Source organism: Leuresthes tenuis, unplaced genomic scaffold, assembly GCF_036924035.1.
Source record: "Leuresthes tenuis unplaced genomic scaffold, fLeuTen1.0.hap1 SCAF_13, whole genome shotgun sequence".
In the NCBI taxonomy this organism is placed as follows: domain Eukaryota; kingdom Metazoa; phylum Chordata; class Actinopteri; order Atheriniformes; family Atherinopsidae; genus Leuresthes; species Leuresthes tenuis.
This window is the reverse complement of record NW_027325367.1, coordinates 13,013,899-13,085,647: the sequence shown is the minus strand read 5'-3', so window position 1 is coordinate 13,085,647 and position 71,749 is coordinate 13,013,899. Positions and strand designations below refer to the sequence as shown.

The window sequence follows — 71,749 nt, the reverse complement described above, 5'->3', positions numbered from 1 at the left end:
AAAGTTCATTCTATCTTTTTGCTTGAAAATTAAATTAAATTATTTGTTTGATATCATAATAGTTGCCTTTTACTTTCCTGTCAGCTCGTCCAGTGAAGAGATTCTTTAAATGAAAACTTTCTTTGAAGCTCAGTAGCTTTATAAATCTGCTCTTCTTTGTTTTCTAAAAATAAATCTTAATAAGATGCCACTAACACACCGTTAGAACTAGTTTTAGCATAGAACCGCATCATAAAGGTAGTCAGGCTTTTTATTGAAGAATCAGATTTTTTCTGAGCAGTTGTTTTGAACTGGGACACAACACTGTTGGATGTCTGAGGCCTGTTCTCTGGCTTCTCTGGCTTCCTCCCACAATCTAAAGGCAAGTTTCTCTTAATTGGTGATTTTGAAATTGAGCATGCATGCTTGTTTGTTTCTCTCTGCTAGTCCTGTGAAAGACCTGAAAAAGAAACATTTACACCAATATATATCAGTGTGACAACTGTTCAGAGTGCACCACGACGTTCAACCAATGTCAGCTGGAACAGACTCTTCTGCAACCCAGTAAAAGAAGGAATACTTAACGGATGGAGAGTTGATGCACATACAATTGGGACTTATTTCACATTGCCTATGGTAGGAAAAACTGTCTCCAATGTAAGACATTGCGATTTCTCAAACAAAACCCTTAAGAATGACATCTGCTCTGCTGGGGAAATAATCATATGAGTTGTATTTCCCTTGGAGGGGTGGCTCCTTATGCCATTATGAGCCTTATTCAAGACAATAAACAAACAACTTATATAAGCATTTCAGTTGAAGGATTTGTTGGCTGTGGATTGGAAAAAAATGAGCAGTGAGGTCCAGTGTTCTTTGGTCTGCTAATTATACACTAAAAAGCACACCCGAAACTCGTGGCTTATGAGGCTATAAACTACATCATTTTTTTTACTGTGATGTTTGGCCTCTGCTTTACAAACTTTTGTTCTTTTGAATGGTAGGCTGGGAAATTTCCTTGTTCATAATTCACATGCTGATGGCACCTTGGACACCAAAATCAGTGAGCGATATTGCCCTTTAATAAAGGCAATCACTTCCACATTATTACTTTATTAAAATAATGTGCTTTTAATTGTGTATCTATGTGCAGCGTATAGGTTTAACACTGGGATTACTTGGAATAAGATCATGAAGGAATTCCCATTTTGAAGTCCCTTAAACTCAATTAGACTGAAGAACTTGCAGGGACCGTCCCTCGGGGTATTTCTGTTAGAGCACAAGACTTGGAAAAAGTAATAAATACAACAGTAGGAGTGTCCTCTATGGTCCTATTTGTCAGCTCCAGCTGCAAAGAAAGTCTTTGGTAGACATTATCAAAAACGGGCCAGCAAAAGCTCAAAAACCACAAAGGTTAATGTTGTCAGTTTGAGGATGACTAGTGACTTGTTTTGAAAAAATGTCATCAAAACAGCATGGATACAGGGCAGAGAGTCTTTCTGTGATTAGAATGACAATAATATTGTATCATTTAGCTTCACAAAAAATCTGACTTTTCTGCAACAGAATGTGAAAATGTAATTATGTCATTGAATTATAATCAACTTTAGATTTTATTGAAAAAAATAAATGGATAAAATCAGCCAAACAGCAAGTCAAGTAAACTAGCCTTGCTTTTCTGTCTTCGGGTTCTGTTTTTCATTACTTAACACCCATGACCTCCCATAGCCTGTCAATCCAAGTGCAGTTCTTCAGTGTTAGTCTCTCCTCTCCTGTCCAGTAGTGTGTCTGACAGCTTTATTCATGCAGTAACACAAGCCGTGAAATTCACACAAAGGTAATTAAGCTGGAAACCTAAGGCCACTCCTCATTCACATCAGACTAGATACGTAATTATAGCTGCAGGCTTTTGAGGATACCAGGGCAATGAAAGTGCTGACAGACAGGCTTAAATGATAGACTGAAAACTTATATTTAATTTGCTCTTTCACCCTCCTGAGCTTTATTTTCGCCTTTAGCAGCCATCATTGCAGGAGTTTCTAATTACACTGTGGCAAGCCTTGCGTGTACCAAAAAAAATAAACTACCAAATGTTTCCATTTTCATTTATCTATTTATTTATCTGTTTATATCAACAACAAAAGTCAAGTTTCGACAAAAGTTTAAATCACATTTCAGGTTCCTGAAAACAGCGAGTTAAAACAATTCCTTCCCCCACATTTAGCAAAGAGTCAGGGCAGGAGGTCTGATGCAGTGCAGAAATGGAGCAGTGGTAATGAGGGTGCTGATAGATAAGTTGGGAGCACAAGGTCATAGTTCAGACCTAGAGGCCATGACCACAAAAACGACCATTTTAGCCCATATGTTGTTTGGACAGTCCTCGACATCTGCAGGATTCCAGATCAGCTCAAATCCATCTGCTGGGCATTTGCACAATGTAACGTCTAAATCTCTTCTAATTGCTGTTTGAATGAAGATAACTGACTGCTGAAATGGCAGTACATCAGCCTGTCACCAGAGCATATAGACTGTACACCCATTGGTCGGCAGGCAGACTGAGGAGAGAAAGCTTCTATTAAAACCGCTTTTGTCTGACTAACAGCTATGAATATCAAATGCATGTAGTTCATCCTATAGTCCACCCATTTCACAAGAAGGTAAGATTATAATGATGTCATGTTGATGTTGGAGACACCCTGACAAAAATTAGGCCTTTAAGGTTGCATTTAGTTAGTTTCAGGCATCAAAAATATTTGGTTAAATTAGAGCAATTTTCTTGGCACTAAAACTAAAACTATGGGTTAGAAAAATATCATGCTATAATTTTAGAATATCATTTCTCTATGAACACCTTTTGAAAGCTGATGCTGAAGGCTTCTCTCTGCACTGATCTGTTATGTTAATGCGTAATGACAAAAAGGCCGTATGTGACATCAGAGTAAGAACAAATTCAATAAGAAATAGCAGCAGACGAGGCTGAGGGCCATGACTGTAGAAGTGAAATCACAATGTCAGAGAAGATCTGATGACTCATCCTGACGCGTTAAGTTTCCTGCTTGCTTTCTCCATAGAATTAGCATTTTAGTACTTTCATGGTATTCAAATGGTTACTAGATTGAAACTGAATACTTATATTCTATAAACTGTAATATCTATGGGATGTGGTGCTCAACATGCAAAACGTGGTGTGGGTGGTTATTTACGTGCGTGTAGAGCTTTAACAGCTTTTCAAACAATAAAAGATATGAGCAGCGTTTCTTACAGCTAAGTATAGCAGCAGCACTCAGTCTCTGAGTACTTGCAGTGAGTCACTCAATGAGAAACTTTACACCCACAAACCGTCTAAATGAATATTTCCTGTTGCAGGAAAAGTCCTCTTAGAGTGTGATTCAGTGTTAGCTTATATATATTATTATTTTTAGAGAATGATAAACTATAGAATAGATAATCCATCATAACAGCCATGAATATTCTGCCAAAGTAGAAACAAGGGCGATACTGAACGATACTCAACTCACAGCCGGTTAAATTGAGAATTAGCAGACTACTTTCCATTATAATGATGCAATAAATGAAAACTAATTATCTGTCCTGAAGCTTAATAACATCTCCAAATTTAATGAAAAGAATAATGTTAATTATTGAAAGATTTTCAATGACTATCATTTCTGAACAGTTCTTCTTAACCACATGCGGTGTCTCATCATAAAATTTCAACCTTCTGTGGTCCACAGATGGAAAAACACAGCTCGGCTTCCTGCTAATTCTCTAATTAAAGCCAAACAGGCGCACAGCTGGCTCCACCACATAACCAGTGAGCCCCTCCACCAAACCTCACTTTATCAATAGCGTATGAACTTCCTAATTCTGCCTTTATGGGGACATTATTTGTTGAAATGGCCCGTACCTATTGTGCTTTTGATATAAGAGAGGTGCAAAAAAAAAACAAGTTTCAAGTTTTGTTTGCCACACTGTAGATGATAATGTTATTGGAATATATTTTCAAAGTGTTTTGTTTACCCCCAGATTCTTGTTTTCTGTCAGTCTGTAAAATGTTAGGAGTCTCTATTCCTAACGTGCATGATTCAGAGGAATCTTTGCCGTCCACATATGCTGTTCGTTCAAATGTACTTGTTGAAGCCAACCAGCTGTGAATGTAATTATCTGAGGTTGTTGCACATTTTAGCGAGGCATGCCAAGCTGTGAATATTTTTTTTTTCACAGACTTCAACTGCCCTTGAAGCTCCAAACAACACCTAGTACCACAGATTTAACAAATGATCCTATGATCAAGCTTGTGGCCTTGAAGAAGGGACCCGTGCATGTCTGAGAAAGAAGAGCTGACTCGCTTTTAATGTTCTAACGTATCAGAGGTGATTATCTGGTGTTCATCTAAGGCATGCTTTTTTTTTTTTTCAAATTTAAGCATCAGCTGAGAGAATCGAACTGGGATTCAAAAGCAGCAAAGCTTGAACTGTTTTTGTAGAAGTAGTAAATGAGAGAAACACAAGGGCAGCTTTAACCCGAAGGACTCCTTCCACAAATCAAGGTTAGAGAAGATTGTGCTGACTTTATTACCATCAGCCTAAATCTATACACTGATCATACTACTGTTTTAACTAGACTATGGTCTCAATGCAACCTCTTTAGTAGACAAAGGCACCCAGGAAATAGAAAAAAAGAAAAAAAAGAAAACCGATAACTGACATTGTAGAGTGGATGTGGATGTTATGCAAATTATATGCAGTTCTGTCAGAGTCTGGTTTCCTGTCAGGTCTCATTAACATGAGTACTCAAAATGACCAGAAATGCTGCATCCTGGTTTTTCACATTAACATGCCAGATGTACCTCATGTATTTCTTTATGAGCCTTGGCATTGGTTGTACCTGTTCCCACTTAGTACAGTATGAATTGGCAGCCACCCTGTGATGTTTGTTTTCTATTTTTTAAGACATTTTACTTTGATGTAAATTTGATGTCAAACACAGTAAACATTGTTCTTATGATTATGTCTGCATTCTTCACTTGCCATTCTTTGAAAATATATGCTTTAATCGTCTTTTTTATTCACAATCTCCCTCAAATCTTCAGTGAAACACATTTGAATTGTGCATATAGCATAAAGCAGTACATTGGGGTTTACAGTTTTGATCAGAATCATCGCCACTTCTAGATTTCCCATTACATGAATTGATCATATGTAATATTCCATATTAATGGAATCGGTATGACAGCCTGTTGCTGATACCCATCAAGGAGTGTTTGCACCTGACTGCTGGTAATATTTGTAACTTCCATTTCTGTGTATTTCATTGTATTTTATTGCATTATTTAGGCTTTAGGCTGCTAAAAGACCTCAGACCTTCTTTTCTGGCATCAACCTAAAATACAGCTCTGATATCATCATTCCTTTGAGACATTTAATGCCTCCAGCAGTAAAGCAGCGTGATAGAACCTCTACTATGTTTCACTGTAGGTAATGCCCTTTTTCTCATGGGTTTTCTATTCTCACATTTAAACAAACTGATGCTCTACTTATCCGAATAGCTGTTTTTTGGTTTCCGTGTTAAAACATTGTCCCAGATGTTACTTATTCATGAGTAATTTTGTCAACAGTTTCCTTGCAGGTTTTTGTTATCAATGCCTGACTCTACCGCCTAATCTCTGTTGGAGCTCTGCGCCGTCTACATCATGCCATCAACATGTGGCATGTAACTCTTAACATCTGCTGTCAGACACTGTCTCGTGCTGAACAAATGCAAAATGGTGCCTCCATTTCTTTAACTTGAAAAAGTATGATCCAGCAGCAGGTTCAGAGGTTTTAAGGCGGATTTTACACACATGGCAAAACTGTGGCAACATGATGAGTTAGAAAAGGTTGTTGGGGACACTGTGTTACCGTTGGGCTGAAAATTGTGTCCCTTTGTCCAAAATCACAACTGATAACAAATCAGTTGTGATTTTAGCAGTCTCAATACTATCTCTCTGACCACGGTGAAAGAAAAACAAGCGAGAATGAGCCCCCTTGCAACAAAAGCATCATTCATGGATTAATTAGAATTATGTGAACACTGAAGAGTGAGCAAAGATGAGTCGTATTTGTAATTTTTGGAATAAAAAAACAAAATCCACTGATTTAAAAGGAAGACAAAAACTTTGCCAAGTACACATATATTTCACTACATGGAACCTTCTGTTTTTTTTTTTTTTATCAAAATATCACGATACAAAACTTGTTTATTAGGGTTCAGAGTTGTCAACATTTTTGACAACTCAGCACAAAACAGTAGTTTGAAAAATCTAACCATCTAACTAAATGCAATTTTGACCTAAAATGCAATTGATCCCATTATCAATAATTCATTCTTAATGTATGTCATTTTATGTGTCTTGTTTCTGAATGGCTCAATAGAAATAATCAAATAACCTTGTTTGAACTGATAAAGGACAGGTTCAACATTTTAACAGAGAGGCTTAATTTATGATATGCCAAAAGTTACTCGCTGCAAATAAAGAAAGCCACAGAATCCCAAAGTAAGACCACAATGTGTCAATTTGAAACAAAGAAGAAGTAGTGTAGTAATTAGTGAGCTGTAGAGGTTTTGGTAGGCAGATCTGGTTACTTTCTGATGGGGCTGGGCTTGCTGTCTACTGTTGCCATTCCAAGCTGAGGGCTGCAGCTTTATATTAATCAAACAGGCATGAGAATGCTATCAATCTTCTCATTTAACTCTTTTGCTTAAAGGTGAATCCATATTTTTTAAAATAGAGAAAACTCCACCATAATCCATTATCTGAGGAGCTAATCAGACCGGTATATGGTTTGGCAAGTGAATGTTGTCCTCATTTAATCCAGAAAATCCATGTATGCTTTACATATTTTTGTATGGATGTCAATAGAAAGACTGTGGTTTTGCTTCATACAACCAGATCAAATCTCCTAAAGAACCTAACAAAACATTGCCAATCTGTGTGGGTGGCTGGTTTTGTGGGAGGAATAGAAAGGAAGCAAATAATGACAGAGAGAAAACATCTAGTCCTTAGAAATTATACTGCTCTCCTTAGGATCAATTAATATTGAAAATGGATGCATTCTCATGATACCAGAAGCCCAGGTAAGGCAGACTATAGAGGTCACAAAGTTCCTTGGATTCTAGCAGAGATGTGTCAACCACTTTTTTGTATTATTCTCCAAATATGTGGTTAAATGCCAAATCCATCCATGACCTGCACGCCTACACAACACAAAAGGGCATATTTGAACGTTTTTCCAGCTGTGAAAAACTGACTCGTCATATTGGAAAGCCTGACCCACAAAGTCACTAAACTGAACTTGCGGCAGGTTTGGCAGCAGTGCTTCGGCCAGCTGTAAATCCTTATAGGCTTTCACTTTCTGTCCAGACAAATGGCTAAAGACAGTTTTTGCCATTCAAAACTGGCTTAATTCCCAAACATCAGGATGTAGTCTTATGCTGTGCTGTCCTTTGAACGCATTAGTGCACACCAATTTAACCAATAATAATAATTATTATTTTCCAGCAAGTCAATAATCTCTCTTGACATCTCCTCTGCTTCACTGTGTTTGTGCACAAAAGTTGAGCAACGGTTCCACTGTGTGACGATAGGCAAGCAAGAGTGTGTGTGTTTGTGCACAGTATTAAAGTGTTTGCATGCTGGCACCCGGCTTTAGCGGCCTCATTCATGCATGTGTCATCTTGTTCAGGGAAACCAGTATAAGGTTTCTGGACATTGTCAGAGCAGGTGCAATGAATTATTCTCCCCAGTCATGTCTTTTCTAAAAGCCTTCCTCCATAACCTCCCACCCCTGGCTCCTTTTTTCGGCTCCTTTCCTGCCTCAAGGCAAGATCTTGACTTATCTTAACAGTAATGTGACACTGAAGAGCTTTACTCTGTCCGGGTTTTGGAGGATGAATGCTGCAGAGCCTCATTGTGTTTCTGGTCCAGGAAGAGGTTTTGGTGTCAGGACTATCGTCATCATTGCACATGTGGTTTAAGACTTTGCAGAAGTTATTCGGTTGATTCACAACTCAAGTCTTTTGGTTCATGACATTTCAAAGAAAAGGGAAGTACAGTTACCACAGTCCTCTGTAGGTGTGACAGGGAGACCGATGCCAGCCACAGAAATGCTCATTTGTGGTTATGTGCATACAGTGCAGATAGTGACTCGAAGCAGCTGCTGTTGGAATTAACATAGATTTTTCTCAGAAGTGTTTTTCACACAGCACTCTTATCTTCTGTTGTGCGAGTGGTCGGTTTGAAAATTTCCGTGCAAATTACATCCTGTGTCACCATGGAACATTGCATGCAGTAAAAAAAATGATTTTCGCGAATCATTGCTAAGAGTCACAAAGTAAACAAACTGAGGTATCCAGACTCACAAGGTCTGCCGCAGTTTGTGTCTCGCCATCATTCTACCTTTCTCCTGTTGTTTCAACAGATAATCATTCAGCTTTGGTGACAAATACAATGAAAGAAATACACTATTTCAAGCACACAGCACAGCAGAGGTATATACAGTATAGGGACCTGAACATTAAAACATTGGAGAGCACACAGCAGACAACCTGCGGAACACTGGCTGAGGGTGATCGTACAGTACAAGGGATGTTTGGCTCTGCTGATGGATGTTATTGCAAGACTATTGTTACATGGGTCACCACAGAGGTCCTGCCCCTCCCGTGATCCAGTTAAGTAGTGAAATGAACAACAATGAGCTTGATCACCTTTCTGCCCCCAGCTGAATTTGTTTCAGTCGCTTTCCAGTGTTTCAGCGGAGCCATTCAAGGCTTTCCTTCACTAAAAGCAGACAGCCCGGCTGTTCCCACTCACACTTCCAGTTTACCGTTGAAGATGAATGGAAATCACAGGAAACTGCGGTGTGCACAACTACTGAAGTGAATATTAGATTCATGTATTACCACACAAGTGCCTCTATACCTGCAAATTAGAAAAAAAAAAAGTATGTCACAGTAGTGATAATAATAAGTGGAATTGAAATCACTTCGTACAGATTGTTTTTAAAAATTCAGAGTTCGGTTTCATGTAATTGACACAATAAACAGTCAGTGTTCAACAATTTGTGCATCAGCTTTGATGAACACTGTAAACAAAGCAGACACAGATGAAGCAGACGGCTGCGACGAAGAACGTGTTAGACGTTTGTCTAGACTGCAGGCAAGATCCTTCCCGTCATTGTTGGTTGGCATTGAGGGGCTGCAAAACAGGAAATAATTGCTGAGGGAAAACATTCAGCTATGGACATTAGAAAGTTATAGACACATGCAGTAAAACTCGGCACTTGAGTGCCGACATTACATATGGTAAGTGTTTCAGCAAAACATTTTTCAAAGAGGTTTACTCACCTTTTGTTCTATTTTGTTTTTTTTTCGCCTAAATTTACAACACAAATTTACTAAATTAAATCCTTCTGAATTTAATGGTGCCCGAGCAGATCATCCAAATAAAGAAATACAAAGTAATTTATCGATTTTCAGCATAAAACTAACCAACTAAATCCTGATACACCCATAGCTGTGTGGATTCAGGGTTGCATACTGTTACATACCGTTGCATACTGAACAGTCTCTTGTGCCATCTTGTGGATTAAGCATTTAGTTTGAATCTTAATGTTTGCTTTTCTATCGAATCACAAACATCTTCTTGATAATCCACACTTAGTTTTCACCTGACTTTAGATAGACCAGACTATCTGTAGCTTTAATTCACTGACATTGCGCCTTACAACTTTTTTAACGAATGCCATATTTGTGGAGGGATGGGGGGGAGATTTGCAGATCAATGTAATTGAACTGCAGAGTTATAAATTAGTTGAATTATGAAAAGATTTTTATACCAATACAAAATATTTTCCTGAAGTAGTTTTCAGGTCAGCTGGCCTTTGAGGCATAGATACATGCTGAACAAAATTATTTCTGCCTACTCTGACAACTTAAATGAACTCTCTGATCAAAATATGAAACAAACATGTGTTTAGTTTACAATATTCACACAATTAATGAAGAAATAATGCACTCTTTCGCACAAAGGGGGATTGATTTGTCCTTGTTTTTTTTTGTTTTTTATCACAATGGTAAAGATGAGAACTGTCTAAGATCTAAAAAAAACATCCCACAGACTACAAATCACTTGCCAAAGACCTTCAGAGCCCCGATTCAACTGTTTGCAATGTTATCAGTGTTATCAATAAAGTAGCTGTGTATCTACATGTAAACCATGTGGAAGAAGTGTGTAAAAGTCTGTGTGGATTGTAGAGAAAATTCAAGAGTTCTGCAGTCAGCCTGTCAGGGTTATGAAATGGACTCAGAGACAGAAAGAAGTCAGGGGGATCTTGGTCCAGAAGGCTTTTGGAAGTGATGGTGACCATTTCATGCTCATAAATCAAAGCAACACAAGATATGTGATAAGAAAAGAAGACGTAAAATGCATCAAACCAACCAAAGATACTACAAACAGATAGAGAGATGGAATGTAAAAAAATGGCAAACAAACTTGAAACAGTTTCAGAGTGTAAAAACAAACTCATAATTATAGCCAAATTGTAGCCTCTTTGTGAAAAATGAGTAAATGTCCATTAAAAACAGCCTGCAATGATTTGCAAATCTCATAAACAGAACTTTTAAAAAAAAAACCATAAAATGTTGAAGGTAAGACATTTTACCGTTTCATGAAAAAAATTTGCTCATCTTCAGTATGAAGACAGCAACACATTTCAAAAAGTTGGGATAGGGCACTGTTACCACTGTGTGGCATCTCCTCTTCACAGTCTGTAAACATCTGGGAACTGAGGGGACCAGTTGCTGGACCTTTGGAAGAGGAATGTTGCTCTATTATTGATTTATATTGGATTATCTCTGCCTAACAATCCTGGGTTTACTTTGTCACATTTTGCCTTTAACTTGCATGCAGGTCGGTTAAACTTTTTTTCTTTCTTTTCTCTCTTTCTTTAAAGGTATTACGGTAAATGTATTTCGTATCTATTCGGATAACTTCGGCAGTCACGTGATCTACTTCATTATTTTTCCCTGGCTGGTTATTGGTGGTGTAGAAGCAGTTATTTCTTTGTTAAATTACTTGAATATTAAAATCAAACATGGAAATTGGGACTGAAATAAGCAAGAAAATTCGAGTGAGTAACAATACAGGTTAAGTTTGAAAAGCCTTCTTGGTTTACGTTAACGTAACTCAGACGTTGCTAGCTCATTAGCTTGCTAGCTTGACCGTTTCAGGCAAGCAGAATATCATTTGCTTTTATTTATAAGGCCGAGGGTTTGATTCTTGACTTGATAACGTCTTCAAACGGCTGACTTTTTATGTCCGGCAACTTCTTGGGTTGCTATGTTGTCGGCTCATACGTATTGCTTAGTTTTTTGGTAGTGAATGATAACAGCTAGCATGCTATTCATGCTTTGTACAGATGACTTTCTTTTACATGTGTCATTGATCTGTTTTAGGCTGCTATCAAAGGCAAACTCCAAGAGCTTGGTGCATACATTGGTAAGTGAATAAAACTCAACCAGTTCCTGTTGGGTAATAGATGTTGTGTAAAGCAATCCAACATTATGTGTTTTCACTTGCAGATGAGGAGCTCCCAGACTATATCATGGTAATGGTTGCAAACAAGAAAACCGCCCAACAGATGACTGACGATCTCTCACTTTTCCTTGGAAACAACACGGTTAAATTCACAGCATGGTACGATTAAAGCAAAGTTCTTAGTTTCTTGGTTGCAACAGGATAACGCCTACCTATTTATTCTAACCCTAATTTGTTGGCTTATTTCAGGCTACATGGTGTCTTAGAGAAATTAAGATCTGTTGCTGGAGGTAAGTCAGACTCCGATGAAGGTTCTCTGCCTTTTTTAAAAAAAAAAAATCATTTAGCAAATTTGTCTTTTACACTGATATGTTGTCCTGTAAATTATATATATTCCATGTTTTCTTCTCCTATTGATTGCATGTTTCTTTCAGAGCCTGCATCCCTTGGGCAGCTGGAGTCTGACACTGGAACTGTAGCTGAGATGTATCAATCATCTGTAGGTGAAAACGGACGAGCAGAAGAGTTGAAAGTGTTGACAGTGTCAAGCTCACGCTTTGATAGGACTGAAGCCCGCGTGTCCAGTTCTGCTCATGAAAGCAGGTTAATTAAATGTTTTTTTGTACTCGCACTCTGAATCACAGTGTTTACACGTGGATTATCTAAAAAATAAACATATACTTAATTTCGTTGTTAACAGGAAAGAAACTTTAGACAAGGGCTCCTCCAAACTTACCTCAACTATAAAGCCCCTCATGGAGCCCCTCCCCTCAGAGGCTGTTATTGACATCAAACCAGAGATGGATGATGATCTTATTGCTGAGGAACCTGTCGAAATTAGCAACAACCACGGTCGTGTACGCCGTGCAGCTAGTAGACCCACTGCTGAAATCTACAGACCCGGTCAGAGCAAGTTTACTTCGGTAAGCACTGTGGACATGTGTCGACCCACTGAAGGATCGTCTCATATGAGGCAGCAGGATGGCAGGAGCAGCAGAACCTCCAGAACTGGATCCAGCAAGGTGCCGGTACGGCGTCTTTTAATGCAAATAATTTCTGCATATTGTGCTCAGTTTTTGTTGGCAACATGGCAGAAAGGTGTGATGAGGGACCCATAATATTGTTGTTATACATGTGTTGCACAGCAAGAAGAGTTGTCACGGAAGCGAAAGGCACCGGTGGCAAGTTCTGTCGTACGTGTGAACCGAGCAGCAGACGAAGACAGCGATGATGCTGAAGAAGAGGAGACAAGTTACAGTGGCCGAGGCCTGTCCAGCAGAGTGTCCCTGCCGTCCAAACCAGAACGGAAGTCAGTTTTAACATCTCATTTAGGATTTTTGCCCATATATATATATTTCTATATTCTGTATTCCTTTGTCTTTTGGTTGTTTGTATGGCTATAACTTATCATTGATACGCTTTCCTTGATTTTAACAGTGTTGCGGTTTGTATCATTTCAGACCTACTCTCCCACCAGCCAAGCAAGCCAACAGAAATCTGATATTGAAGGCCATCTCTGAGGCACAGGACTCAATAACCAAAACTACAGCCTACCCAACGAGTACGTTTCCGGCTACTGTTCATTTAGCCTTGAACACGCTCTGGTTAACTTCAGGACATGAAGTTATCGCTTATCACTACCTCTGTCTGCCCTTCCCCTACAGTGCCACAGAGACAGACTGTTCCTGTGGCGCCTCGCACTCGCCTGGCAAGCAGCGAAGAGATGACTGCAGCCATCCAGCTTGTCCAGGAGCACCTTCACAGCTTGGCCCCCAGGGACCAGGCCTACGCCACGGCAGATCTTCCTCCCTCCAGAGCGACAGGTGTGCAGAAAGTTTAACTTGGCTTTAACATATCAAATATTATCTGGAATGCCAACTTCCCTGTTGAAGGTGACACATTTATATTGTGATTTCCTTCCAGCGCCAACCAGATCGTTAGCTTCACGCCTTCAGTTGGAGAACAGTGACAGAAGAGAGCAGAATGAATATAGTGAGTATTTTTGTTTCAGTCTGCCAGTTTTAGACACATTTTCTATCTACACCAGATGATGCAATAAAGGTTTTTATGAATGTTGATTATTCTGTCACTTTTATTGGGAGCTTCAGAGCTGAATAGGTCTAACATGTGTTAGATTTTCTCCCTAAAAGAAAGTTTAAACAACTTCTGTATCCTCAGATCTGCTTAAAACTTCCTGCTTTACATATTTGCATTAGTCATCCCTCCAGGTGGGGAAGTCACCGCCTGCTGTGAGCCAAAGACATTCGATACGCGCTCTTTCATAATGAGTCGACCAGTGCTGGAAGAATCTGCTCTTAGAATTCCAGTCCAGCCTGCTTTACCTCGCACTGTCCAGGCCAGGTACTCTTCCAGTATTGTACTTGAATATTATTCAACCTAGCCATTCATCAATAAGAATAGATGGGTTCCACTGTAGGATTGTCATTTTCTCCATTTAACCCTGCTTAATTTTTGTCTCACACTAGTAGAGAGGGGGGTGATTCTGCCAGTCCCAAGTTCATAGTGACATTAGATGGGGTACCAAGCCCGATGGGCAACCTTGGAGACGGAGATATGGAGCTGGATGATGTGAGACCGCCTACAAAGGATACCGAGGCATCTGGCCATGTCCATAGAGAGTCCAAACTCAGCATCTTTCATAGGCTTCAGGGAAGAGTCACCTCATCAGAAGGTGGGGTCTCAGCAGAGTTGTTCTTTACTGTACCCTGAGATAAAACTTGATTTATCAACCGTATTTCAAAATACGGTCAGTAAATTGGTGCGTTAGTCATTTTATTTGCCTTGACTTTGTGTCCTGTGTTGACAGATGACAGGATGGACATTGAGATGACTGAGGAGGACGCCATGCCTGGGAAGAAGCAGAAGGTCATGGAGCGCTGCAAGTTCTGGCCAGTGTGTAAAAGTGGAGATGAGTGTTTGTACCATCACCCGACAACTCAGTGCAAGTAAGGAGCGGTGGTAGAAATGGTACAAATGATGGGAGGTGTTTCAGTCCTTTTAGTCACGATTTATGATTCTTTTTTATGTGTTTTGCTTTTCCAAAGGACTTTTCCCAACTGCAAGTTTGGGGATAAATGCCTGTATGTGCATCCTAATTGTAAATACGATGCCCGTTGTACCAAGCCGGACTGTCCCTTCACCCACGTCAGCCGCAGGAGCACTGCTGCTCCTCCACCCAGACCAGGTGACCTCTCACTGCCTTTATCGTTCGTTGGGTAAACACGTACCGCCTGACCTGCTTTTCTGTTTATTCATACTGCACTGAGACATTTTCACCAATGATCAAAAAACACAGGTGGATTAATCTTGGACGATTTGACTCATTCACAGAACAATTCAGCAGCAAGTGATGTCAGAAGTCAACATCCGTTGGAGAGCGTTTTTTTTAACTTACTATCATATGACAGAGTTGCTGTTAGAAAGTAAAAATACAACAAATGACGTTCAGCTTCTTTACACAGGAAAAAGGTGGCATTAAAAAGATTTTTGGTGGTTATGTTGCAATTAGAATGCCAGCATAAAATGCTTTATATTGAGATAAATTAGGTGTTAGTCACCACCTTCCTCAGCCATTTTCACATCCGTTTAAGGTTAGCGCCAACAGTTGAATCCCGTTTTCGTAAAACGGAGATGATAAATCAGCAGAACACATAACTTCTGCTAGTGTGTATCTAACTCTTCTTTGTGTGTTCACAGCAGCACAACCAGTACAAACGACGACCGTGTGCCGATTTTTCCCAGAGTGCAAGAAAATGGACTGTTCGTTTTATCATCCAAAGGTAAACACACGTGTCATGTAGCACGGAAGCCATTTGTTACATGGGGGATTTGTTGCCGAACTGACTTTTTCTCCTCTTCTCTTCAGCTTTGTCGCTTTTCGACGCAGTGTAAACGAGCCGGATGTACCTTCTACCATCCAACCACAGCTGTGCCGCCGAGACACGCTCTTAAGTGGACTAAAGCTCAGAGCAGGTGAACAGATGGTCGTACATCAGATAATCCACAGTGTTTAGTTTCACAAAGACGGAATATTTCTCAAGCTGTGGATAAAGGAATCCTCTCCACCAAACCACAATGATTCAGCTCAACTTCTGCATAACAAGGCTTCACCCAGTTAAACGCTTTCATTCACGATCGAGAGAAAGCCATTAATTTTCGTTGTCTGCGTCTCCTAAATGTGGAATTATTTTAAGATGAGATCAAAGAAAAATTCACCAGGAAATAAGGCTGATGTTAAGAAATGTTGGAGATCCTTTTTTTTTTTCCATTTTTCATTTCAAGCACTAATTAACCTCTTTCTGTCTCACAGCTAAGTAAGTCCAGAGAGTCCAACAGAAGCTCGACAGTCAACGTGTGAAACTGTGGAGGATCTTTTTTTAACTGTTGATTTTTTTTTTTTTCTGTAGGTTCATCTTCTGTTTCGTTTCCTTTTCATGTGTTGTTTGGGAATTATTTTTCAGAAAAAGTATTTTGTAAGTGGAAAGCTGGAGTTTTTTGCTGATGTCTCCAAAATATTAAAAACTTCCATTTGATGTTTAAACCTATTTCATGTCATCATTTGCCTCTTTGAGATCTCGGTTTATTGGAACAGTCACCGCTGACAGACCATCTTCTGCTTTTCAGCATTTGGTTGTTTCATGAAATGCCACAACTTTGTCAATAAAAAAATATTGTATTGTATAGTCCATTTAGGCTTGGTTTTAGATGATAAGGAGCCGGTTATACAAGAGGTTAACCTGATTGATTGTCTAATTTTCAAAAAATATGAAAGTAAAGCTACTTTTGAGCAACTGTAAAGACAGAAAATGTCTCCAACTTATTTTCCCTCCCTTGGAGATCAAGTACTTAGCTTCACAAGCGGATCACATTAATTTACTCTTCATGATATGCAACTACAGACAAAGTGGGAAAGGTGTGACATAAGATGCCCCCCAGCAGTCTAGGCCTATAGCAGCTTAACTATGGGATGTTCCAGGGTCACCTGAACCATCCCTCACTATAAGGAAAGTTTTAAGCCTAATCTTAAGGGTAGAGAGGGTGTATGCTTCTCAGACATTTACTGGCAGCTGGTTCCACAGAGAGGGGCCTGATAACTGAAGGCTCTGCCTCCCATTTTACTTTTAGAAACTCTGGGAGTCACAAGTAAACCTGCAGTTTGGGAGCGAAGTGTTCTGTTGGGGAAATATCTAAGAATGAGATCTTTAAGATATGATGGAGCCCGGTCATTAAGAGCTTTATATGTGAGGAGAAGAATTTTAAATTCTATTCTGAATTTAACAGGAAGCCAATGAGGAGAAGCTAAAACTGGAGAAATATGATCTCTACTGTTAGTTCTCATCAGAACTCTGGCTTCAGAGTGTTTTACATTCAAAAACATTTTTAAAAAATGTAAAAAGTAAGCCATGAGTCCAGCAGTGGGCCAAATCAATCTTCATCAGCTGCAGTTTTAATATTCGCCACGAGATGCCGTTCATATCTCCTGGTGACGTCACGTTTATTGCACTTAAATTGTCTGTGTGCGACTTTCTTTTCTACGCCGGGCGCGGTGGCGCGCGCCTGTAATCCAAGTTACTGGGAGGCTGAGGCTGGCGGATCGTTTGAGCTCAGGAGTTCTGAGCTGTAGTGGACTATGCCGATCGGGTGTCCGCACTAAGTTCGGTATCGATATGGTGCTCCTGGGGGAGCCCGGGACCACCAGGTCGCCTAAGGAGGGGTGCACCGACACAGGTCGGAAACGGAGCAGGTCAAAGCCCCCGTGCCGCTCAGTAGTGGGATCGCGCCTGTGAATAGACGCTGCAGTGCAGCCTGAGCAATACAGCGGGACTCAGTCTCTTTTATACTCATCTTTAAACCACTGTCACGACACACACCGACTGTTATGTCTTTACACTACGCATCATCATGTTTGTCTTCTTATTTTCTTCACAGAGTAGCAGTACGGCTTGGCCTACAGCACCTCCTATTGGAGGACAGCTGACACTACACCAATCTTTCATTTTCTCCTGGTGCCCCAAGTGGCGACAAACTACAACTATACAGGTGATTGTGTTGACAGTTTAGTCTCATTCAGTTTTTATAAAGAGCTCTCAAAAGTCACAGGAGGCAACTTACATTTTCCAATAAACAGAAAAGGATTTGAGATGGCATATTTGAGTTTTCATGGTTATGGTTAATATTGGATTCTTTTTGCTACTAGAGGCTACAATCAAACCAGAATTTGGGGAAATGGAGAAACACTTCTAGCTATTTCAGTCTATTCTGTTATGAGATATATTTACCCGTAACAGGTTGTTCGTTGCTGAAAAGCTTCTCTTTTATTCGGCCAGTCTTTGTGGCCTGCCTCGGATACCGCAGTGATGAGAGGCAACATTGCTGTAAGAGACAAATGAAACTTCTGCCGTGGTGGACTCCGTTTGATATATTTCAGTGCACTCAACTTACAATTATATGAGAGATCATTTTGTGAACATCTCAAAGCTCTGAGTTATTGTTTCCACAGCTGATTTCACATCTGATACTCAAAATAACAAGAGGCACGTGCATCCGTGTAAAAGTGGGTTTTAGACAAAGAAAATTCAAACAAAACATTTCAAACATTTCAAGCAGGCATTGTTTTTATTCTGGCTGCTTTCTTTGTGATCTGCGATCAACGTAAAGCCCCCCACCCCCCAATACCACACACACGCACACACAAACACACGCACAAACACTCCCACAGGAAACTGATTTTACCGAGCTGATCAGACGTCAGACTGACATTTATCCCACTTTGCCTGGTTTCAGTCTGTTCTGTTTCAGGTATACTTTCAGAATGGTGACATATAACCCAGCAGAGGTTGTCAGTCAACAGGTGTGTGGGTGTGCAGGGCATCTAAGCAAAATTTTGATAGTTTCGTCTCCCTCTTTTTACATATTTCAGTGTGAACATGTACGATGATCGATACTGAAAAAAAAATATAGCATTGCTGCGCATTTAGAGTGAAACGAGTATTCTGAGGATTTATCTGTGAAAGCATTCAAACAAGTGTTATTTTCCACCGCTGACGTCACAGACTGTCAAACTCTCTGTATGAACTTCTATTTCTCGTCGGGCGCGGTGGCGCGCGCCTGTAATCCAAGCTACAGGGAGGCTGAGGCTGGTGGATCGTTTGAGCTCAGGAGCTCTGAGCTGCAGTGGACTATGCCGATCGGGCGTCCGCACTAAGTTCGGCATCGATATGGTGCTCCTGGGGGAGCCCGGGACCACCAGGTCGCCTAAGGAGGGGTGCACCGACACAGGTCGGAAACGGAGCAGGTCAAAGCCCTCGTACCGCTCAGTAGTGGGATCGCGCCTGTGAATAGACGCTGTAGTGCAGCCTGAGCAATACAGCGGGACCCAGTCTCTTTTACACTCATCTTTAAGCTACTGTCACGACACACACGCCGACTATGTATTTACAACACGCATCAGCTTCTTTATCTTCTTATTCCCACCAAAAACCTTCACAAAGTAGCTGCACTGCTTGTCTTACAGCACCTCCTATTGGAGGACAGCTGACACAATACTACTAAAAATAACATCTGTGTAGCACTTTTCTTGACAATCTTAAAAAGGGCTTTACAAGATATGATGGGTTCCAAATAGATGGATGACCATCCATGCATTTATTCTCTACTTGTTTTATCTAATTCACGGTTGCTTGGGGAGCTTGAGTCTATCCCAGCTGCTATCGGCTGAGAGACAGAGTACACCCTGGACAGGTCACAAGTGATGGCAGCTCCTCTTCACAAAAACACATTTGTGAAAGGCAACAATAAACAAAAGTATGCATAACTATTTGAATGTCCAAAAATAAAAATAAAAATAAAAAAGACCTGATTTCTGAGATTATTTTAAGTAGGAAAAAAAGCCAGGACTGAACAACATGTTTCATTGGGCTTTAAAACTAAGGTTAGAGTCTAATAGGGTGATGTTATTTGATAGGCTGCTGAGATTAGAACCAAGATGACAAAAAGAATTTGCAGGACCGTAGCAGAATGACCTCTGACACATCATCACTGAATTTTAGGACCTTTTTCAGCCATTTTGGATTTCATGTGGGTTTACTGGCATGGACGGCTCATCAGCATAAAAATGGTTATGGTCTTGAATAATCTGGCCACAAGTCACAAGTCAGCTGAGCTGTCAAGATTGAAAGTGATTGAAAAGGTTCTATTGGAGAGATACTGTATGGGGTAATAACGTAAGAGTTTAATTCCTTAATTAATGATGCAGGAGGTTGTGTTGAGATTGACAGCATCAAAGGCAGAACTTAAATCTAAAAGGACTCAAATCAAGCAGTCTCATCCATCTGTACTTCATCAACCTCACTCAACACTGCTGCCGAAGGTGCTGCTACTTTATTGCAACACATATTTGTGAGAAGTATTCAGCTGAGCAACTCTAAATAAATAGATTTAACCAAATAGCCTGTCTGACAGTGGATAAGTGATCCAAGTGTATTCATTCAATGTAACTTGTTCCCACTGAATATTTTTTCTTTACCTTCCTTGAAGCAGATGTGTAATAATTCAAATTCACACCTACCATTCAGAATGACGAAGTTGAACATTCGAGGATTGACGCCGGGGATGTTATTAGTTGCCTCATATCTGACGCAACACGCGAAAGTTTAAACATTTCAGAGGGTGTTCATTTTAAAACAATGAACAACCTTAACTGTACTTGTAAATGGAAGTAAATCTAAAGAGTCGTTTTTCTTTTACTAAGCTATTCTTTTAAAGAATAAGTTTAAGACATGAACAAACAATCTGGTTTATGTAACTTAATGTCAATAATATCCCTCACTATGGCATGCAATTTCACGTGATCAAGACTGGGCCAATCAAAGTGAAAAAAGAAGGGAGATTTTTACAGACTGGACTTTACACATTTGGCACAGTGACTCATACATGTTCTCTACTTTGACAAGAATATTCAGCATACAATATGTGCAGTTACGTTAATTTTTGCACTCAAAAGCATCTGAATGATTCTTATTAACTGCGCATTAAAACCCTCCCACAGTCATTTCCAGGGAAGAGAGACCACATATAAGGGTATCTCAAACGCTGCCTAAACAAGGGTTTTTCCAAGAAAGCGGGGCCTGATAAAGAAGCGTGAGCGCTGTTTACAGCTGTACTTAAAGTTTGTGAAAACCACCGTCACTTTTACGAAACACGACTCAGGATGGATGTTACACAGGCAGCTGTGTAAAGTTTAAACTTGGCTGCCGTCGATAAACCTCCATCCACCCTCACGCACTGAAATAAAAAGAGACTGGAGAAAAAGAAAAAAACGAAAAGGACAAGAACAAGAACAGTTACAAAGCAGATGCGCAGTTTGAAACTGTACACTCAACATTTTGTGCACAATCATTCAGTGGGTTCTCGAGCATCGTTAAGGCGTTTCAGGTTTCTCTGAATATGCGCATTTGTTTTCTCCCGGCTCAGTATTTACACTATACCGTGCTCTGTCCTGGTTACAGCATAACTGAACTAATCAGCTTTCCTCCTTTCTTTTCTTTTTTACAGTTTCAACTCTGTTGGACAGCGTTAAATGCCAAGTATTAGAAATGTCTGCCCTTGCCCAAGCTCTTCAAAATTCCTGTGATGGTGGAACATGTTTTTGTGTGGGAGGACTGTTCTGCCAAGCAAAGCTGTTTTAGTCCTGATTCTTTTTTTTTTTTTTTTCTTTTTTCTCACTAGAAAATCTTGTTCTTGCACCACCAAATGCTTTCTCGTGATGGGGGCAAACAAGAAAAGGACCCACAAATAAAGGGCACAGACAGCTTTACATTCGTCACACCCTCGCTGGACTTATGTGAAAAAGTTTCCTTTTTGGCGCTGAAGTCATAGTCCAAGAATAAAAACATTTTTTAGAGTTCCAGCATGTTCTTCCCCCTGGCACTGTGTACATTCAGTCAAATTGTACATTATCTTAAGGATTCCCCATCCTTCATCATCTTCACATACAGTAATTTATCGTGAAAGGCAACAAGGGGATTTGAGAGGGGTTTTGGGGAGCCCCTTGAGCATTTCTAAATGCAAAAACCCTTGACATTGCCTCACCTATCTGCAGCTGGTTTATCGCAAACAAGACAGTGTGGTGCAATTCTGGAAATTACCATGAAACGTGTAGATAATCAAAAACTAGTCATCCATATGGAGGTTTGGGATGTCTCTTGAGGATTAAGACGAAACATAGCATCTCATGTGGCTGCTAAAAAGAAAAAAGAAAAAAAGAGGAAGAGGTTATGTCTGTGATGCCTGTTTTACAAACATCTTTTCTGAGAAAGTGTTTTAAAAATAAATTGAATTTCATTCGAGCTACTTCTGAAGACAGCTACTTATTTTCAACTGTAAGAAAATGTAGCATTCAAAAGATTATGCGGGGTGTTAAATGTCCCGCTGTATATTATTAAGATGACTTTAAGATGACTTAAAATCTGACCGTGTTATTTTTCTGGAGTGTACACGATTACCTTATGTGCTTTAACTTTCCATCAGACATGTGACTTCCAGTCTAATGTAACTTACCCAGATTCTTACCAGAAGCCACATCAGATACAGCCTCTCAGGCAGACAGCTAGTCTCACAGTGTATGTGTGACTGTGTGTGCGTGTGTGTGTGTGTGTGTGAGGAAGAGAGAGAATGAGAGAGAGAGAGAGAGAGAGAAAGAGAGAGAGATAAAGGAAGAGAGCATGGGCGAGAGGGTGAAAGAGAAGGAGGAGTGTCAAAAAGGGAAAGAAAAAAGGGAAGAAAGAGACTCATTACTCATTAAGTGGCAAGCCAGGTTCTTCTCAGCGCACATTCTGTTACGAAGACTTTCTCTCTCACGCACACTTCAACACAGTGAAAAACACAAAGCAGAAGTGGACAAAGGCACGGGGTTTCAGTCGCTGTGGTTTGCTATGGCTCAGGGCTCTGACAGCAATGACACAAGCTACAAGTCTCCATCACCTGGAAGTAGGCAGGTAAGAGAGCATGTTCGTTTGTTTTCTCGAGAATGTAACCAGCTCGGCTGTTCTTTCTTGTCACTGAAGGAATGTTGAAGTAGTGAGTAGAAAAAAGCCCCACGGTAAATCTTTTACTGGAGGCTTAGTTTTATGCACACTTTGTGGGCAGCAGCGTAGCCCATCACCAGTTCTGCCTCTGTTCGCTCGTTTCACAGATTCTCAGTGTTTCACACGCACACATGGGCTGGAGGCATGACTTGCTTCAAGTGTAGGCTTCTGTGAACTGCTAAATGTATCACTTGCCAAAGTAATGGGAATCCTTTGTTTCTACAATTCCTCGCACTGTGAAGGATTTTAGAGCTGAGAGGAACAAACATCATGTGTTGTTGGTCATCCTCAGAGAAAACTGATTTCACGTGAGCAAGTCTCCGGTATCTTCTGGAAATAAAGCACTCAAGTGATATGTCCTATAAATAAGGTGCTAACAGTTACTTTAGTTAGGAGGATCTGGCGGTTGTAGGGGATTTCAACGATGCCTTGACAGACAATGCAGAATATGTCAGATAAATCTTTTTGATGTACAACTGACTCAGCATTTTGAATTAGATTAGTTATTATGATACCAAGAAGTTAAACATTCAGGACATGAAACAGGGTGTGCGTTACACCTAACGGATGACTCAGCCACTCCCTGCCCTTCCCATTAGATGCAAGGTAAAGCCTGTCTTTTGTCAAACTGCCATTAAGACAACACTTCCATTTTGATGTATAGAGCCACCAGCAATTGCCTGTAATTCCAAACACCCAGCTTCTTAGGAATTTGCCTTCTCTGCTACCAGAAAACTCCATGTGGCCTTTGACTTCACTTTATCAGCTTAACATAGTCGTCTTTTTGCTAGAGCTCCTCAGATGATGCGAAAAAGGTGATGCGGCGAGAGAAGAACCGAATTGCTGCACAGAAGAGCAGGATGAGACAGACCCAGAAAGCTGACAGCCTTCACTTGGTGAGGACACCTTTTGTTGCCACAAACATCACACTTAAAATGTCAAAAGTGCCACAGCTCTTACTCTTAAGACAACAGCCAAAGAGAAGTTGGTAAAAACTTATTTTGTTCTGAACACAAGCCCTCCAGATTTCATCTTGCATGCACACACTGTATCCTAGCACTCACTTAGAAGGATATGTAAGCATTGTCATCTCAGTAGATAGCTTTGAATAATGATGTAAGAGCACTAATGTGAAGTCGCTGCGAACTGATCAATTTCCATTCTAACTCTTTGACATATGGACATTTATTCCCTGCAATGCTGTCTAAGAGCTCTTGCATCACTTTAAGCCTCTGGGAATGGGTTTGTACTATATTTACAAAATGCTACCTGACCATGTGGCGATGTGTCATGGCTTCTGTTGGGCTGCACACTTGGACGCCGCTCTGTGTGTTTGCAGAAGATTAAGGAATAAATTAGCACGTGTGGGCATTCACTCCCTTTTTGCAGCAGAATCCAGCGCCAGAGATTGCAGTGCTGTTCGGTGTGATGACTAAAGTGTGTGTATGGCCTCCTCTATTTGTTCATCTTCTGCTTTATTTGATGTTGTGGCTCATTTCATGTGGCGGTTGGCATCTCTGTCGTTTCAGATGAATTAGTAGGTTTGGGTGTTTCTTACTCATCCTATGTCTAATTACCTGTTGAATTCATAGATCCATCTCATATTTGACTTCCTAGTTAGATAGAGAAGACTTATGCCACACCGTACTCTGTCACTACCTTGTTTCCAGAGCATCTGTTCCTGTGAACTTTATCAGATAGACGGAAGAGATTTTGACCTTCAGACAAGCCACATTGTAGGCTGTACTAGATCCTGAGTTACGGGTTTGAAAGCATGCGAATCGTTCCAGTGAAATATGGTATATTTTTCAACTCTTAAAACCCTGTCACCCTCACAAAGAACACCAGGGGACCACAGAGCATGCTTTTGTGGTTTTGCTTTTGTCGTCTCACTAGATAAACAGGAAGGTGAATTTTCCCTCGCTGTGACACCGTGGCTTATTTCCTGTTTCTTGAGTAGTATTTTCTTCTGTGTAAATGAGCTTGAATGTTGTACGTCGTGGGCAGGAGGGAAGAAAAAGTCAGTCACTTCTTGTAAAGAGCTGATAGCAGTGGGCTGTATTTGGCTAAGTGACGCATGCACAGGGGTTTGCCCAAAGGTTATGTGACAGTAAGGCCTCGCAGCTTTTGGTCATGGTATGATGACCTTTTTCAATAATCCAGTGGAAGATTTTAGCTCCACTTTTCCCACACAAAAAAACAAAAAGAGAAAAAAAGTATTAGGCACTGATATACGCTTTTCTGTGGTTATGATGTCTTGAATCTGATGAGTATTTAGAAAGACACCTTGACTATACTTGTTTTGGAAGATGTAGCACTAATATTGTTTGAATGGCAGCTTCTCACACTGTGCTGTTGTTGCAGGAAGCTGCAGGTGGGTTTTTTATTTTACACTTTTGGAACAAATCTTTATACTTTATCTTACAATATAGCAAAGCATGCTCTCAAGCAACCAAAATCTTCATTCAGAGTAGAAAGAGAGAGCAAGCCTTTTTAGTGACATTAGGGACCTCTGAAATAAATACAGTATACCACTTTTTTGTTGTTTTAACATATTTAACTACTTATGACTGAGACTCTTTACACTCTTTAATCTTATATATATATATTTTTTTTTTAACATTGCCAGCCTTATTCAAAATTGACCATTGCTGTGAGCACATGCATGCTTGGTTGTTTATCTCATCAGCCACTGTGTTGGTCCTGCAGTGGACTGGCATTTTGGACTTGGATTTTGGAAGGGTGGGCTTCAGCTTCAGACCTCCAATGCTCAGCAAGACAAATAGCTATTGCTACAGCATGTTGATACACACATGAAAGTGAACGGAAACTCGTGGCTGACATGAATTTACAAATAAAACAAAGCATTTAGAGCCTTATTAGCATCATGTGGCAGACAGAGTTTTACTTTGAGCTAAATGCTAAAAGAAAAATCTTTATGCTAACACTCGTTCATTTGCAAAGCAAACAAATTGATGTTTAAAAAGGTTTATGTTCACTGGACTCACAGCATCTAATAGCATAGCATGCTAACATTTGCTTACTGCCAGCAAGCAGAAATGTTCTTTCATAAGTGGACAAAAATTTGACCTGATGATGAAAACCAAAGATTTCACCATACAGTCTAGGAAACATAAATGCATGACCTAAAAAAAAAGGCAGTTTTTTTCAGTAGTTCAAAAAAAAAGTGGAACCACACATGTTAACCCTTAGAATAGGAGATCACCAAAGTCCAAAAAAAGTCACAACTGTTGACATTGTGCAATATTGAACAATTTTAGTTATTGTACTTTTTTTTACAGTACTTATCTTTTTAAGGTTCCTCTGCTTCCCTTTAGCCTTTTCTGTTCATTTCTCTCAGTGGTGCATGTTTCTCTTAGTACAGAAATGATTATTCAGTTAGTCAAGATAAAGACTGACTGGCAGTGTTTTTTGTGATCACTTACAGCACATGCGATGTCACTTCTCTTCGTTCTCTGAATAATTACAAGCCACGTGAAACACGTGATTATTGGAGAAACCGTTGGATGATTAATCCAGAGTTAAATTATAAAAAAAAATGTGCTCCACAGTAAAACACTGCTTTTACATTGACACCAGCCTTGAAGTACAGCACCTAGGACATTCTTTAAATTGCATTTATTCTTTTGCCTTAAATATCTTAAACACATTTTTTGTGAAAATGTCATTTTTACTTGAGTTTCAAAGATTCAAATTAGTTTGTATTGTGCTTTGAAAAATGATTCTTTGACCAAGAATATGTGTTAGCCTTGTAAGACCTTAAATATTTCTCAAACCTCTATCCTTATGAAAGAAAAAAAAACAGATTAGAATAAAAAAGTCAGACAAAAATAGAGATTTTTTTTCTTTTCTTCTACCTAATCAAAGCTGTGAATAAGCAAATAGAAATGAATACTGAGTCTGGTGTTATTGAACCTCAACTGCTGGTCTGCCAAATCTCTGTAATTGAAACAAATGACGACAAATTCTACATTCATTTTAGTCAAGGTTACATGCTCTGTAACTTTCACAGACATAAAATGTAACGCAATAGGTTTGACTTTTATGTGAACCTCCCCTGCTCGGACTAAAGCCAAGACAATAAAACCGCTTTTATTTTCCTAATCAATGGCCGCTCAGTTCTAACATCCCACCTCTGTGTCTTCGTTCGCAGGAGAGTGAGAACCTGGAGAAGGAGAACGCCGCCCTGAGGAAGGAGGTGAAGCAGCTGACAGAAGAGGCCAAATACCTGTCGTCTGTGCTGAGCAGCCACGAACCTCTGTGCACGGGCCTGGCTCCTCAAACCCCCGACCTCCTCTACCCTCCTCATCACAGCAGCTACCACCACCAGCACATCTCCGTACCACACTACCAGCACTGACCTGCCTGACTACTGAGGACATGCTGTGAAACAGATGACTGATCTCCCTGGAGAAAGGCTGTCCGCAGATGTATCTTTAATTGTTAAGACCCGATTAAGGCGTAACATGACAGGCCAACATGTCTGTCAAACAAAGAGAGTGTGGAATCAAAACTTTAACATGCAGTACTCAAAACTATTTATTTTGCTTCTGCTCATCTCTTTTTGCTATTCTGATTGTGAATCTTTCTGTGACCTTAAACGACTCGATGAGTAGAATTTTCATCCAGTCTATGTTTACATTGGGAGTAATAACCAACCGAGTGTATGTCTAGGTGACTCAGGCGATATTTTTGTAAATTGCTTATTCTTAGTGTCATAGAGAGAACCTTTGTCATCCTGTCATGTTTTGTATTCCTCGTGTTCTTCATGTGTTTTTAGTGTGCATCTGTTGATAGATAATAGATAATGCACAGGAGCTTTTGACAGATTTGATTGTGGACAAAGAGAATGTAAAGTCATGATCCTAAGAAGGTACCAAAAAGAAAAAGGAAAAAAAAAAAAGGACTGACAAGTGGGCATTCAACAGGTCTTGTCTGATGTATTTATTAAATGTGTTACCTTTTGGATAACCATCTGTGACCTCCAGGGCGTTTTTTCTTTCATTGTCAGGACAACAGGGTGTGTGAAGTCTGTACAGGTGCTGATAACAGCAACAATGTGACAGATGTTTTATTTCTCTGCTGAGGGATTCCCCATAGATGGCACTGTTCACCAGTATGAGAGATGAAGTTACAGTAGCTTATGTCTCAAAGCATATAAAGCATTTATAGGTTACTCTTTGTGGAAATTGAACTTCTATAAAGCTTGAACACAAACGAGGCTGTTATCTCACATCTTGCTTGTATTTCAGTTATGATTGTCGGAATAAACGACCTCTTATCTAAAGCAGGAAATACGTTTAATAAAGTGGCTATATTTGGTATATTTATTGCCATATCGCAAACAGCATGTCGAACTGGATATCTGTGAAAAAAACTATTTACGTTTCCGAGTGTATGTGTGTCATGTATCTCTTGGTACACTGTTCAAATACTACAATGGACTGTTGATGAAACTCCGCCCTTGTGGCCGAGTAAACCGACTTGTTTCAAGATCCCAAAGCGGCGGTTTAAGGTCCGGGTGGAGGGTCACAGCAGGCGCCCCAACACGTGTGATCACACGGAAAACTCGATCTTCAGTAGCTATATTTATTTATGGCATAATCCGATACTCTACATTTGTTAACTTACGCCTCAGGCGAAAGTTAGATTCCTCAAGTGACGTCAACCTGGGGAGGAAATGTGTTAATGGAGCCGAGAGATCTGCATAAACTGGAAGTTGTACATTTAACAAATCTTTCCTCAGTGCCCCAGATAGACAGTCGAGAGGTTTGAAAGAACGTTTGTGTTTACTTCCTTAATTTTTTTGCTGAGGGCTTAAAGCTGTAGATCTGTCTTACGAGACACTATTGGGGAGCGTTGAATGATCATCTATGAAAAAGTGCGAGTTACAGCCACTTTCAGTTTAGTTGACAGTGACGGAGTAGAAGAAAGTTGAGTTTGACCTCCTTGACTGGCTACATCGGGAAGATTTGATGAATATGACTGAGAAACAAGCACAAGAAGACACATATGAGGAGCAAAGTAAGGCGAACTTAGAGAACCATCTGAAAGTGGGCGCGGGTGACGCGGCTAAACTTACCGGCAACGAGACGCAAGAGGTCGGTCATGACTCCCTGCAACCCACCCGCCTGTACAAGCGGCGCTGGTTTATCGTTCTCCTGTTCAGCTCATATTCACTGTGCAACTCCTACCAATGGATTCAGTACGGAATAATCAGCAACATTTTCATGAAGTTCTACAACGTGGAAGCCTTCACCATAGACTGGATGTCTATGATTTACATGCTGACATACATTCCCTTCATCTTCCCGGTGACCTGGCTGTTGGAGAAGAAGGGGCTCCGGGTGATTGCGCTCGTGGCCACAGGGCTCAACTGCGCTGGAACGTGGATCAAAGTGGCCAGCGTGCGACCCGACCTCTTCCCAGTCACTCTCCTGGGACAGTTTTGCTGCTCGTGCGCACAGGTGTTTATCCTCGGGATGCCGTCAAAAATCGCCTCAGTGTGGTTTGGTTCGGAGGAAGTGTCCACCGCCTGCTCGATAGGAGTCTTCGGAAATCAGGTGATCAAGACACATTAGGTGATGCAAATGTGTGTTGTTAATAAGTTGGTCATATGAGCTCTTCACTTGGCTGGTTTCTGAAGTGGTCTGGAGCCGCACAGCTCAGTAATCACGTCCCCCGCTGTTTGGCACGTTTGCGTTATTACGCACGATTTCAGTAAATGTCCCCTGTGTCGAAGCATTGCATATAAGAGAACCAACAGCAGTAATACACAACAAACCAGCATGCAAGGGGAAACATATATTTATAATTGCAGGTTCTGGTCCTGGCTCAGGGAACACAAAGAAAAAGAATTTAGAGAACACATGAAATCCAAATGAGCCATGATTGTAGTATTTATCTTTTGTGTCCTTTTTTTGTCTTTTTTAAATACATATGTTTATATGTCATCAACATGGACTTCAGAATGAGATCAGCTGGCGTGGCATAACCCGGCACATTTGGATAATAAGAGGAGCAGTTCCTTCTTAAATAAGATAAGCACTATAGAACTCTCATCTCTGTGCACTGGGTGAGCTCACCATTGCATTCCTTAGCAGTACATACTCTTTTATACTATAAATAGCTATATGTACATTTTATTGCACTGCCCAATGCACAGCCATCTTTTCAAACTTCCTATTGTTCATTTTCTTTGTTACATATCATTGTGTATATATATATATATATATATATATATTTCATGCCCTGTACAATAGAAACTCTAGGGCATAATTACAAAGTCTGCTCATAAACATTTCTTGAGTTGACATTGTTTTGAATGTGACCAGCAGTTATTACACATTAGTTAAACTGTAATATGGGATATTACTTGGATGACCGCACATAGAAACCAGACAAAAGTTTTAACATCAAGATTCACATTTAATCTTTGTAGAAATCCACGCTCACATCGGGACATTTTGAAATTCACATGGACAAGCAGCTAAACATACAAAGATCAGCAGTGTCTTTGTTATAATAAGAACACAAGCTCCTTAATTAACGCTTGAAGTTTCTGAACGAACAACACCCGAGTCACTTCATATTGACTCAGCAGTAAATGTCACTGAAAACTCATCATGCTGTGCTGGAAATGTTATAACAAAGAGCAGGAGCTGGGTTTGTGGATCCATCTTTTTATAGATATGAACAAGCAGCTGTAGGCACATGCTTCCCTTTAAGAAGTACTTGAGAAAATCTCCTTCACACTGTTACAGCATACTCCTCTGCAGATCCAGTGCAGGGTACTCAGGAAAGAGTAACATCAGATTTTCCCTGTCAAGTTTGAGCCTTTGTGAGAAACACCTCAGTGACCTTGCACACGATCCTTCTCAGAACATGGTGAACAATAACAAAAACTTTGAAATATTTGCCTTTTTCAGCAGCTTTTTACATCGAAATAAGTTGGCTTACACAAGAGATGTAATTAAAGTTCAACATTTCTTTTTAGCTTTCTGCTTTAATGTTATTTGGACATTTAGCTGAAGTAGTTATGTTAATGGCAGTTGGTTGGAGTGATTTTTAACAGAATTGGAGGATTTCCTAAATCATTGTCACATGATAGGAATGAAGTTAATGGACATGAGGATATGCGCTGTTGAGGCTCAGTGGCTTCACATGCAGTGAGTTGAAATGGGACTGGTCACTCCAATAGAAACTCCAGCTGTACTCGCTCTCTTGCATCTTTCTAGCACCAAGCAATTTGCGGACGGGACAGCAAGCTGTTAGGACACAAGCTCTGGAATCTTAAAACCTCTCACCTCGCTCTTTCCAATCAGGGGCCTGCTTAAGGACAGTTGAAATGCCACAAAAGAATTCTTTGAAAGGAAACCATGCACATTCTGACCTCGGTGGTGAAGAATGGCCACGCTCCAAGGCTGCAAAGAATCTCGCTCCAGGCTTCACCTCGCTGCAGTGGAGTCCGGGACCTTTACGCAGAGACCTCTTCACTGGATCCCAAATAGACACTGAACCTTTAGGTGACCAGGCAGAGGTTGCATCAAGGGCTGAAACCAAGCTTTACCATCGTCGTTGGTTCATGCTGTTTCTTTTTAGTGCTGTCTCAGCTAGCAATGGCTTCATGTGGCTCGAGTACGGCATTATAAGTAATATATTTATGCGCTTCTACAACATTGACTCTCTGGCTATTGACTGGTTGTCCATGATTTACCTGCTCACATACATTCCACTTATTTTGCCCGTCCTCTGGCTCCTGGACAACAGGGGTATCCGAGATGTTGTCCTTGTTGGAGCAGCCTTTAATTGCATTGGTGCTTGGATTAAAATTGGTAGTGCCAGTCCTGATATGTTTCCACTGACCTTTTTTGGCCAGTTTGTGTGCTCAGTAGCCACAGTGTTTGTCCTTGGCATTCCATCTTATCTCGCATCAGTGTGGTTTGGAGAGGCAGAGGTTTCCACTGCTTGTGCCATAGGAGTTCTGGGAAACCAGGTTTGTCTTCCTTAACAAATCAAGAATTTAGAATTTGATATTTTTCTGCAGCAGGGTTTGCACAGTAGCCGTCTGTAGATCATGCAGAACTGGAGTGGATGCCAGAGTCAAATAGGACTTTTATCATCTTGGTGTCGGAGTCAATTATTTGTTTTAGTCCTTTTTCCCAGATCATGTTATGTTGATTCTATAACAATTGATTTCACTTGCAATTGAAGCAAAGCTTTAAAATTAAATACATATAATATGTCCACCAATACATGGTTAGATATTACATAAATCATTTATTGTATAATTGATATTTAACACCCAAGATGTGAGATCGATCTTGTCACCAGAACTGGATATCACTTTGTTTATTTTCACTTATAAAAGTCAACTGTGTCTTAAAATTGCAATTGAAGTTTGTATTTTAAAGCCATCCTGTTGATGGACAGTGAATGTTAGGCATTAAAACATACAAATGTAAACTTTTCACATAAATTAACATGTTATCGTGTCAATATATTTGGTGTAAAACAATTTAGTCAAAATCTACAAGACTAGAAAGAAGGGTGAAAAAAATGTGTCAAACAGCAACCGGTATCACATTTGATAGGATAATAATGTGGCATAATAATGTGGCATAGTGTTAGAAGCGCTTTGAGTGGTCAGTTAGACTAGAAAGGCGCTATACAAGTACAAGTCCATTTACCATTTACCATTTGTGCTCATTGTTTTGTTTTAACTGTGCATGATTTCATACAGCTCGGTATTGCCATCGGGTTCCTTTTGCCTCCTATTCTGGTGCCTAATGTAGACGACATGGATGAGCTGGCTCACCACATCAGAACTATGTTCTTTATAACAGCAGGAGTGGCGACGTTTCTCTTCATCCTCGTTGTGTTTGGTAAGATAAATGCACTACAAGTTAGTTTCAGTGAGTTCAAATCACACTTCTAAATATTTCTGACTTCTCATTCATTGTTTGTTGCCATGCAAATGATTTTGGTTGTGTGCTAGCTTTAAAGCATTTACTTTTCAAATTTTCCAGATTTCTATTTCTATTTTTGTCTTGTATGACACAATGGTTCTAAAGAAACAGGTAAAATAGTTGTTTTAGCAAAAGCTTGGGATCATTCCCAGTCTCTCCTCATCCCAAGGCACCAATCACAGTAATATTTTAACCAGCAATAAGATGATGGTGCTGCTGTGAAACACGCCAGGCAACGTTTATTTTTCCTATTTTGCCCTCCTTCACTCAATCACTGGTACAAAGCATGTCATACCCCGGTACGATAGGTGGCGTTGTACCCATTTCAACTATCACTAATAGAGCCACTTCTAGTTGACGTCTTCACCACCACCAACAACAACAACAACAAAACTCAGGCATTTGAGAAAGATGGCGAACGAAGAGCAAGATGAAGCTACATCCCTCTACATTTCGTTTGTGATGAGCATGATTACGGCACAAATGCGATGCACAACGGCGCATTCTCCATCGCTTGTTTATTTCTTTCCGATGGCGTTGACAATAACAGTAATATCGTCTCCTTCGACTTCTGGGTGACGATTACGGGAAAAAATCTCGAGCAAGCGCAGAACGCTTAATCCAATCCACTGCCGTCTACATGCACGTTCGGTGTACATTTGGATCGAGTTATCTCGGGGTCTTAATCCGATCGCGAGTAACCCGATCTGATCCGTTTTTTTGTCAGATTAAGGTGTCTACATGAACTGAATAACTCAGTTTTATCGTAGTTTAGCCATTAATCCGATGGCACTCATGTAACCGCACTGACTGTTGGTTCGATTTAGATCCAAAATAACCTTGTTAGAGGGTGGAAAGAGAAAACTGTTTGTTTGAAATACCAACAATAGTCATTTACAACCTGCAAGATGTGATAACCTCCAGACCACACCCTCACCTCAGACCATACCCACTGATTATATGGCATAGCAAATGAGTCTTATCAGATCATGATGCTCATTTCTCGTCACACCAACAAATTATATACAAAAATATGCCACAGTAAAGCATCGACCTTGGTATTTCCCAGATCCCAGCCAACAACCATAAGGCAACACTTGTTGTTAGACACTCCACAAAGCAAAAGGTGTGGTTTCCTGGTCCTTTTAAATACTTGTTCATGAGCAATTCAGTTGTAAAAATATCAAATAAACACACTTTAGTATATACAGCCACTTCCAATATAAAGCCCTGGAAGCTCCTTGTGTACAACAAATATTTTGCAATGTTGACATATTTAAAACTTATTATGTGGAATTCTAAATGAGTTCAAACTAATATTTCTAAGCAGTAATTTGTTTCGCTAATCAACTCAGCAATGAGTATGAAGGGAAGCTCAACATTTGTTTATCCTGTTTCATCCAAAGAGCCACAGATCCCATCTTCCTGCTAGGTACAACTAAAAGCATGTATACAAGAGTTACGGCAGTAAGAATACTTTTTTATTTTACAGTGATGCGCAAAAATGCTCCTATCCCAATGTCCTGAAAGCCTCTAGTAGGAAATACTTTACACTGGTCCATATCTTTAAACTACTGCTGAACAAAGTATTTTAACTAGTTTAAGAAAAAAAAAAATCGATACTCGCAGCTGAAAAATCGATACTTTATCGGAAACAAGATATCAATACATATTGCTGTATCGATAAAATCGCTCAGCCCTTGACAGCACATGGCTCAATACCTCTGGAGATAAAACCAAAGCTCTCTATATGATTAACCACCATGAAGGATAATATTTTTGTTCTTGGAGCCTCGTTAGTTTTCAAGTGAACATTAATTAATCATTGATTTTACTATACCGTGTAATTGCAAAATTTTGTGAATGGATAAAGATGTTAGTGATGAATGAAGCAATCAAGTAAGTAGATTTACAGCAACGTCATGGCTGCAGTCCCCCTCACTTACCCGTTTCTCTTACTTTTTGAGGCATATTGTGCGGGTCTTTTTCTGCTCGGGTCAATTTGAAAACTTTATTCAGTGAATCTGCACAGTGACGGTTTTCATTTACAAAAAAACCCAAATGCTTGCAGTAGGAGTTCAGCAAGGAACGTCACTGTTAGTTATTGATGCATCAGAAATAGAAAACCAATGGCCACAAAAGAACTCAGCACATTGTGGAAGAGGGAAGTGACATCACTTGACATGAAAGACGGGATATGAGAAAATGCTTTGTTAAAGGCGTCTGTTTGTATTTGTGCACACCATGCATTTTCATTCCCTTTGTCTTTCTCTTTCACTTCTCGACTTCAGAGCTTTAATTTATTTATACTTGGCTTCTTGGCCCTTGATGAATAGCATGTCCATTTTTTTTTTGTTCTCTTATTAAGAAAACTGGACTTGCACGCTCCTTTAGAGAGAGGGTAACTTCGTTGTATAGATGTGAGTTAGAACTATGGTGTGTAAGTGTGTTTCTGTACAGAACTCTAACTAACTAAGAGGACCAAGTTTGATGAGAAAGCTGTTGTGATGTCTGGGGAGGGTGGGTGGGGGCATTCGTAACCACTCTACATTCCTCAGCACAAAAGGATGCTTGTGAAGGCATTTCCATGTAGTACCATGCACAACATTTACTATATTGTCTATGTGAGTTAGTGTTGTGACTACAGTCTCGTGTTTTGATAAATTAGCCTGGAATTCAAACTTCAGCCCATTTTTTTGCTCATGTGATAAGCCAGACAGTGTCCTTTTTAATCTGACTTTACTTTCATTGGTGTGATTTTAGTATTACAAACTTCTTTTACACGTGACGCGCTGAAATGACAATGTTTTTAACCGACAATATCTGCTCTCTTGCCGTGATTCAAAATGAAAAGACTGAACAAACCACGATGATGTCTGTGTGATAAGTACAGTTGCTTGCAGAGGTTTGTGCATGTCTTTTCAAAATCAATGTCACATGAACGGTTAAGAGATCAGGGGACAAACTGATTAAATTAAAAATTAAACTTTAATTGCCTCATTTGGCCTACAGTTGTAAAAGCCAGGTGTGTCATGATCCATGGATTTTGTGCTTTTATCTTCTTGTCCTTTAATTATTTCTTAGTTCCTAGGTTTACGCTGTTCTGTGTTCTTAGTTGGTATTTTGTCTAAGCTTATATGTTATCTTCAGTTCTCCTGTTTTGTCCTCAGCTCAACTTTCACACCTGTCTCCAATCAATCAGCCACAGCTGCAATCACTTCCGAGTTAGTTCCCCTCAGTATATATGCTCCTTTGTGAATCTCAGGCCTGGTCAGATCCTTGCTGTTACAGATCATTGCTGATCCTTGCTGTGTGGTTTATTTCCTGTTTAGTCTACTGTTTTTTGCAAATTAAGTTAATAGGTTTTTCGACTCGACTGTGTTATGGGATTGTTTTAAGATAAAGACTTTGCTTTGAATCTATATCTGCCAATACCATTCAATACAGGCACTGTGACAAGATGATGCAAACTTCAAACTTTCCACAAGTACTTTCCTCCTAAAGCTTATCCCTACAGTCTTTAGTATGGACTCCACTCTCATAAAGTGGGATGAATATGACTTAAGTTGCTCTTGATTTTTTCCAATGAGACAATCCACACCAATTGGCTGCAGTAGTTTCATCATATGACACATATAAACTCATACACACAGCACACTCTCACGCATACATGCAAGATGCCATGTGTGAGGGCTGTCCTGCTGGCAGGGCCATCTGTTGTCCTGCAACAGGCCCGTGAGTCAGCAGGGCAGACCTTCCCAGAACTGAACAATTTGCATTTACTGTGTGGAGAGAGGTGAAAGTTTGGCATCAACACTTTGTTAAAAGGATGAGTTAACCTCAGAGACAGTCTGTTGCAGAGATATTTGAGTGATTCAAGTCGGCTTAATAAGAGGAATCACCAGGGTGTTAAAAGAAAAATAGTGCGCTCCAAGGGTTGTTTGTTTGTAGAACAGTGACAATGTATGCAATGGTGGCTCTGATTATGTAATAAAATCAGTTCAGACACCCCCACTGGTTGAACAGCTGTGTCAGAAGGAAGGTTAATTTCTTGGGGTTAGTGAGATCTTGTCCTTGGATACGCATGTCCAGGTCAGATTTGCTGGGCTGGCTGAGCTCCAAGAAACACAAAGAAAAACATCTGTGGTTCCCCCATGTGGTATGAGACCGCATGCTGCCACCGAGGAGAGAGGACGACTGAAACAGATCACATCATTTAAATACAGACAGTCCTCAAAGCAACATGCTAACTGACACTCACTGGGGCAATTAAGAGGGTGATTATTTATGTGGAGGTGTTCTAGTCCACTCTGTGTGTTTGGACCTGTCCAGCTCTGCCTTGTTTTGTTACGAATCAAGGATGGTCTATAAATACTTCCTCTTACCTCTGTTTTCTCTGTAGCAGCTTCGACTTCAAATATACTCTGAATATGTTTTACCACACGTTTTTAACAACACTTTTATTTTAGTCAGATTTCCCTGTGTAGAGCAATACTTACTAACTCCTACTGACACATAAAATTATGACTAACGATGACATTTCTTCAAATAAGATATTCTCTTAAACATATGTTGCTCCCAGTTCATCTGCCGTTTTAATGCTTGCCGTTGGGGTTCTCATATTTGTCAGTTTTCCAGGAGCGTCCGAAAATTCCTCCAACTCAGGCCCAGGCCACAGCTCGCAGCATCCCACCAGAGCAGTACTCCTACATGGTCTCCATCCTACGGCTTCTGCGCAACAAGCCTTTCATCCTCCTCATCATCACTTATGGTTGGTCATGGTCATAGCTTCTCACCTAAGTATTATAAATGAATGTCCTTTTTATCATTATTATAAGATTTTAACATTATTATTATTATTTTCATGTAAAATTACATTACCCAGCTCTTTAAAATTGATTCAAAACAGGGGATTGATATTTTAATTTAACCTTTATTTGTGTTAAATATAGCTTGAAACAGGTGGGCGGTAAACATTGCTTTGGTTTGTTTTTGTTACTGCACTAAAAGTTCTCATAGTCTGACTCAGAATGGTCTCTGTCCAACACTGTCACCTTTTACATTTTTATACAGTGATTATGTAGCAATAATGTTAGCAATCAGATTCCCAGAAAGCTGTGACCCTTTTCATTTTAATGTGGAACACGGTTTATCTTATCTTGTTTATCTTATCTTTTTCAGGGCACACAAGTTATAAGTAATTACAATATTCAAAAAGTGAATGTGTCTTAGAGAGGTCCAAAGTTTGTCCATAGTCTGACAATGTTTAACAAATGTGTCAACTCAATGAGAGTGAAAGGTCAAACACACTGTTGGTGGTGACGGGAGTCTGTTTCATCAGTTACAAACAATATAGATATAATACTGAGTCAGTTTTCAAGCAGATATTCTAAAATATAAAGGCTTTCTGCTTTTGGGATTTTGCTGAGCGGATCATTTTGAGCCAGCAAATGAGTTTAGGGGAAATTGTAGGCTTTTAGAAAGTGACAATTTTTCAACCTTTCAAACTGCTAATTGATTACTGGAGAATTTGCAGATTGATTGACATGAAAATGACTTGAACAGCAGCCCACTGAGGCTTCCACTCAGGCAGGATTGTGAAATGTCCACAGCGCTGAGCAACAGCTCTGAGCCATTTCTGCCTTGACCTTCCTCCTTTCATTTCACGTGACAAGCTTAGCACGGGACAAAAGAGTTAAAAGTGTCAGAAGTGACAGTGGGTGTCGGTCTGTATGTGCTTCTTTAATGCTCCAAATGACCCTCGGGATAATGCCGCACACTTCACTGGTGTCTCTGCAGGCTGCAGCCTCCACCTGTCCCTGCCAGTTTAACTGAGCTGTCACTGCTGTTGTTTAGTGTCCAGCTGTATTAAAGACTATATTCTTTAAGACTATAATCTTTGCAAATAAAGTACATTTTTAATTAATTGTGTCAGCAACATCTACAGTTAATTCTTCTTGTTTTTTTTTTAAATAATAGAAATATATAGTTTGGGGCCCTTTTGATTTTTAAACCATCCTGATTAGGGTCAGCTTGAAACAAAAATTCTTGTAAAGTTTCCAGAGAGATATTTTTGCTCTGTGGTTTTCTGTGCGAAGGTGTTTATGTGAAAGCATTTCTCCTCTGACAGGTCTGAACGTGGGTTGTTTCTACGCTGTTGGTACCCTTCTGAACCGTATGATCATCGAGCATTACCCTGTAAGTTCTACAGTCACCTGAAATTATTTCTGTTGCACAAAAATCTTGGCTCAACCAATACGTTTTTTGCATCTTTACACACAGTTTCACGTATTGTTAGCTTCAACTCAGGGCATTAATTCCCGCAACATTTTAAAAAGAATTGGCAATAAATGTGACTGACGAGGCTGAATGTTGCTTTTTTTGCTCAATAAGACCTTTTTCGCTTCTAAACTGTTCCTGTAGGAGGTGAAATAGTGATACTTTCATATTGGCATCTTGGTAATAAACAGGGGAATGGGATGATTTTCGCTCAAGAAGTATTACTGCAGGCTGCTGCTAAAGTCAGTTATATACCCTCTCGGATGTATCTGTCTGCGGAGCTCACAACCTCTGCAAATTACAATTTTTTCAACTGAGACAGACAGACATGCAGTCTTCCAAAAAAAGCTTAACAATGCACAGGCTCCGGTGATGATGCTTCACACTGACTGCTTAAAAACACTTGCTTGAGATGACTCGAGCAGGGAGGGACCAACGACAACTGGAATTCATGTAAAAAAGGAACACAGTGTCAACACAGCCCAGAGCAGTTCACAGCTCAGGTTGTTCTAAATATTTATGAGACTGCCCCCAAGTGGCAGCAAAAGGCTATAACATCTCGAAATAAAGTGTTGTGAATAAAAAAATTAAGTGTTGAGTAGTAGATCTAGCATACAAAGATCTATGTTTAGCCCCTGAATGTTTAGTTATTGAATAATGTCTACTGAAACTGAGTTTACGCTTGAGTTCCCTTGTGCTGCCGTCCTTGAAATGATTAATTATAAGATTCTGTCTTTCCTTGGCACATAAGTCTAAGGTCACTCGTTCTTTACTCTGTGCTGTATGACTGTGCAGGGAGAAGAGGTGAATGCTGGGAGGATTGGCCTCACCATTGTCATTGCAGGAATGGTTGGCTCCCTCATCTGTGGCATTTGGCTTGACAAAACTAAAACATACAAGTAAGTCCACTGTAATAACTGGAAAACACGAGTGTTGCAGAACTTGTTCAGCAGATCTTCCTCCAGAGGCGCCGTTGTGTTTTGGGACTCAAAAAGATGGTGAAGTTAAATTTCATGTTGAAATTAAATGAAGAAAAAAGAAGAAAAACACAGCCCAGTCTCACCAGAAACTGAATCTGAAATGTTCTTCTGCACTACCAATACGTTGTAGTTTCATAATCACGTGACAGTAACCACAACTGATGAGTATCAAACTGTTTAGTCTTACACAATGTCTAGTTTTGTAACTGCACCATGTCATTAACCTTGTACTTGCAACTCCTAACTCTTACCATTAGCGAGTGGGAGTGAAGTAAACACGGAAGAACCACAGCAGAAGTAGAAAAGCGAAAGGACCGTGGCAAAGATTTTTTAGGATGGGATTTGGACATTCAGAAGGTCAGGGGGTGGCAGCTTTTGATATCATTAATGTCACCGTGTCGTGACAGGAGTGGAAATCCCATCTGCAGCATGATGGGAGCTGTATCGCAATAGAAAATTGAGGAAGAAAAATATAACTATTTTTCATTTTATTATGAGCTGTATTTTTCCATGAACCACCCTACATACTGACAATCTGTCAAGTTCAAGTAAAGTTTTGGGGGAATGATTGATTATCCGAAGTATATGGCTCCACTTTGTTTTACACGTTTTATCTGTCACGAACACACGCAATTGTCTTTCTGTATGTTTTTACCCTTCTCAGCTTGTGTATTGTTCATGTTTTAGCTGTTTGGTCTGTAGCTGTTTATCCAGGTGCAGCATGCTGTTACATCTGTGACCTCTCGATCTTTTGCTCCTGCCTCATGGGTCTCAGCCTGAGTGCTGGACCCCCCCCCCCCCCAGCTGCTATAGATGTAAAGTTTTGTACTACTAATTTGGTAATGAAGCTGTGTTTGTGACTCGCAAAGGCCTCATCTGGTAAGTGTCATACCAGCCATTTAATTTGAGCTTGCCAAGCGATGCTTATTCGGCAGTTCTTTCTTTGAATAAAGTGGATTAGCATTATTTGTGCTTTATTACTATTGTAGAGCTGTGGGTGAGGATTCTTTTGAACACCTCTGGCATTGTCCACAGTATCCACAGAGTTCACGGTTTTCATTTTGGCTCAAAGTTTTGCTGTTGTTACCAACCTTGGAAAGTTTTCTCAGGTGCATAATTTAAAAGTAAAATAATAATTTCTGTGTTTCTAGTTGCTCATTCTCCAACACCTTGCAGTTAATCTGCTTCTTTGAATTTGATTGCAAATCCAGGATTTAAATGTTCCGCAAACAAAATATTTCTCACCCCGAATATTGGAATTCATCCAGATGTTTTTAATCTATCGCACACATAAGATATCTGCAAATATATGTGCATCGGAAATGAAATTGGAATTGGGTCATCGACTTGCTTATGCTCACTGAACATGCTGCTGCGTATAGTCTTAAACACGTGATCCCTATAAGAGGTCAACACAATCCTGTGGAAAATATTGGTGAATGAAACTGTTGCTTTTTAATGTTAATGCATTTTTTAATCATGTGAGAGACAATCGTTCTGTGCAACAGTAACTGTTGTGACATGAAGACTCTATCCAGACAATTTGAAATGTTCCACTTCATCATGATGATTCCAGGGCTCAGTGTTGTGTGTGTTGTGTGTTCTTCCAGGCAGACTACTCTAGCAGTCTACCTCATGACTTTGGTGGGGATGATCGTCTACGCTGCCACACTCAGTCTAGGACACCTCTGGGTAGTTTTCATCACTGCTGGAGCTCTTGGGTATTCTTATCTTATTCTTTTTATTTTGTCTTTGTATAAATAATCTGACTAAAAGTTCTAAGTTAATTGAATACCTTGCTAGTTTCACTTGAATACACCCTACCTCATCCTTCCCTTTCAGAAATGTAGAAAAAATAGTGTCTGCAAAAAGTGTCCCCTCTGGGTTTCCGTAGTAACGTGGGGAGGCAGCATGGAAAGGGGCAAAAAGGGACTTGCTGCATTGTTGGATATAAAAAGCTTGTTCCAGGTCATCAAAACAGAACAAATTATTGTTTTCATGTGATTTCTTTTATTTGATCGTGAAAACATTCTATAAACTTTATTTTCCATGTCTGGGCTAATAGATCCCCCTAAATGTTTCACACACAACTTTAAACTTGTATTTTTTGCAATGTTTTTGTGCATTTACATATGTGTTCGATAATTACACTCGATTCTCGTGGGTTTATAAGTTAAGCTGTCATTGAGCTCTTTATATGCATTTTTAAAGGAGACTGTGTTACACCAGGGGAGCAGTCGGAGAAGTAATAAGCTCTTTACTAAGGTGCTACACAGTTACAGCGTTACGTTAGAGTAGTGCTTATATCAGCTTTCATCTGATAAGTATTTGCACAGAACCAGAGGTAAAGTTTTGCTTTTGTACCCACTAACCTGGTATTTGAATTCAGGATACACAAAGCAAAGATAATACTGCTCTTTGTCCATGCTAAGCAGTCATTTGACTTTATAACATTGCTTTAGCTTATTATTTATAATGTGGGCATTGAACATCAAGAAATAGGTACAAAGAAAACCAACAATGTGCAACAGCGTCATGTCTGCTGCTGTGTGTTCTTGTAATCAATGTGTACTTATTGGCAGCATGGAGTGACTCACGCTGATGTGTTCTGCTACTGCTGCCACAAACCTTCTGATTTAGTTTCACTTGTTGTCACTTTAGTGAAAGGACAACATCCTGCACTTGTTTGAGAGAAGTTTTTGTCATTGGACTGCTTTCAAAACCTGTTTTAAAGTCTAACATCACCGGTGTCATGAAGAAATAGAATAGAGCATTAATCTTGAACTTGTGCCCTCTAATGATGTGAACGTAAACTACAGCCTATAGCAGTGAAGTGACATTTGTTTTATGAAATACTGTCAGAAAAATGTAGCTGTGTGTACGTGTGTGTGCAGGTTCTTCATGACGGGCTACCTGCCACTGGGCTTTGAATTTGCAGTTGAACTGACATACCCAGAGTCAGAGGGAACTTCCTCAGGACTACTCAACTGTTCAGCACAGGTACCTGCAGGGAAATTAGAACACAGTGGAGCCAAAGAACTCAAAACAAAAGACTGGATTGTATGACATCTGCAGCTTTATCCCTAACCCTAACTATGCATGATCTGTACACTCAGGTGTTTGGCATTATATTCACCATCTGCCAGGGGAGGATCATTGACAGGTTCGGCACGCTGGCAGGAAACATCTTCTTGTGTGTCTTTCTTCTAATAGGCACAATAGTGACAGGTATGACCTTAGTGACTGTTAAAAATTATGTGGACTCACTCATACAGAGATGCATAAACCTTTTCATCTTCTGTTATAGTTTCTGTTATTATTTTACTAACGCTCCTGTGAGAACGTAATAAATTCCTAGACCGTTACTGTGTTCTTTGAAAAGCTCTTTCAGGGTTGAATGCTAAGATATCCTGTCAATGTTTTGGGAACACTGTTTTCAAAATAATGACAAAGAATTTCTTATTATTTGTCATAAAGCCTTTGTCCTCCTCACTCGCAAGTGAATCACGAGGCATGGCTATGAGCAGATGTTGCATTCACTGAAGAAATGGAAAGGTTTGCATTACCCGGTTACAGTAAGGTTGATTTACGCAGCATATTTGAAAAACAAAGTAAAAAAAAATGTTCTGCAGTAAACGTTAGATGCTTAACATAGAACATACACACAAAAATATCTAATTTGCTTTGTTTAGGAATCAAAACGTAAGATAATTACAGTCTGGATTTAACAAACATAAACTCTTACAAAATGCCATTTGATAACGTTTGGTTTAAAAAAAACATATAAAACAAGATACTGAGATTTTTACACATCCCCAAGCACTTTGACAGAAACTGTAAAGTGATCTGGTGACAAGTTGAGCTTCAGGACAAATCCCAGTTTCTTCCATTGGCCCTTCTCCTCTGTTTTGCAGGAATCAGGTGTCCCTTTTCTTTTGCTGATCAAGGGGTAGTAATCTTCAAGCCATCCAAATGCCCCAGTTGAAGGGATAGATGACCACTTTACTTTAATCCCCCCAAAAAGAAGGGGCACTGTATCCCTTCAGAATGGAGGGGTTGGGCTAAGTGATAGGGTCATGGAGGAGCATTCAGTGCTATGAATGGAGCACAAACCAGACTGAATTCGTTGAAAGATTTTCGTGTTATGCATTAAAGAGGTTATTTAAGTGGGGACAGATTATCAAAAATCTTTATTTGAATATCACCTTGGAGATCGGCCTAAAGTTACTTAAGACAAACAGTGTATTTCATGAATTTGGCAATAGTTGAAATCCTAGAACCAAAAATATGAAACACAGCTTTTAAGAACCTCGTGGAGATAAAATCTAGCTGTGCGGCTGCTGCACAATTAAACACGCAGTAGCAGTGTGTTTTCAACCATAAAAGGTGACACTTTGCGCAGTAGTAGTCAATACAGAGTCACTAAAGTGTTTTTGCAAGGCCCATTTAGGGGTTTATGAGCAAAGTACTACCACAAAAAAAGGCATTAGCCACTGAGGCACGAAACATTGTGCTTTCTGGAGAAACATGAATTTTAAATGGAACTTCTCTGCGTTCAAAGGTCAACAGACTGACTCACCATCTTTATAACTTACTCAGAATTTAGTCATATGAGTGGACTTCTTGTAGCCAGTTTCAAAAGTAATAGAAAAGTTGAGGAAAACCACCTGCTTTTTGATTTGTAATAACAGTTTCTCATTTAAGGCTGATTAGGTGCATGAGAGTGCCATGCAAGTCTTTCATCAAACGTTACTATTTGTTGTTAAAGTTTCTCTTCAGGTCGAAAATTAAGTTAATTATCGAGCTCTTTATGTAATTGTGCATGAGCTTAGTTAGTCACAGACTAAAGTTTCCTTCAGGTTTTGCATTTGTTGCTGCACAGTCTTTGGAAATATTCAACAAAGTTTCTTAGAATTTAATGAATCCCCTGTTCTTTTGAGCCACCTACTGGATAGTCGCTGTTACTGCATTGTGTCCGGAACGTGCATGTTTTGTTTTATTTTGTTTACACAGATTAAGGACGGCCCTCAATATTATTGATATGCTTAGATAGTTTCAGTAAGTACTATGCAGACTTCATCCCGTTCACTGTGTTTTTATTTTTCTGAAGGTTTAATCAAGTCTGATCTACGGAGACAAAAAGCAAACCTGCTGACCAAAGCTGCTGTAAGTGTTAACACTAGCCCTGGATATACTGCTTGCTTGCTTGTTCGCTGGGGTAGTAAAGGAAGAATGTGGGGTGTTGCTTATAGCGAAAACAGCCTATTTTGCGGTAGACATTTGAACATTTCACAGTGAGAAAGATATGACTGCAGATAATACAAATAAGTGTCACATTATCATTTAACATTAAAATGAATAGTGGCCGGTGTCTGAATTATATTGGGTAACACTTGTAACAACTGTGAAAAGTTGAAACGTCTGCTGTGAAGTACATGTGTTCATTGTCTAACAGTTTTGCTAAAGTTTCCATGTAGGTCAGTCAGTCAGTCACATGTGCATTTCCTTCGGCTCAACAAATAACCAACCCTACGTGTCGTATTGTGCCTATTTTTGCTGTCATTTTGAGTTAGCCTGCATGTCTAAGCCAGTTAAGCAAAAAATTGATTTTGAATTCAAACTAGCTCTTCCCATTTGCCTCTCTGAGGTAATTGTATAAGCAGGAAAGATGCTTGGAAATGACTTAAGTGAGGTGAAGATACTTATATGTTTAAAAACGTATTGTCTAAGAAATATTTGTCTACAGCCTCTCAGCAATGAATGCTTTTGTGATTTTCTCTGCCCTCAACCGGTTCCATCAAACGCATTTCTTACTATTTCTCGGTGGGTCTCCGATCTGTGGTGAAGTTATGAGCGCTGACAGTCAGATCTAGTGCAGCGCAACCCAAATTGTTCACTCATTTTCTAAATATGCCTGAGTCACTCGAGGCAAAGCATCTAATCTTTTGAGACATGCACTTGTGAGCTTTCTACTGGACAGTTTGATGAGCTCATCAGTTCTATATTACAGTACTGTGCAAAAGTCTAACGCTGTCCCTCATCTCTTTAAATCTTGTTTCCAATGAGCCACTTATCACTGACTTTAAAGCAATTCAAGCATAAAAAAAGTTACCAAAGTCAATGGATGAGCCAGTGTTGTGTCTACACAGAACAGACAACTTAGCAAAGTTTTAGATCTTAGATCAATGAAAAATGCAAACGATAACATAGTTTGACAGACTGGTCAAATAGTATTTTTGCACCAACAAGGAGACTCCCAATGAGATAGTAGCTGATAACTTGGTATATCTCAGCACGGTGTGTAGTGTGTCCTTAAAAAATGTAAGGAAACTGGACAAGTAGAGGACAAAAGAATAAGTGGCAGGCCTTAGAAACAATCTACAGCAGATGAGCAGCATCTGAAAGTGATGTCCATAAAAAAATAGGAAAAAATCCAGCAAAGACCTGACACAGGACCTGAGAGATGCATCTGGACCCTCAGTTGATCCATCTACTGTTCACTGAAGCCTGATCACAAATGGTCTCCATGGAAGGGTGGCTGTCAAGAAGTAATTCTTAACATTGAAAACAGGGAGAAAAGGTGTGGCTGAGGTATGCCAAATGACACAAGAACTGGACTGAAAATCAGGGAGAGCAGGTCTTATTGAAGCAGTGTGGGATCATCTTGACAGAGAACGGAACAAAAGGCAGCCAACATCCAAAGAAGAGCTTTGGCTGTCTTTCAAGAAGCCTGGAGAACTATTCCTGAAGACTGCTTAATTAGAAAGAAGATGGTCAAAGAGGGTTCAGGCTGTGCTGAAGAATAAAGGTGCTCATACCAAATATTGACTTTGACTTTTCAGCTAATTAGAATTCTACAAACTATTTCTGCACACATTTAAATAAATTGCTACACTTCTTTCCTGTTTGGCTAGTAACATGAAGAACTAGGTGTGTGTCTCAAGAATTTTGCTCAGTACTGTACATGCTCATGTAACTTTGGAAAAAAAAACAAGCAAAAAAGCATATTTCCCCAAATGTCAGTTCAGATCAAATTGTTTTAAACTTCATCCCAGACTGGAGCCTCACATCTCTATTAATGCTGAATGAGAAGTGATCGGTAGCTGTTGTTTTAGGAGGAAAGGCAGAAGTTGGGACAAGACTATGGAGCCACGACGCTAATCTCCCAGCAGCAGACTCCTCCCTCTCAAGCCTGATCAATCAAACTTTTCTGCTTCCACAAAAAAAAAAATCTCCTCAAATCTTAGCTCAACAAACAGAATCTCAAAGGTAGGAGCACAAAGCAATCATCACACACGAATGTCAATCACCTGCTGTACAACCTTTCACTCTGCACTATTAAACCTTCCACCTCTGTTTCACTGTTTCTCACGATCGACTCTCACCTTTTCACACAATCATGAAAATATGATTAATTTCACTCCTATTTCACCCTGGCTGCCTCAATAGAAATTCCATTGAGTTATGATAATGTGTTCATGTGATCTAAAGTAATAGATAAGATTTTTTACTGTAATTCAGTAAGTAAACTATATCAAAAGCTTCAGGAGTTTGAGGACTGCTGTCCACGTATTAAAGCCAGAATCTTTTCATTTTCGCTGGTTTGACAGACTGTATGACATTTCCGTTTCATATTTTATGTTTTGTAAGGTCCATTCCTGCCACCATGTGTTTGAAATACAAGCCCCAGTGCAGGAACTCTGTTTAGCAGATGTCAGCACATCCTTGATTGCTGAGATTCAAATAGATTTCTTTCAATACTTCATACAAATGCCCGCAGAGGTGTTCTGACATGCTTCTGAAAATCTCTTTTAGCTGCTCTCTGCTGGAATGGGTTTGTTGTTTTCTCTTTTCTTTTGAAACACCTTAAAGGTGTTCTGTTGGAATCAATTCAGGCAACATACTTTGTTGAGTCACAACATTTTTCTTGTTTAGAAGCTTAGATCTTGAAGGTGTACATCATCATCATATTGGAAGATTCCTCCTCTCCTAAGCTTCTGGACAGTTGGAGTCGTCTTGTCAACCAGTATTTTGGCTTATCCACAGACATTCATGGTGCCACATATGAACATAATCTCTTCTTACTCTTTTACACTCACAGCTCCTTATCATCACACACCTACCACGTGTGTGCATTCACTATATAAATTTAGCAAAAGTTAGTTTGCTAGTCAATTGCAGGGCCAATACAGAGATAAATGAGACAATTCACATTCACTCCTATGGTCAATTTAGAATAACCAATTAACCTAAAATGCATGTTTTTGGATGGTGGGAAGAATCTGGAGTACTCAGGCAGAGGACATGCATGGACAGGGAGAACATGCAAACTCCACATAGAGAGGCCCAAGCTGGCCCAAACTTTACACATAGCAAAATTGAATATTGATAGTATGCATATTAAAGCAAGTCAGTCTTTTGCTTAGTCCGTTAGGATAGACTCCATCCTTTTACAATCCTCTACAGGATAAAGCAGACACAATGGATAGATAATTTGAGATAATTTGAGAAGTTATTTTACATGTAAACAAAGGTGCATTTTTTGATTGCTTGTCTACTGGAAAGGTGACTTTTACTTGGAAAAAAAACAGAAAGTTTGCATACTTTTGCATATGTTTCAATGACGAGTTCAGATTTCTTCAATCTGTGGTGACAGTGTAACATGCGACATGTAGTCTTGTTTTTATTCAGAGTGTTCATCAGTTGTCAATAAAACTTAGTGTGTGTTAAGTCCATTAAAATATTAAATTAACCCACCTCTTCTGGTTTATAGGGACCCTCTGACTGCAACAGTGTAAGCATGGATCCACCTTCTGTCATCAAAGAAGCCAAGCTGTAGACACTACAATAAGCCGAAGAAATTAATTTAATCTCTCTCCTTTAATTGTTTGAATCACTGAAGATCAGGAAACTTTTATTTCCACTTCCCTTCTAAGAAGAGTTAAGATGTACAGTGATTAAAAATGCTCTCTTATGTATATTTAAGTTCAAATTAAGCGTTTTCACTAAATCTGCGAGACAAATTCATTAAACAGCTGTGCCTTGACAGATTTATCTATCGGTATTTTAAAGATCACAGGAGTATGCCTACAGTGCCTACGATGACGAAAAGAAACTTGTTCATGTAAATACAGGTTGCATGTTTTTTATGATTAGATTTAGAAGATTATGACAGGGATTCTAATATGAGATAGTTCAAAGTAAGGGAAATAGAAAAATGTTCAGGAACTGCAGTTGTAACACTGTTCATGTTTACTCATTTAACATGAAATAAAACTGTTTTGAAAAAGCTTCCTTTCATCATTTTGAATCACGGTTAACATACTATATATTTCATGGCGAAGCTGACATTTTAATGCACTTCCACTGTTGTAAAAATCTAACTCGAACCCACACCTTTAACAAGTCTAAGATTAACTTATTTGCACAGCACTGCAGTTTATCATTCTCTTCTCAGGGTATGGGTGGCAGTGATTGCGGTGTGAGGCAACTTATAAAGATAAATGCATTACTGTCATGACAATAGAGCAGCTCTGAGCACGTGTGCACCAAGAAGCTCTGTCTCTCCATAACCGCAGCATGTAGTCACACTTAAAATGCTCATAGAAAGATGAAGTGGTATGCTTGTTCTTGTTCTGAAACAGACAAACAAGACAGCAAACAAATTAAGGATAATGTGTCATATTTATTGAATTAAGATACATTGAATTACATTGAGTATTGAATTAAGATACATTTGCAAAAAACAGAAAAGTGCTGCTATGACAGAAGAAATGATGCTTCACAGTTCTTAAGCATTGTGTTTTGCCTGCTCCAGCCTTCATCACATATATTATTTGCTTACCACAGCAGCATCTAGATAATCAAGCTGAGCATATTCACATCATATCTGTGCGGTAATGACTGCGTGGTTTGCTTCTGACTTCATTAGAATTCCACGTTTCAAATATATGTGAACGCAAGACTGTACGTGCCTCTTTTGGCCTAATGGTGGTAGCCTTGTTACATGGAAAAGATGCAGTCCCTCTCAAATGATCATCTTGGCTCAAAACAATTCAAGTGAGGAGCAGAAAAGAACAAAAACAATCAAGGTATGCTGTTGATATGGTTGGTTATGATGTGATATTAACTTGAACGTTTGATGTGTTGGCATCAACTTTGACAGTGTCCGGTACAGATTAGACTGAGAGAGTCAGTGTTGATCTGAATACACCAAGTTGATATTACTGAAGTCGTTATTAGCATTAAAAGATAAACTTGCCTCTGAGCAGTTCTGTTATGAGATCATTCTGACTTAAAGCCAGTACTGAAAGAGCAGCTCCCATTTGACTGATTCTCTGATGATCTCATTGTTCTCTATTTAGCCTGTGACTGGTCCCTGGCACACATTTGTTTTTTAATTTTCTGTCATGGGTTTTTCTTGGTACCACAGATTCATCAGCAAACTCTTTTGTACACTATATAGTGGAGTTTCCCTCATTTGAGCTTTATTATTGTGGAATATATGAACTGTAGACACAAAGGTCTTCAGAGGACGAGCAGGGTGTGTGACCTCAGGCTTGTTGGGGAAACTGCTGAATGTCTGCCTACCCAAATGTAGAAATGGATGTTTGAATAAGGCCCTTGTATATGTTTGACATTTCAGAGCTGCTTGGAAGAACTTACTGTATGTGCAAAAGTTAAGTCATTTGGTCAGTACTAAGTGTGTCTGCTTGTTTGCTGTCACTTGTTGCTTAGTTTGGTCCCTGAAACCCAACAAGTGTTTTTTAGTATGCAGTAAAGTTAGATCTAATTATCAAACTGGCTTGATCAAATATATTTTATTAATGTTAGATGACTTGTGTGACTTGTAAGGTAGTGACAGGTCTTTATCCTCAATTGCTAAAATGTTTGCTGCCTTAGTATTACAGACAGATTGAAAATCACAAACCTGTAATGAGCAATATGAGCTATGTAATTGTATGAATGTATATCTACTGTTAATTTGAAAATTGTGAAAAATTGAAAAAGAAAATTCAGAAAAAGTGAAATAATGAGGCGGTAATAGGGAGATTCATGAATATGTTTCAAAGATACCTGATTAAAAAGCCACAATTAAGCGATTCAAGTAAATATGGTCAATATAAGGCTTTTGAAACTGACTTAAGATGAGATTGAATGAGAAAATGAAGATAAAAGGACAAAAAAGACAGATTTGTTTGTGCAAATCTCTCAAACTTTGGGAAAAACCAGTAGTCGTGAAATAAACTGCAGTCAGCATCCCTTGAGCAAGCATCACAAATATAATAAATTGTCATTGTTAAGTTAAACTGTTATCAAAATTTGACATTAAATTTAAAACTATACGCGTCATAACTTATATAAAAAAGTAACCATTTGACAAAGACTGTCAACCACAACAAACTACACCTGAGCACCAAGCATCACTCAGGTAAACATGCAAGCTTCATCGTCTCGTCCTCTGCACTTTTAGCATAGCACACTGGCCAACCATTAAGTTGTAGTGGAGTCAGCTCTCACAAACAGTCTGACATCTCATTGCTACAAAATTCTCACCAGTCTCCCGCCAATGGACAACTGTCCAAATTGGCAGGGTAAAGGAATAGCCAGGGGCTCATACTGATTTGGCTAAAACATTTCAATCAGCTCTGTTCTTTCTTTTTCTGGGTCAACTGACTGACTTGCGGTGATGTTTCTTCCAGCAATGTCTGAGGCAGTATCAGTTCAAGGATCTGCTGCATGTGATCAAAATTTCTGCGCTTCCTTTTCCAATGCTGTTGAATGTGTTTCACAATCGCTAACCACCACACCACCGTGCAGCCCTCTGAAATATAAACATATTGCATCATATTTTTTTGAACTCACAAACACAGAGAATATTTCATGAGCACAAGCACTCTTAGGTTAGAGGGAATTGCATGTTAATTACTTGCAGAAATCCTTTAAGAGTTCAAAAGTGTTGAAATTTCTTGATGGACATATAAGTATCAAATGTCTCTGCAGCAAATTGATGATAATGTCAAACTTCTGTGTGCTAGCCAAACGTCAAGTTTTGTAACTATTTTTCAATGTCTAGCCCTATACTTAACAGAAAATAGCTAGATCTTCTCTTCAAGCTCCAAATAAGGAAACAAAGCATGATTTCTAAAGCAGAAAATGGTAATCTAAACTCAACCTAAATGGTTTCCTAGATGATATATACTCATGATGGTAAATACTCATGGTGCATACTTTCTCGAGCTTGGCTGCTCCTATCTTCTTCCTGTCACTTGTCAGATATTATCAACTATCCACACTAGGATCCATTCTCTACCCACAAACCCAAAATACACAGCCAAAAGGATGAAGACTATGTTTAGCCTTTCTTGCATTCTGTAATTCAGTTGTGTGATGTTTATCACAAATGAGGCTTGGGGACTAGATTGTAGGTCTTCTCGCAACTGGTTAGAAGCTTAAAGTAAACCAGCAATTTGCCAATATCACCGCCAGTTAGTGTACGAGTATAGATAGCCATCAGGCGAAGGAGAAATATGGAGGGAGGAGGCTGAGGTGAACTCAGCATGACGCAGTGCCTCCTGTTTGTGTTGCCTGTTCAAACAGCAACAGAGATTGATAGTGCTGGCCATGCACAACACACAGTTGTAAAGAGAGAGGTGTGTGCAGCCGAGCACAGACACATGGGCGGAAGAAAAAGAGAAAGATAAAGCCAAATGATTTTATAGAGATCAGGAAAACAGAGAGAAAAACTAAAAAGGGAGAACTTGTAGCTGACAAGCGGAATATATAAAAAAGATCCTCGCAATCTTGAGGAGTTCAACGTATTACTAGGGCTGAAAGTGAAATACAAGTAAGTGTGATAAAGTCATACACAGATGGCAACGTGGTGTACTTTGGAGAGGCTACTGAATGAGCACCTCATCCATACACATTCTGCACAAATCTTACTCACTCACAGATGGACTGCAGAGAAGGGAGGTGCTGTTGCTGTGAAGTCAAGATGTATTCTTGATATATATCTCTGATTTGGAGCCAGAGGAGCTGTGCTTGGTACCAGCACGTTCTTTTTTCTTAACTCAAATTGAAAAAAAAAGAAAGAATGGAAAGACATTTTTGTAATTTTGTCCCTTTGTTTCTAATAAGCGTGTGCCTGCTTGTGGTCTCCTCCAGTTGTTTTATAATGAGCACTTGGTATAGCAAACGCCTAAAACGAGTGTGCTTCTATTCTAATCATGCAAAAACTCACACGAAGCTCATACTTTGTGTGTTTTATGTCCATAGTGTGTGCCAATGAGTTTGCAGGTGGAGCTTGAAATGAAAAAAAGAATATATGTATCCTTTACAAGTAGCGACTGGAAAGAAGACACAGCTCACCTAATTGTACAGATTGTTATTTCATATAATACATCCCAGTTTAATTAAAGACAATTTCATCAGTTATTCTGATTCATTAATTTTCCAGTAAGACTAACAACATTCTCATAAGCTTCTTAAAAAAAACTGTACACCTTTCAAACAACCTAAACTTTTCAGTGATTTTTTTAAAAAGATGTGGTTTTCTTAGATTGAAACACAAAAACAGGGCGTCACATGGAGTGTTGTGGCTGTTTTGATTAGGGACTGCAGTTGGGGACTAATTTCTTCCAGTGTTCCTCCTCGTGTTGTTTTCATTTTATTGTTCATGGGAAAAATGGCTCAGCAGACAAAAATGGAAAAATCACTTAATTTTCCTCCACTAGAACTGAGCTACTGTTTTGGCTTTTACAGCTCACCCACCGCCTACACAGCCATTCAGAGTCTGAATCTCCATTAAATGCCTCATGTTTGTGGGCATGTGGAGGTAAAGGTGCTACCAAATCCTTTCAGTGGAACATTTTCTACTGTAAAGCACACACGTTTTATGACAAGAGAGGTACTCATGAAATAGTTTACAGAAAAAAAAAAAACAACTCTTTGATTTACCTGATTTAAATTTACTTCAGGGGGCATGAGAGGCCTGGGCCATAGCTTTTGGAGGTTTGCGCTGGCCGCTTCAGATTTCAAAGCTGGCAGGCTGATCAGAGTGCACAAGGTTTGTGAGCCTTGGCATCAGCACACAGCCCAGATTAACCTACACAGTAGTTAAATAAACACACATACACGCATGGCCGCATGAATGGACGTTTCATCACCGCTTGCTAGGTTTCCGTGATTGTACTGGAGTAACACACTACTGCACTCCATGATGCAATTAAAAACTAACATATGAAACATAAAAACATATGTGGAAAACTGACTAGCAGAGAGGTATTAGTACATACATTGTAGTCTGAAAACTCGTCAACTTACCTCACATTTGGGGCTCTTTCCATGACTTTTTTCCTCAAGTTTAGTTTTAGATGGTTATCAGTTTTTAGCTGCTCCCACTCTTCACTCATCAATCCTAGCATTGTGTGCTTATGTCCTGGTAAAATTACTTCAAGACTAAATTAGCTTGACCCCAGTGTGTGCGTGAGCTTGGGACAGAGTGGGGGCTGACTTTCAGACGACTGCAGGACAGCAGCTTGGTGGGGTGTGAGGTAAGCCTCCATGGCTTCAGGTCATGTTAAAACAGCAGAGACAAGGGGGCATTGGGGGGGTCATGTGTTTGTATACAGGGAACCCCAGGCAGCTCAGTAAAAAGAGCTTTATTATTTAGGCCACTGCCAAGCAGAGATCAGGGTGGAAAATACACAGGATCCCCGGCGCCAACTCCCTTGCTCTTGGAAAATCCGCCCCAGGACCGTCCAAACGTTGGGCCTGGATTTAATCACCCTCTGTGGCATTTGTCCTCAGTCTGTAGCAAGAAAGCTACAATCAATATGCATTAATGTCACCCTTGATCCCTCCACCAGCAATTGTACCAGAAAGACCCACTGTGTCCTTGATATATCTACTTTTTCTGAGCATATGGTTTTAGACTGTTAAACTTGTTTCCTGTTTGACTTCCTGCCCCCATTAATACACTGTTTCAATAAGACACAAGATTTACTTATCAATATACTGATAATTACATTTGTGATGTAAAGTTCCTGCAGTGCCTTAACTAACGTCTGACCACTAAGATGACTTTTTAAAACATTGTTTTTTTCAAATATCAGGAAAAAAATAGTGTAGTGCTTACATTTTCAAAGCGGAGATTGAATTCAGTGAACCCGCAGAAAGCTCTCTATCACAATGAAGCTGTCATCGTTCCATTTCGCTTCTGGAAATCCAATAGCAAAGTGCTTATCCAGAGCCAAAGTGCTCTTCAGTGCGCAGATATCCTGGACAGCTGACGACATGAAGTTCAACATAACTGGTGATACACAGTAATCAAATAGCCCCTAAATGGACAAATGGCATGATGCCACAATGGTCTTTTGTGGCTCTGGGGGGTTGTGTGTTTATTTGTTGCTGGAAACTTCAGTACTCAACTTCAAACTGAGGCATTAATTAGAAATATATACCATACAGTTTATAATTTGCTAATTTCTAATAACTATTCCTGAAAATAAAAAGTGTGGGAAAGTACTATCTGACCTCTCTGAGAGCAAGGGAACTGATGACTGTCTGCATTAAGAGAAAGTCAGAAAGCAACTCAATGCATAATTTCTGAGCTTGGGTGTGTTGCGGGTTTTATGTCTTTTCAAATTGCTTTGTTTGAATATGTTTCGAGAACCTCTAAATTGTTATATTTACACATCTCATGAAAGGCACTAATTGGAGATAAAATACAAAAAAATATTTCATAGCTCAAGTGACATCATCTCAATGCTTTCTTTGTCATGTTAACAGTCTAAATCAAAATCAGACTCACTAAAAGGAAAATGCTAGAACCATGGCATTCTTGGTATTTTTACATGCATTTACATAATCTAATAAGCTTGCAACACACTTTGTCAAATCTTCATTTTAAAAGTAACTGGCAACTAAAACTGTAGTTGCCAGTTACTAAAAATAAAAATAAAGTGAGCTAAAAAGTACTTTAATGCTGCAATTTAGTAGTGTGTTGTGTCATGATTATAAAGTATCAAAACTAGGAAACATGGAAATAAGTATATATACATACAATCTGGGGCTCAACTTGTGATTTTGTACCTTGCACTTTGATGGGATTTATTTGAAATGAGAGTCTTATCATATTGAGAGTCACACTGAAAACAAAATTGTCAACATTTACTTGTTCACGAGGAAGCTCAAGGTAAAAGATCTGTTTCAACTGGCAACTTTGACAGATTACTTTTAAACCAGTGACAGTATTTTTGAGGCTCTTCACCCACTCTGCCTCCTCTTGCATTATGGTCAACCGAGTGTTGTAACCCGAAAGTCAACGCAACCTGTTCTCCCCGTTACTGATGGAACAACCAGTCAAAGCCGCTAAAGGCATTAGCTTCAGTTACCAGCAGGTCCCTGCTTTTGTTCTCTACCAAATGTGTCACATCATTACTTTCACTTTGACTGCATGAAAAGTCATGTAATGTCTTAAGATGCATGTGCAAGTTTTCCTGAGTGCTCATGACAGATATTTTTGCTCTGTCTTTCTTTCACAGTGGCTTTAGAAACCACACAAGCATATTAAGGCAATTACATTTTTTTCTGTTTATACTCATAATACCTACATCATGGTTCACAGCTCTAAAGCACCACTGACCACCAACAGCCATCAGCATATTTATGGGATCTCCACACAGCCCAGTGCTCCCGAGTTAAATTATCTGCAATACAAGGGGAAGTTATGCCATATGGCCACCTTAACTGCTTTGATCTTCAAACAGGTGGATCATGAGAAAACTATGTCAAGGATGTTCATAATCAGGATTAAGATGTTAGAAAATGAAGCCAGAGTAAGTAATAGCCATAGCACACCCTAATTGTAATTCACCAAACAAACACAGCTGCTGGATGATTGCATCCAGGCAGGAATCCAGCCTTAACACTGTTGCACAATGCATTTCATTAATTACACACAAACCATAAAGAGACATACTTCTCCCAATTTCAGTAGTAGAGCCAATAATTGAATTTCTCACCACAAAATACATCTGACTTGCAGTTCTCCTGGGGGCAAATTCTGAGTATATTACTAAAAGGATCCAAAGTCAGCTGGGTGAACCACGATTGACTGACCCGTTTTATGTTAATCCAGTTTGTTTGGTTTTTCAAATCCTTTTGAAAATTAGCTTGCTTTGGGTATGATGAAAGAGACAGCACACACTTTCAGTGGTATAAGAGCTTCTATTATGCTGGCTTCAAGCCTCATTTCTACTTCAGTCTGCTTGTGTGCAAGTCAGTCAAAAGTCTGTTCACCATAATGAATCACTATATAGCTAGATATGCGAAACTCTGCCTTTTATTTTTTTGCCATCTGCAATTTTCAATTTTTTTTTGGTGCACTACAGTAAAGAGGCTCATATATACTGTTAGCTTTACAGTCAAACTGATCTTCACATTTTAAACAGAATCAAGTAACAACCTCACTGTGGTTTTCATACCATTGGTATTTAGATAAGGAAAATGTATTGTGTGTAATGTATGGAGTGCATACATAGTGTGACAACCAGGCAGTCCAACCTCTTTTAACCTACCACTTTCCATTTATTATGACTGTTGTTTCATGAAGGTGATATAATCCATCTATTTCATGATATTGATACCAGCCTGATACCAGCAGGCTCTCCCATAGCTCAAGTGAAGTTTACCCATTTGAAAATGAGACGAATGTCAATGAGACTAACCTGTATAAATTAAGGTCAAATAAAATAAAAAACTGACAAAATCGAGTTGACCAAAAAAGCAAAACAGATGAGTAAGAAAATCAGCTGACATAAGAATAGTTAAAGGAACCGGGATGGTGCAGCTTGGGCGTATCATCAGTAATGAACCCAGGGTCATTGGGATTTTTGGGTCTAAGATCATCAGACACCCTCATCTGGGTGATCCAGCCGGGGGCGATCAGTCACCATGGACCACCATGGCTACACCATGGATCACACCTCTCGATCCACAGCCATCTTGAAGCTTTTTCTGTCCAGGTGATCATCAGTGTAGAGGCATGGTCCCAAGTGGTCCCAGTTTCTTGCTGTCGCATGAACACTGTGCTGCTGCTGTATTCTTCATCCACTTCTGCACTGATCTCAACCTGGATAAGCTACCATCTCTCTCTCCCCTGAACCTTGTGGTTGTATGGTTTCTTGGGACTGCCAAGCTCCCTACTTGACTGCCGCCTGTGCATGCCACTTCCTTCCAGTTCTCATCCCTATGTCTGTAGAGGAGATTGTGGTGTCAGATAAGTGTCTATAAAGTAGCACTTCCTTGGCTAAAGTTACTTAAAATCTCTGTCCGGCTGGATAAAGGACCCAACAGCTTGTTGGTGTGTCCATACAGGGTAATGCTGCTCTGACTCTTTGGCAGGCAAAGGAGGAATTGGTTTGTGTTTCGCTCAAAGCCACCCATAATGGTTTCTGGAACTTTGCATATTAACAGTGGCCACAGGAGTCTTGGCAAGATACCACGCTGATATATCCATTACTTTAACTTCCCTGGGAGGCTAGACTTGTCCAGACTCGTCCATGGCTGATTGCCAGATTTTCAGCTCTGTTTACATTGACCATTGCCGTGTCTCTCAGGGTGGTGTCAAAGATCTTCAGAAGGCTTTCGCAGACTTCTCTGATACTGAAGGAATTGGAACTTCATCCAAGTAGAAGCAGTATTTCCCCTCCATTCTCCCTTTCCTCAGGAACAGGGACCTGCACTTTGTTGGCTTGAATGACATTCTTGCCCGTGTTACGAGTCTTTCGAAGCCCTGGCATTCAGGCACTGATGTTGCTTTGACTGTCAGATCATCCATGAAGGCTTGAATTGGAGGTTGGCAAATGTTGGATCTGGATAGGGGGCCCCTGCATTCCTCTGCTACTGCCTTGATGAGCATGTTCATCGCTGGTGAACATAATTGATTTGGAGTAAAGAATAGGGATTGTTTAATTTTTTCATCCATCACTGTTGTAATTAACATGCCATGAAGAGTTGGCTATCCACTAGTATATTCAACACCAATTTGAAAGAGTATAGAACATGGATCTCAAACTCCAGTGTGCTGCAGTTTTTAGATGTTTCCCTGCTCCAACACACATGATTCAGATCGATGCGTCATTAGTAGGTTTGTGCAGATTTTAACAATCTTTTTCAGAGATCCATTTAATCTGAGTCAGGTGTGTTGAAGCAGGGAAACATCTAAAACCTGCAGGACAGCGGCCCTTGAGGACCAAAGTTTGAGATCCCTTGTATAGAAGGTTACAATTTTAGGGAGGTGCACATCAGGATATGGGAAAGCTGCATAACAGGACATACCTACCAGCCATCACAGAGGCACACAGAGACACACAGAGACAAACGACTATCCGGGCTCACTGGAAGCCGGTGTACCCAGAGAGAACCCAAGCATGCACGGGGAGAACATGCAAACTCTACATAGAAAGGCCCGAGCTGGTATTCAAACCAGAAACCCTCTTGCTGTGAGGTGATGGTGCCAACCACCACACCACCATGCAGCCTCATTAAAAAGTTGATATGGCTAAAACTTTAATTCACATATGAAGAATGAAATCCTGCTCTTTGGAGCACTTAAGCAACTTTTGTACACTATACTGTTTTACCAAAACCATCTATACCCTCTGGAATTGGTTGATGAATATTGTGAGATCAAGCAGTTAGCTAAAATATTTCAGTGTTGTGTCAGTATGGTGTTTACAGCCTGTAACACCGCGCCCCTAGCAGCAAAAATCCATTTACACATGTTTTAGTAATTGTGAGACAAACAAATTGTAACATTATTCCAAGTCTGAAGAAAAGTAAGTAAATACACAATGTCTCACTATATAGAGCATATTATAGTGGTACTGTCAGAAACAGATACAATTTTATTCTGTTTTCGGAATAAGTCTATAAATCAAGAAGAACAAAGAAGATTTATTATGGTAAGTCTTGAAGGCACCTGCTATTGTGCTCCTCTGTCTACTGGTGAGTCATTTTCTGGCCCCATCAAACTACATATGATCCAGGATCCTCTGTTACTTGTCCGTGTCATTATTGGATGAAACAGGTGTGTGAATCATTGCACAGATCGCCAATTTGCTGCATCAGCTGGCTGTCTCTGTTTTTTGTCCCTCTGGCTACATGTCATGTAAACTCATCATGTTTGGATTCTAGTGAGGTAAAAAAAAAAAAACCCACTAATTTCTTTGGAAACAGCTCCTTGGCTAGAAAGGGTCAACTGTGAATGTGATTACTTAGAGTGAAAAGGGAAGTTACATCAGCACTTCAATATGCCAGCTTAGTGAATTATGATCAGCCGTAGTCTAAGACTTCCATAAAACCCAATGAATGTCTTGCAACAGCAAGAGCTGACTTTGGTTCAGTCAACTACCGAATCCAGGGCCTCTAAGCCTTGGATTTACTTGAAGCATTGATCAAAAAAGACAAATTCCTGACGCACCCTCTGGCTAGCTAGTCAGCATGCACATTGATATCTGTGTTTAAAAGAGCAGCACCTTGCTTTTGTAACACATGAGCACCTGTGTGATTGCTCACATTTCTACCACCCAACATGGAATAAAAGTTTACATGGTCACACAGGCTCCTGGCAGCTAAAAGGCTGCTTTTGAGGTTCCATACTCATCCCAGTTACAGATTCCCTTGGTTTAAAGGGAGTTACTAAACTTTTATCCCACACAGATATTAGTCTTTTGTTATTCCTTTCAAAATGTAGGTCATCACACAAAAATGTTAGGTGATGCAACAAATATCCCTCTTAGAGAAATACAAGCCAATGGTGCATCGCATAGGCTACAGTTGGCTGCTGGGGTTTTCCCCCATGTTGCTGCGTTTGCTGCAAGCAAAACTAATCAGGAGTTCATTTGAAGCTTTAATGGTCCATGAGGGGAACTTTGGTTTGCTCCATCAGCAAATAGCAAAAGAGTATAGTAAACAGATAATTTATAAATGTTCTGTACAGGCTAAAGAGTTTTACAGTACTTATAATTCACCCATTCACACAGCAGTTGGAGCAGAGCTGCAGGATGTAATTTGAAATTATTCCTCAGGGAGATGAACATGTGGCCAAAACGAGCCAGGGATTGAACTTCAAACCCTGCAGTTAACAGATGACCGGTTCTACCTCCTGACCTCAAACCAAACATTATATAATGCACTGAAAACTTCATAAATATACTGTACCTAGAATTCAATATAGAAAGGGAAATAAGACATGTTGGAAGTAAAATAGAAATACAGTTTGATCATTTGAAAATATTCCAAGAAAGAAAGAAAGAAAGCAATAGCAGCAGTGACGGGATCAAGGGAGATTGGGAGCAACTCAGCTAGCATTCTAGCATTTGCTGACCTCAGTCGACATTTGAAAGCATAACACATGCCTGAATTGCAACATTGTTGATAAGCAGGACTTGGCAATATGTGAGTCTGAGCCCTGGAAATTTGTATACCCTAAAAATTATGACCTGTTGTCCTATAGATGACTTAAGATGACTTCCCACAGGGGTGGTTTTCCACACATCTTCACATAAATTCCGATATTAAATACTGAAGACTTATGCATCAGTCTGCTTGTTTTGTGTGAACTACTGTATATTTCGATAAAGTTTGGTGAAAAATAAATACCATGCATGTAATACTAACTTTGTTAAATTTCTAAGATTTTGTCGAATGTCTGTATGTGTTGTGTGTTGTAACTGAGCAGATGCTGCTGCCTTAGCCAGGACAATCTTGCAAAATGCATCTATGATCTCAGTGAGGCTTATTTCTAGTTAAATAAAGGTAATGATAATAACAATAATATACAGGGCAATGGAAAATATTACAATTGCACTGTTTATTGGTGTCATACAGTGGCCACAAAAACACAGCAAAAAAAGCACATTGTGCTGTCCGGTACATCAGATTTGGCATCTATGCATCCTGCTGGCACTTGTTATGCATAACTGTGAATAAGCGCTGCATAATTATGAGGTACCAGTCAGAAATTCATCAGCAGTTGTTCAGCCCTACCCACTCTTTTATATAAAGAAGACATTTCAGTATGTGAGTTAGAGAAAGAGTGTCCCATTGGAATTCAACATCTGTAAATACTTTTTGTATTGTAAATTGTACACAGATTGACTTGTTGAAATTCCCACAATAATTTCAGATCAGTGAACGCTTCGGATTACATTTCAGATAATCCTGATTTTGTAGCGAAAACAGTTAGCCCAAGTAGTTTCTGACAAGATGTCAAGTATTTTCTTTAAGATCATGAAAGAAAAGGGTATAAAAGAACATCATTAAAGCGGAGCACCAACTGAAAGATGCAGATGAATCCAAGCTCGATAATAATGGAAAAATTTACAATCTAGGTCACATTGTTTTTTGAGATAAATGTGAAATTGGTTCCTGATTATTACAGTGCCATCTGTGGGTGCAATGCATCTAGCTTCAAGGTCTAAATGGTGGTTGCTATTTGGGACCATTGCATAAAGTGGGCTTATTCATCATATCATAATTGTAGCCCTCATCAAGCTTTTACTTGGAATTCAAGCCAATTTTCTTTTTTTTGCTATTCTAACTACATAAATTAACTTTGGAGGTATCATTTTACAATAAGAGTAGTATTATGTATTGGCTGGAGATATAATATATACTATAAAAATATGCAGTGCAATCAGTTGTGAAAAAAAGACTTAAACTAAAAGGAAAACCTATACCTGCATGAATGCAGGAAATTATTATAGTGGTAAAATTCAATTTAGTGCACTATGTCATCACAAATTCTTGGACTCATTTTCAAGTTCAGGCACAAATTTTAAATCCTTCTGTGACCTTATTTCCTACACTTATATCCTACTTTCAGTCTCTTGAGATGACGTAAAATACTTTGCTAGTTTAAAACCAATATTGATGTATGGGATTTGCAAGGAAATTAGGGTTTTGCTTGAAGCCTTCAGGACATTTTGGCTAGCTGTTCCCAGTGAAAGGTAATCTGATGGACCTATTTTATATATACTGTAATGAACTTTTTGCCATAAAGAAGAGATAACTTTCTTATAAAAGAACATCCACCCAAAGTATGACATTAAAGCATGATTTAAAGCCACATTCTTCCAAATATATTGATCACATAGATCTGAATAATACTGTGCAGATTGTTGTAGGCTTACACTGATACATGGTGTCTGCACTTAAAGTCACTCGTGGTTATGTTGCTCATTTGCTTCCAAAACCACGCATTACAGAGTGGCTGCTACTTGTCTGCGAGTCATGGTGTCTGTTTTCGCAACAGCACAAGAAAAACACTGCGCTGCCATGATCTCTCACTCTACTCTCCACATCAATCCCTGGTGTGGACTGCTGGTGCCTTTTTTTCTCACCATATGACTCTTATTAGTTTGATATGAAAATCCAGATTCATCTCTAGTGTCATGGTTGAGGGCTTTTCTCACTGTGTGAGATTTTCAGCCTCCTGTCTGCAGGCTGCCTCAAATCGGCCCCTGACCGACACGCCACAGAAAAAAACATATTTGTTTTGGAGTTACTGTAGAGCGGTTTTGCACAACCCAACAGTTCATTTAGGCTGTTGATAGTTAAATGGAGACACCTGGATTTGATTTGTGTGTTTAATTGCAATGGTAAATGGAGATTTTGGAGCTCATTTAAGCCACTGCCCTTTTCCTCTAGGTCAGAATTACTATCCCATTAAAGCATACGATCAGTGACAAAATGACATCATATGCCTCCACTGAAATGAATGGCCTGCAGCTCAAGTCTTTGTTGCTTTGTGTGCTGCTCAAGGAGCCGTTGGGAGGGCGGTTTCTGGATAAGGTGTCCTTGCTCTGTCAACACTTGAAGAAATCAAAGCCTCCTCTTCCGTTCCTGTGTGAAAACGCCCTCATGTTTTCAATTTCCCGTTGAGTGGTGGACTTTTGACTCTTTTCACAATAGTTTTCAAACTAAAAAGATTCCCTAATGTGGAAGACTCAGGCAGTGCGTTGAAACATGTGGAGCTGCTGACATGACTCAGCTTCAGCTTCCACAATTAACATTGTCCCGACTAAAACTGATGTTTTCATTCAGGACAAAGCTACATGTGGGGGACAGGTTTGGGTTTTAGTTCCACTCTCACAGATGCTTTGTAGGCCTCTAGTTTGTGTGAATGGGTGTAAATAAATGAAGTCCATTCGTTTTAGTATAACTTGCATCGTTTACTTCCATTTCAATTGTTTTTTTTTTTTTAATGTTTATGAAATAAGTTTAGTTTTTCTTTTCTTTTTTGTTAGTGCAATTGATAATATATCCTTTCCATGCAGAATAAAATGTTGAGAGGCCTGATCAATGTATTACTAACAAATAAAAGGAGGGGGGGTGGTGTTGAAGATTTGTATTATTATTTGATTCTGTCCTGCATGAGTGGATGTGGTGATTGTGCATATCATATCGTGTGATTACCAGTTACTCAGAAATGCTCCCACCAGAGAGTAATTGCCCCACACTTGTGCACACTTGTATGGGTGGAGTGTTATCTATTTAAGATCAATGTTGAAAGACGGGTATTCTTAGGCTCAGGGGTGGGCGTTATGATTAAAAGATGGTGATGCTGATCAAGAGCGGAGTGCAAGCTTTTTTATTGTCTTGAGTGATACTTTCCAATACACCAGCACTGTAAGATATATAAATACCTCTTGACCACAGTTCTCATTTGGTGCTATAATTTGCCATGATTTGTTTTTCTTTCTGTCTGTGACAGATTATTAATGAGACTCACTACATAATGTGTTTTTTTTTCAACTGGAGCTGAAGTTGTGCATTTTGTTTTAACTGTTTGTGTGAGTGGTTCCTCAGTTGAATTATTTATTATGCAGCAGCTTTCTTCAGTTTGAGTGCTACTCTGAGCTCTGTCACAACTAACGGAATATTTGGATTTTACTCTGATCTGTTTACTGACTGAAAAGTATTTTCTCATCGAGTTTATTATTTTCTCCATTCTACTTCCTGCCAAAGTCCAAAGTCAGTATTCGAGTTGTGATTATTCTGTCATTATTGTGGCCATGTATGTTTCCCAAACAGCTGCAACGGTGCAGTCATTACACTGACTAAAAAACAATACAGAGTTATTAAGTGCTTCCATCTTACTGCAGACCTAAAACTTCCTGAGAAGTAGGTTAAAGGGGAACTCCAGTATTTTCAAATCTAGACCTTATTTCTGGCATGAAATACGTTTATTTACTCACTAAATAAGGCATTATCTGTCTTTATTTCACCAATACTTTAAGACAAATGAATGAACGAACGTGTACTATAGCTCTGTTAGCTCATAGGTGCTGTTATGTGGCTACTTGCGGCTATAGGAGAGCTAACGGAGTGATTTCTACACAGGCACTCTACTGGGACCACTAAAAAAATCAGGACTTTTTTTTTATTCAGTCAAATGGTTGAATAAGATCCACATCTCGCCATATGACCGCTGGGATAGGCTCCAGCCGACCGAGGGATTAAGCGGGTATAGAAAATGGATGGATGGAAGGGTTGAATAAGATAACCAACATATGACAACAGGCAGAGTCGTGAAATGGGGTCATGAGATAAATGACCATTTCACACGATAATACGTAATGAATTTTATCTTGGATATCATCAACAAATAGATAGATAGATGGCATGTTATTCGCAGTCATTTCAGTCTTTCAAGTGAAACAGTTGTTTCACCCCTGAGTTATGTTCATATTACTTGTTTTGTGTTGGATATCAAAACTACTTGGTTTAAGTAAAAATAACAAAAAAAAACAATCATAGTTACAGTTAAAATTCCTTCTTTTTACTATGATCGTTCTTGGATCTTCATGGATGCCATTGTCATAGTTCACATGCAGTTGCTCTCATGACCACAGGAGGTTGTATATTCTTTGAACAGGATTATAGGTTATCTTCTCCTGAACAAACGCCCCAAGGGGTTGTATTTGGGAAGAGGCCAGTCTCATGACCTCATGTTTCACAGAGGTGTACTTTAGTCCTCTCTAATCGTTCTAAACACCACAATACCAAATTAAAAGTTAATGTCACAACACTGCCTGATGTGAGTCACTGCCCAGTGTGAGATGTGCATACTCAGATAAAACTTGCAAATGCACCACCTTAAATGTTTCTTTGGCAGCTGATGCACACTGCCTTATTGCATCCTCTCCCCAAAACCAACCATGACTCACTTAATTCTTTACAGATTTGTATTCAGTTTTGCTTTACATAAACACAAAAAATTGGACATAATGCTGGTTACCGTTTCATCTATTCAATTCCTGATGGGGGGGAAGTAATATATTTACTCAATTGTATGGACATGCCTGTCTCACATCAGGTAGTTTAGTGACAATTATCAGTGAGAACCACTGTTAACAAGCCAGTCTAATTGTAATAAAGTTGTAATAAAGGTAGACTTTTTTAAAATCAAGATAATATGCTCTTCCAAGTTGTTTTTCTGGGAGTTTTTATGCTTAAAGAGATATCTAAGCATGTGCAAACCTCTGTAGTGGTAAATATTTACTGCTACAGCAGTTGTCTGTTGAATTGCAAAGACACTAATCACATTGGTCAATTTATGCAAAAAAAAGATAAAAGATATTTCATATGTCTGCATTTTTCTGACGGATTATTCCATGTACGAGTTGACAGCTTTGGAGCAAACTGGTGTGTCTAAAACCAGAAATGGCAATTGAGTAAAAAGAACAGAGTGTTACCAGTGGTTGCTCTCATGAATAAAGTCCATCCGTTCATCAAAAAACGATCAAATACACAGGTTCAGTCTTCTTGTGGGTGCACAAAGACCTAATAAGACATCATCTTGTGGTTTTACCTCATCCAAAGCCTCAAATTATTAGCAGCAGGTTGTTGCCTCTTCTGCAGATTTTATGTCTGAAGTTCATTTTTCCTTCACCACAAGCAGCCTGACCACAGCTACCATACACTTTAATATCTAATCTGCACAACTTCACAAAGACCATGTGGCTGCAAGGATGAAGCTGACCATTTGAAGTTGTCTGAGTATCCATACCAGATGGGGCCGTGCCAAGTGATACACATGTCATGGCTGTCGAGTTTACTGACATATAATTTGCAAGTAAGAAATTTTATAATGAAAATGATGGATGAGTTTTTCCTGCTGATGCTTCATATTGCACAACTCTTGAAATGCATGACTCAGTTCAGCTCCACAGTGTCAGGCGGGATCGTAATATTTCCCTTGTGGTTATTGTGTTTCACTATAGCTTAGAGAAAACGCAAGCTTTATTTGTGATTGTAGGTTGATGTGGTCACCTTTCACCTTGATTAAAGTCAGATGAAAAAAAGGCTCCCGTTTTGTCAAATAGAACAGAGAAGAGTGTAAATTGTATGAAAGAGAAAGAAAAAAAGTCAGAAGAGGGAGTAAGGTGATTCTGAAAGGTGACCCCATGTGTGTGGTCTTCTTGTATCAGATGCCCTAAAGAGAGACATGCATGGACCATGTTGATGTTCAGAAGCTTTGAATATTTGTTTAAAGAGAGTAATTGATACTTGCCACTGGAAGAATTTCCCCCAATTTGGCACAGAGTGTGAGAACAAGGGGAGTCCAGTTTGCCATGTCTGCTTGCTGTCGGCATGTGTTATGCTACGAGAATGCTGGCCCTGCTCCTCCTTCTTCTTTGGAGTTCACTGCAACGGCATCACCAGACCACACATACAGCCACTTTTATGGTTTTCAGCTGAGGATTCCTACTGTTGCTGCCAAATTGCTTATTATTGACACTTTCAAAAAACAAGCAAAGAAATGTAATGCTGTTGTTTGGTTTGGAACTACAGTTGAAACACGTTAGGAACAATTTTTAGTACATCCAAGAATGAACTGTTTTAGGACAGCTCAGACTTACAGACAGGTCTTATTCAAAGGTCCTGGAAGATGAATAGTACCACCATAAAACATGGCCGGACTTAGCTACTTACTGAATTCATCATCTTTTGAGTTTCTTGCTGCTGTTGCAGCTCATCCAGAGACAAGAATGAATGAGAGCTTAGTGACAATTTGTTGATCACTGCTCCATTTAAAGGAATGCCAAAGTGGTCATGGCTTCTTTGATCTAAGTCAGTTTGACACCTTGAAATAAGACAAGAAAAAGTGTACGAAAGAGGCTTAGCCAGAGCAGGATTCCAGCTCAGTTGTTGTCTTTGCCAGCATGCCGCTGCCTCTGAAAAGGGAGGATCTTTGCACTTTGTTTTGATTGCCGCTACTTACACCGCCAGCATCTCCACTCATGTGCAAAATGGTGCTTGAATATCATTTTGATCATTTCATTCCTCTGCTTTCAGCCGCCCTCATTCATGTGTCAGTACAAAGTGTGGGCGCTAATCCTTTAATGAATGTCTTCTTCTTGAGCTCCACATGGCAGTGCATTCCAACCCTGGGACAGTGAACAGCTGGATGGCTACGGCACACAATGTTTTATGTTACATTGCATTGTCAGATGCACATGTTTGAAAAGGAACATTTATTTTACTACCAGGAATGATGTTCCTGAACTGGAGCTGAATGGAAGCCTTACAGATATGACAGAAATAAAATCACATCAGTGCTTGACAGATATAAGCTAAGCTCATCGCTCATCTCTGATCATTAAAGATTTGGCCTTAAAATTCTAACAGACAAACTAACAGATTTTTCTTATTAAGAAGAAGCTATGCTGACAATCAGGATGTCCAACAGAAATACAGTAAATGAATAATTTGTGTATCATATTTTTTTTTGTTTTGTTTTGTTTTTTTATTTATTGGAAAAGCAATCAGCCATAAATCATTTGGGGGTGAACTGGTTCATTTTTACACATTACAGAACCATTTTTAAATCTCCTTGACAGTCAGAGAAGTATCCACTTCAAGAACAAACAAATTTTTCATACATTCTTCCCTTACATGAATTTTTTTAACTGTGGTTTCCATAATCATCAGCAAGGATATATTTTACACATTTTTCTCATTCTTGTGAAAACTGTAGCCCTGAAATTAGTGGTCTTTAATGTTAGCTTACCTGTGAAAAACAGCCACTACCTTTCCATTTCTATTCTGTCTTTCTTGCTGTCTCTATCCACATAGTATTTGATCATGATCAAAAAATACATTACAGCTCCCTGACAATGCGGTGGTCTCCCAAGCTGGACTCAAGGATAAAATTACAATTAATTACATCATCCTCATGGGCTGAAGAGACCGGATAATTGCCCCCTTGCTGCAACATTTAAACCCAGTAATAGCTCCCACGGAAGTGTTAGTGATGCCAAATAACACAATCACAGATTTAAACAGTCCAGAGGGGCACAGATTCTGTGTTTGCTCAGTATTACTTGTAGATAAGACGGTGGGAAATTCACCATGCATAGATGAAGTTCAGCCGATGGCTGAGCAGCTCTTTAGAATCACAGGATTGCCAAACATTCAAACATTATGGACATAAGGAGTAAGTTGGTTCGGTTTCCAAACAGACACAAAAACCAGCTTGCTTTTATAGATTTTTCCTGGCGGCATACCTTTGCCTCCATAATCCAATAAACCTTTGCTACCTCTTCACTTGGCTCTGCCGAAGAAACGGTAGATGAAAATAAGCTTACTGGTACAATGGACAGTATGTATTGTAGATGTTCTCTATCAAATAAACATTCAATAAAATATCCAATTAAATACACTTATCATTATTATGACTTAATCTATTAGTATTTTTAGCTTATTGTTTTTTGGAACATTTACAAGGCAGTGGGAAGCAACACTTTTAATGTATCCCTGTGTACAGTGTTAACTAAACTGTATTTGCTTTCCTATGTTTATTATGCATGTCAAACTTAAGCAGTATTTACAAGAGATGTATTTGATAGATGTCAGAATTGTGACACTACATCAATAATGATACCAAAGATGATAAACCCTTTCAACTGTTAAGAGAGAACTGGAAGGTTTAACAAAGGTGATTTTACATGAAGTTAGATCAACGATGTCAACCCTACAATGCAAATGCAAAACTGTGAGCCCAGTTTAATAATCCGTGCGCCTGGTTTTCAACAGTTTTTTTTCTTTTTTTCCTCTCCCGGTGGCTCTTGCCGGGCTCTGTAGACTATTAAGAAATTGTATGTGGATGATGAAACCAAAATAGAACTTATTGTTTTGTTCTAATGCTGAAAGAAAGGAAAAAACTGAATTCCATCATAAGATACATATCCAATCTTTTAAGCACAGAGGTGGTTGTATCCGGGTTTGGGCCTCCTTGCTATCTCTTGGCCAGGATGTCTTGCAGTTGTAAACAGTGAATTTGATTTATACAAATGAAATTAAAAAAATAAAAGAAAACTATCTTTGAACTGAATCCCAAGAGAGAATATGCCATGCAGTTGTATGAGTGGTTCTCCCAAAAAATAAAAAACTTTCACACTAGGAAACCATCATCGAAGAGCTGAACCTGCTCTGAAATAAGAAATAAACAATCAGTTAATTCAACTGGGTTCTGTTAATCTACTTCAAGGTCCACCGCTGTGCTGTATCCATGATAGTACCTGTACAAATTAATTCCTTACACCACAACAACTGCTGACACTAAAATGTAGATATTAACCACAATATTATTTCAACATTACTTGAACTAGCGATTCTCCCAAACTGGCCAGACACTGAACTCCAACAGCTTCTGTAAAAGCTAGCATTTAGAATGTGCTCTATCAAACGTTTGTACGGCCTCAGACATACCACATGTATTTGCAGTAAAATGATGATGGAGAGAACAGAAGTACATGCTCCATCTCTTCCGTTATCAATCTGTCATCCACCTCTCATTGTCCCCCTGTCCAGCTGTGCCTTTACCAGTTAGCCATGCAGTCATTTTTTCCCCTTGTGAATTATCGCTTTACATTTACTATGTGGTGTCTTGGAGGCTCTTGAGAGAGAGCAAGGCGTTGCAGTCTCATGGAAACTTGCTGCAGAAGCCAACTGAGAATAGAGGGTTAGCAAGAGACAGAGCGATAGAAAGACAATTTTATGGCTGGTCAGGGAAGATTGCCTGTTTTTAGACATTTTAGGAACCATGTTTCCTAATCTTATAACCCACTTTACAATTGTGCTATTTCCCAGGGCATTGTATATCCTCTTTGGATTAGTTCACGAGCCATAAAGTTATGAGTATGAAGACCCTGTATGTAAAATACAGACTTTTAGCAGCAGTAGAATTGTGGGACCAAAGTATCTATTTTTTTTTTTTGTCCATTGCTGATCTGACTGTACGGTGTCAGCAATAGTGGTGCAATGCTCTGAAAGGAGAAAGTTCTTTGGGCTGACATCTACTTAAACACAGGCACACTGCACTTACTGATGTAATGTTACTGAAAATATATCTTCCCTGCTCCTTCAGCCAAGCCTGAATCTTCACTTGGGCCAATGTTTTCTTTGCCTTTCAGGCTAGCAGCCAATATAATGTAGTCCGATGCCAGTGGGTTGCTAGGCAGGAATCTTAATGACCTTCTATAACGGTATTCATTCTTGAGAAAAGACAGCCGAATCATCAAAGAAAAAAGCCCCCTCGCTTGTATCCTCTCCATGTGGGATAAAGTTGAACAAGTATTTTCTTCTTCTTCTACTTCTTTCTGGCATGTTTGTGGTTATAGCCATAACCCTGCACCTCCTGGAGTGAAACCATATCTTTACAGACCAGGCCTCAATAATGGCTTCCTCTGATGATTTCTTTTTTCTGAGATCTCAATACTCCCACAGGGATGCCAACTTTAACTGAGAAATTACAATGGGAAGATCAAC

At 39.5% G+C, this 71,749-nt stretch overlaps 3 protein-coding genes across 8 annotated transcripts; all 3 read left to right on the top strand.

The window, feature by feature from the left end:
* The first annotated feature begins 11,010 nt into the window (after positions 1-11,010).
* Positions 11,011-16,112, top strand: zc3h14 (zinc finger CCCH-type containing 14). 4 transcript variants are annotated; one of them, XM_072362290.1, is made up of 17 exons: positions 11,011-11,144; positions 11,470-11,512; positions 11,596-11,710; positions 11,801-11,841; positions 11,986-12,154; positions 12,252-12,573; positions 12,697-12,860; positions 13,012-13,112; positions 13,216-13,374; positions 13,475-13,543; positions 13,768-13,912; positions 14,038-14,243; positions 14,379-14,517; positions 14,617-14,756; positions 15,269-15,351; positions 15,438-15,544; positions 15,882-16,112. In XM_072362290.1, the coding sequence occupies exons 1-17, from the start codon at positions 11,109-11,111 to the stop codon at positions 15,883-15,885; spliced, it is 2,043 nt and encodes a 680-aa protein (XP_072218391.1). In that variant the 5' UTR covers positions 11,011-11,108; the 3' UTR covers positions 15,886-16,112. The 4 variants fall into 4 exon arrangements, with proteins under 4 accessions (XP_072218391.1, XP_072218390.1, XP_072218389.1 ...); XM_072362289.1 differs by having other exon boundaries at positions 12,252-12,579; positions 14,041-14,243; XM_072362288.1 differs by having other exon boundaries at positions 12,252-12,579; positions 15,272-15,351.
* A 5,921-nt stretch (positions 16,113-22,033) lies between these two features.
* Positions 22,034-27,964, top strand: batf (basic leucine zipper transcription factor, ATF-like). Its single transcript, XM_072361861.1, has 3 exons — positions 22,034-22,566; positions 23,448-23,552; positions 26,831-27,964. The coding sequence occupies exons 1-3, from the start codon at positions 22,294-22,296 to the stop codon at positions 27,035-27,037; spliced, it is 585 nt and encodes a 194-aa protein (XP_072217962.1). The 5' UTR covers positions 22,034-22,293; the 3' UTR covers positions 27,038-27,964.
* A 190-nt stretch (positions 27,965-28,154) lies between these two features.
* Positions 28,155-49,193, top strand: flvcr2b (FLVCR choline and putative heme transporter 2b). 3 transcript variants are annotated; one of them, XM_072361860.1, is made up of 11 exons: positions 28,155-29,240; positions 32,420-32,561; positions 37,276-37,416; positions 38,776-38,843; positions 39,720-39,823; positions 41,515-41,625; positions 42,799-42,904; positions 43,021-43,132; positions 45,015-45,070; positions 47,020-47,173; positions 48,678-49,193. In XM_072361860.1, exons 1-10 carry the CDS (start codon positions 28,653-28,655, stop codon positions 47,098-47,100), a joined length of 1,509 nt encoding a protein of 502 aa, XP_072217961.1. In that variant the 5' UTR covers positions 28,155-28,652; the 3' UTR covers positions 47,101-47,173; positions 48,678-49,193. The 3 variants fall into 3 exon arrangements, with proteins under 3 accessions (XP_072217961.1, XP_072217960.1, XP_072217959.1); XM_072361858.1 differs by lacking the exon at positions 28,155-29,240 and adding an exon at positions 30,670-31,672; XM_072361859.1 differs by lacking the exons at positions 28,155-29,240; positions 47,020-47,173 and adding an exon at positions 30,659-31,672.
* Positions 49,194-71,749: the final 22,556 nt, after the last annotated feature.

Bases quoted from the DNA above. Each gene is read 5' to 3' on its own strand.
- zc3h14 (XM_072362287.1), top strand. From the start codon at position 11,109: ATGGAAATTGGGACTGAAATAAGCAAGAAAATTCGA. The intron at 13,113-13,215 runs GTACGTTTCCGG...CTTCCCCTACAG, and splicing joins AACTACAGCCTACCCAACGA to TGCCACAGAGACAGACTGTT. The intron at 14,244-14,378 runs GTGGGGTCTCAG...CTGTGTTGACAG, and splicing joins AAGAGTCACCTCATCAGAAG to ATGACAGGATGGACATTGAG.
- batf (XM_072361861.1), top strand. From the start codon at position 22,294: ATGGGCGAGAGGGTGAAAGAGAAGGAGGAGTGTCAAAAAGGGAAAGAA. The intron at 22,567-23,447 runs GTAAGAGAGCAT...TCTTTTTGCTAG, and splicing joins CATCACCTGGAAGTAGGCAG to AGCTCCTCAGATGATGCGAA. The intron at 23,553-26,830 runs GTGAGGACACCT...CTTCGTTCGCAG, and splicing joins AAGCTGACAGCCTTCACTTG to GAGAGTGAGAACCTGGAGAA.
- flvcr2b (XM_072361858.1), top strand. From the start codon at position 31,025: ATGCCACAAAAGAATTCTTTGAAAGGAAACCATGCACATTCTGACCTC. The intron at 32,562-37,275 runs GTAAGATAAATG...CATATTTGTCAG, and splicing joins CTTCATCCTCGTTGTGTTTG to TTTTCCAGGAGCGTCCGAAA. The intron at 37,417-38,775 runs GTTGGTCATGGT...CTCCTCTGACAG, and splicing joins CCTCCTCATCATCACTTATG to GTCTGAACGTGGGTTGTTTC.